General features: G+C 28.6%; 5 protein-coding genes and 1 non-coding gene across 10 annotated transcripts; 3 read left to right on the forward strand and 3 right to left on the reverse strand.

Annotated features, from left to right (window-relative positions):
- Positions 1-9,366: 9,366 nt before the first annotated feature.
- On the reverse strand, positions 9,367-16,456 carry LOC137807965 (putative inactive purple acid phosphatase 27). The gene is made up of 12 exons (XM_068608845.2): positions 15,963-16,456; positions 15,276-15,370; positions 15,020-15,089; positions 14,800-14,922; positions 14,488-14,580; positions 14,127-14,256; positions 13,172-13,253; positions 12,959-13,091; positions 11,938-12,143; positions 11,724-11,849; positions 11,075-11,384; positions 9,367-9,889 (listed from the first exon to the last, which is right to left on the reverse strand). Exons 1-12 carry the CDS (start codon positions 16,164-16,166, stop codon positions 9,584-9,586), a joined length of 1,878 nt encoding a protein of 625 aa, XP_068464946.1. The 5' UTR covers positions 16,167-16,456; the 3' UTR covers positions 9,367-9,583.
- A 5,786-nt stretch (positions 16,457-22,242) lies between these two features.
- LOC137807972 (subtilisin-like protease SBT5.4) lies at positions 22,243-31,415 on the forward strand. The gene is made up of 12 exons (XM_068608852.2): positions 22,243-22,332; positions 22,443-22,552; positions 22,640-22,737; positions 22,830-22,991; positions 23,747-23,849; positions 23,955-24,483; positions 24,590-24,687; positions 24,775-25,020; positions 25,111-25,225; positions 25,447-25,654; positions 25,748-26,141; positions 31,033-31,415. The coding sequence occupies exons 1-12, from the start codon at positions 22,252-22,254 to the stop codon at positions 31,184-31,186; spliced, it is 2,298 nt and encodes a 765-aa protein (XP_068464953.2). The 5' UTR covers positions 22,243-22,251; the 3' UTR covers positions 31,187-31,415.
- Positions 31,416-31,769: 354 nt separating this feature from the next.
- ATPD (F-type H+-transporting ATPase subunit delta) lies at positions 31,770-32,774 on the reverse strand. Its single transcript, XM_068608851.1, has one exon. The coding sequence runs from the start codon at positions 32,653-32,655 to the stop codon at positions 31,912-31,914; it is 744 nt and encodes a 247-aa protein (XP_068464952.1). The 5' UTR covers positions 32,656-32,774; the 3' UTR covers positions 31,770-31,911.
- A 4,381-nt stretch (positions 32,775-37,155) lies between these two features.
- On the forward strand, positions 37,156-42,184 carry LOC137807966 (NAD(P)-binding Rossmann-fold superfamily protein). 3 transcript variants are annotated; one of them, XM_068608846.2, is made up of 14 exons: positions 37,156-37,472; positions 37,618-37,686; positions 37,792-37,905; positions 38,338-38,466; positions 38,763-38,831; positions 38,976-39,128; positions 39,222-39,258; positions 39,665-39,747; positions 40,021-40,095; positions 40,321-40,395; positions 40,603-40,689; positions 40,815-40,930; positions 41,120-41,166; positions 41,894-42,184. In XM_068608846.2, exons 1-14 carry the CDS (start codon positions 37,383-37,385, stop codon positions 42,028-42,030), a joined length of 1,281 nt encoding a protein of 426 aa, XP_068464947.1. In that variant the 5' UTR covers positions 37,156-37,382; the 3' UTR covers positions 42,031-42,184. The 3 variants fall into 3 exon arrangements, with proteins under 3 accessions (XP_068464947.1, XP_090155727.1, XP_090155728.1); XM_090299601.1 differs by having other exon boundaries at positions 37,203-37,472; positions 37,792-37,855; XM_090299602.1 differs by lacking the exons at positions 37,156-37,472; positions 37,618-37,686 and having other exon boundaries at positions 37,792-37,909.
- A 2,645-nt stretch (positions 42,185-44,829) lies between these two features.
- On the reverse strand, positions 44,830-48,567 carry LOC137807973 (Cytidine/deoxycytidylate deaminase family protein). 3 transcript variants are annotated; one of them, XR_016519195.1, is made up of 9 exons: positions 48,240-48,527; positions 48,079-48,154; positions 47,951-47,990; positions 47,804-47,862; positions 47,691-47,728; positions 47,444-47,490; positions 46,980-47,033; positions 45,448-45,549; positions 44,830-45,245 (listed from the first exon to the last, which is right to left on the reverse strand). XR_016519195.1 is itself a non-coding variant. In XM_068608854.2 (9 exons), exons 1-9 carry the CDS (start codon positions 48,404-48,406, stop codon positions 45,189-45,191), a joined length of 657 nt encoding a protein of 218 aa, XP_068464955.1. In that variant the 5' UTR covers positions 48,407-48,567; the 3' UTR covers positions 44,830-45,188. The 3 variants fall into 3 exon arrangements, 2 of the variants coding, with proteins under 2 accessions (XP_068464955.1, XP_090155729.1); XM_068608854.2 differs by having other exon boundaries at positions 47,444-47,507; positions 48,240-48,567; XM_090299603.1 differs by having other exon boundaries at positions 48,083-48,154; positions 48,240-48,469.
- A 6,881-nt stretch (positions 48,568-55,448) lies between these two features.
- Positions 55,449-55,529, forward strand: TRNAL-AAG (transfer RNA leucine (anticodon AAG)). Its single transcript has one exon. It is a non-coding gene; the product is annotated as a tRNA-Leu (tRNA).
- Positions 55,530-72,089: the final 16,560 nt, after the last annotated feature.

The following is a 72,089-nucleotide window of genomic DNA, read 5'->3' on the forward strand; positions in this document are numbered from 1 at the left end:
ATTGACCCCAAAAAGCAAAAGGATGAATATCGTGGTGTTCTAACCGTGACAGATCAAACAAGAACTTTATGAGCGAGATCAGCTGACGAAAATCCTTCCTTTTTCTACAATTTCGAAGCGAAACCTAGTGTATCTTGATAACAAAATTATTGGTTGAACTTATATTTTCTTCTTACGAAAGGTAATCTATTACCTTTAACTGTAGGTTAACATAAAAGCATCAACTAGGACAATATAAGATATAATAATTTATTATTATTTTATTTCACATAATATAAATGATGATTAACCAAACATGATTATTTCTTTCAAATTAAATAACAAAAATACGATGCATTGCAAATGACGTCAATTGTCTAATGGCACAGGTCAGTAGGCCAAGTCACAATCAAATCATGGGGTTGTATTGTTGAGTTTATTAGAATCTAGGTTCAAGTGAGGGTGAATTGGACTTAGAAAATTTTCGCAAAGAATACAATTTAAGAAATCCTGACAGAAAAATAACATATTGATTTAATGAAAAACAAATTTATTTCTTGATTTCGAAAAGCAATTTCATAAATATAAAAGATTGGTTTTAGAATCAGCAAATTTATTTCTTTATTAGTTCAAGACTTTTTGTTCAAAGAAATATTTAAAGACAATATTAGTCCTTTAACACAAGAGTTAACATGAGAACACTTTGAAGATTAAAACCAAGAAATACAAGATGTTTCAATTTGATTCCTGAATTAGTACCTTTTAACAAAACCAATTCAAAAATATTTCACTTGAAACAGTTTTGTTGAAGAGAAGTGGAGAAATTAAGTTCAACAAGCAACTTTCAAAAATATTTTTGAAAATAGTTTCAAAATGATAGAATCTTGAACTAGATTGCTTATTTGAATATTAACACACGTATTCCTTAAACAGAGGTTAAAGATACTTTGAATATTGAAAAAGATTAAATCCTTATCAGAATATGATTTAACTCAGATTTTAGATTTAAAGCAGTGATCAAGAGAGGAGAAAGACACACACAGTTTTATACTGGTTCACTCAATAAGAGCTACATCCAGTCTCACCTTATACCAAGATGGATTCCACTAAAGCAAACACAATCTTTACAAACCTCTTAGTTCTTGAACCCTCTAAGAACCGAGATCACCAACTGAAACATACTACTTCAACAACACACTAATTTCTAGAAACTCTATCAAGAATTACAAATACAAACACTTTTACAAAAGGAAAAGTTTAGGGAGGAAAACACCTTGATTGCATATACAAGAGTTCAAACCAGGACTCTCAACTACAACACTTGACAGAACCTTGAATTTCAAGCCAAAAGTACCAACACAAGAGCACTTAAAGATTTTAAGAAAAACTTTCAAAAACTAAAACTCACTTCAAAATCTCAAATGAAAGCACTTGAAAATTGTGTGCAAATTGTGACTGTAAGAGGTGATTTGACCTGAGATCAACCTCCTTTTTTATAGGTTTCAGATCAAAACAGATTTTATAAAAAACAGTTAAGAACTGTTACACAAAGAACAAATTAAAGTTCAAAAAAACATATTGTTTTTTTGAAAATACTCTTGGTGGTAACATGACCACTTTCTGATTAGTTGAAAACTGAAAGTGTGAACTAAATTTTGAAAAAGCTAATAGTTTTGAAGTCGTACTAAATAATCAATTGTTTTGTCAAACAACAAATTAAATTTTTGTGTAGTAACACAGTTTTTGAAAAACTTGGAGCAGTTTCTTAAAACTATTTTTAAGAGACCCTTGTGCTTAAGCTCATCACTATGGCTATGAAATATAAAGTAAATTCAGAGTGCAAAAGGCTATTTAAACAATTCTAACCTAACTAAGACCATGGATTACATTTTTCATAAACATTCAAACAAGTTGTCTTCATCAAAACACTTCTTCATGCAAGTTGAGTAGAATCTTCACTTATCATTAACAATTATGCTTTTAAGTATAAAGTGTTGTGCCTCAATTATTAGCTATATTGTTTATCTTGGTAGTAAGTATTTGATTCAACAATTGGTATTGAAGTCAAAGTCACAAGTTTGATTTCCAGTTAAACAATTGTTCAGAGGGAGATTGTTGCAAGTTGCACAATTGTGTTGTGGCGTAGGCAAAGTGAGATGACTCATAATTGAAGAGTTTAATTTTTAGTGGAACAATTAGGTGACATTAATTGTGTGATAACATAAAATACATTGATTAAGTCACAGTCGAATCATAACGCTTTGGCTTGGATTTTACTCTCTGAACTAGAAACAATTTGTCCCTTGGCTATCATTTATAACTTTAAACCTAGTGGACTTGATTCAATATTATACACTATATACTCATTTCATATAATTAGTATAGTATATATATATAAAATAGTTAGTATAGTATATTTATACAAAATTAGAGTATTGTATGATTATATAAAGATTTCCTTACATCGTATACACATTTCTTCCTAGTTATATTTCTCATAACCTCTTTTAGCTGAAACCTTTAGCTATTCTCATAACCTCTACTCTATTTTCACCTTCTTCCCGATAAACTATCAAAGTCTTAAATAAATTATAGCTTGACATAAATTTAAAATTAATTACATAAATTATTATATGCACATTAGAAAAATCCTTGTAGTAATGTATTAAATGTATTTTATTATTATTATCCCTTTTATGCATGAAATAATTAATACATATGATATAAAAAAATATAAGCAATTTAAAAAAAATATTGTGATTAAAAAAGTAATAATCAATTAATAAAAATAGCACACCAATGCTTGTAATATATTAAAATTTTTAAAAATGATAAATATAAGTAGTGTGCCATTATCTTTATAAAATAAATAAATATATTACTCAATTGAGTTATTTTAAAAAAAAATACTTAATTGAGTTATCTAACATTCCTACTTTATCAATTCTAAAAATTATAATAAACATGAAATATTAATATACTATATTAACATATAGTATTTTAAAATATATTTCTCTTCATAAGAATTTTAAATATTTCCATAAAATTAAAATAAAACCTTCAAAAGAAAATGTTTCATCTTTCACTATGAAACACTCTCACTTAAAGTCTCATTTGCTCTTGTGTAAATACATGTTCATCATAGATAAAAAAAAACACAACACAAATAACATTGTAAGCTAGTTATTTTTAAAACTTATCCTATAAATGAAATTTTTAATAACAAGCATAAATTCATCAATTTTCATACCTTTATCCAAAGCAATCAAGTGTCCACAAATAATTTATCAACCATATTTCTCATGTCAGACTTGTAGTGACTCACATACTCAGACATTTGACTCTATTTTCGCAAGACTCATATATTGAAATTAGTTTCCAAAGACTTGCATTTGTCATACTATTCATTGTGAATCTAAACAGTCATGCACATAATAATTTCAACATCGAATCATCCTAAAATACCAGGTTCTTTTTCATACCCCAAACAAAAATCATATGAACTTTCTTCGACTTTCACAACTTGAATAACTTCATTTATGTGATTTTAATATATCAGTAAAGTCAAAATCGTCTCTTTCAGAGGACACTTACAAATTAATGTACTTTCTTGAAAACCTCAATACAATATTTCCTTTCTTGCAAATATCCGATCACATTTTCAAATCATTACAGACTTCACATTCACAATATTCAAAATCGTACTATTGAATCACACCAAATTTTAGTGGTGTCACTTAATCTTAAATCATACCATTGAGTTAAGTGGTGTGTCATTTAATCTTGTTTTGCTTTGTTGATTGCTTAAACTATGAGTATCTTATATATAAGGGTTGGACACCCCTAAAATGTTCCATTTTATTCTATTAATTTATTGCTGATAAAAAAAAAAATCACACCAAATTTTAGAATGGAAACAAACCAAAAAATTATCCAAATTTTAAATAAACACATAAAAAAACTAAAGAATTTTGAATTAAATATATAATTAAAATTCACTTATAAATTAATTAAAAACAATAAATAATAATAATAAAACATAAACACAAAAACAAATCTTAAAAATTTAAAGTTTTTTTTTTTAAATTTAAGTTCAACGAAAATAATCCCACTTAAAAAAATAAACTCGCTTAAACGAAAACACTTTTACTTTAGCGAAGATAAAATCCTCTCGTTTGTCTTGAATATTTTTGCCATACTTTAAAATAAAATTTGAATATAATTTAAAATAAAAGTAAACAGTACTTGGTTTTGGAATTAATTGAAATTTAGAAAGTTTCACATCCTGAAAATTGAGTGTGAAAGCACAATTGAGAAAGTGCAAGTTGATTCAGTCAAACAGATGAATCACTGAATTCATTGAAACATGCAATGCAAAATGGATCTGAAGTTTTTAATTTTAATTATATTTTAATTAATACTTTAAGAAAGAGTTGACCTTTGATTGATTGATTGATTGAATGCTATTTGATCTCATTTTATTAATCAACCAACTTGCTGGTCAAGGGTCTATTTCAATCTCATCTTCGCATTTTATTTTATTTTTTAATTTCTGCTAGAATCATTTTGTTGAACTTTTTTTTATATTACTTTTTCTAATCAATCCATAAATACTTTTACTAGGGAGTGATCTTTTTTAAGAATTATCATTTAAATTAGGACACGTGTTACTTAAATTATTATAATCTTAAGCAATCCTAACTTGAATTTGATCTTATAAATATCGAATTTTGGCACACAATTTCAAAAAATAACATTGTTTTAATGTAAATAATTATATATATATATAGTTTTTCCTTTAATTTTATAAATTATACTTCCTTTATTCTCTTTTAATATAGTAAATCTTTTCATCATTAATAATGAAACTTTTACTTTTCTCTTCAATTCATTTTTATTTAAAATTAAAAATAACCTTAAGCTAGAAAACCTCTTTAATTAATATATATTTCTTAATGTTAAATAACTCATTCATGTTGATTATAACATATTTATTATGCTTCTAAAAAATAATGGAAAATGAAGCAACCATTTGAAATCTTATCCGCATAACATATTCATTTTCAAGCTTTGATTAATTTATTATTTTGAATTTTTATTCTCATTATGGTATTCATTGACGTTTTAGTGTGCACTTCGATAAAGTTTGTAGTGATATTTTTCTAATGAAAAATAGACCTATATAAATAGAAAATAAAATATAAATATGAATATTAGTATTGTTTTAAAAATAGAAAATAAAGTAAAATATAAGCTTTTTATTCATTAAAATTAACAGTTTATATATAATCGTTATAAATACTAAAATTTTATTGTTTTTACAGCAGATTAAATTTTTTGTTCAAATTTATAATTTTGGTATTCCTCATCGGTTTCTTTTAGTTAATGAGAAACGAAGAAAAGAATAAGAAAAGAATATAGATGTATAAATATTAATATTAATTTATATATTATTATTAATATTTTTTGGAAAAAATTGACAAAAAAAGTATTAATTTATTATGGATTATGTATAATCCATTATGAAAGTTTTATAATTAATTATGTTTTTGTTGAAAACATAATTGAATAGGTTCTTAAAAAATATTTTCATCCTATAGTAACTAGTAATGCATTCAAATATAATTATTAAGATAGTAGAAACATACACTCCACTAAAATTTATACTCTGTTTTAACTCTTTTATTATCTAGTTGTGATTAGAAAACAATGGATTAACTTAATGATTAAGAACTATGCACTCCCATAAATGTTGTAAATTTTCTATTTCTATAAAAAAAAACCACGTTGTTGGAAGAAATTTGCATTTAAATGAAACCATTCCTTTAATAATTTATTTATTTATATATTATAATTTGATTATATCTTAAAAATAAAAAATACTAACAGTGATATATAATAAACTTAAGTTTATTATAAGCATTAATAAATTCTAATAATATATTATAATATTAAACTTTAAATCTAATTTAATTTTATAAATTAATTTAATAAAGTGAAATTTAAATCTTCATTATATATTATAATTTAATTATGTTCTTGTGTAAGGGTCATGGTCTGGAAAACTACTGAGAAGATGCGTCTTTTTTCTTTCTGTCGGTTGGTCGCGTTGCTCTCCAATCTCCTTTGCTCGTTATTCACCTTCGTTTTGTAGCCTCGGTCCTCGGTACTTCTCGTAAACACCGAATTAGCTACCTGCAGAAGGTGTTCCGACGCTTAAGTCGACAAAAGTGTTCGGTACTTAGCCGTCAGAGTACTGTTGATAATGACGTACCTGTTTCTTAGAATATTAACTATTTATATTACTTATGATGGACTTTTCTTATTGGGTCAGGTTAAGGGGTTAAACCGTGTTTAGGACTGAATTACCTAGTTTCCAAACATGAATTAATTTCGCTGACCTTAATTGAGTGTAATTGGATCGACGTGATAGACGCGTGCTATAACTACGCTCCGTTGACCCTCATCGATACAAATTATATTTATAGTTGATGTAAAAATATTGATAAAATATATTATATATTTAAAAAAAATATCAAATTTTTAAAAAGTATTAGAAAATTTTCTCATTAATTCTTTTAAACGTAACCTTTAACGAAGATGTTACACACCTCTCTAATTCTTAAATAGATATTGCTTTCCTTTTGTTTTTAGTAAATGACATTCATCTTATTTGTACCTTTGAAAAAAATTATAATTATCTCTTATTAGATTTAAATAATTTAATTTGGTTAAAAAAATATTTAAATATTTATGTTTTTAAACTTTAAATATTAATTTTGTATTGAAGTTTTAACTAATATAATATGTTTGAATAAAGCAAAGAAAGCAAGAACCGTTTCCTTAAAATTATAAAAACGTCATTTATATAAAATATTAATATCTATTTAAAATGGGAGAAAATATATGTATTATCTTATTAAAATATAAAAAATTAATGTTCATTTTTAAAACTAAACTGATGAAAGTTTTTTCCTCTAATTAAACTTGAAAACTCGAAACTCAGCAATATCCGTGATAACAGATTCTGGGATTATATATGAAAATATTAAAAAAAATTAGGAAGAAAATTTGTAGCATGAGCACGTGTGATAATATATTGTCCTATTTATTTACCTCTTAAATATATTTTTAATAATAAAATTAATAAAAAAATATGACATAGACTTCTAAGAATATATTTATGTAACACGTGTCCTTTAATATATTACTTTTTCATATGTCCTTCCATATTAAATAAAACATAAGATTTCATTTAATTTTATTCTAATAATAAGTTTCACTTAAAGATAAGTAAGTTTTTTTTTTAATTCCATAATATTTTTTAATAATAAAAGAAAATTTAATTTTTTTTTTATTTTACAGGTTTTGACTTTTTTTTAAAACAACTCAATATTCAACACTATTTAAAATTTATTAGATAAAAAATTTAGAATAAAAAATAATGAATCATTATGTTAACTAAATTAGGTATTATTTATAAAGTAAAAAAGTTATTAATATTTAAAGTAATTTTTATTTTATAAACTATTTTTAAAATGATATTTAATTAATTATTATTAATATTTTAGTTATTAACTTTATAATCTAAATTAATTAATAACTAATTAAATATATAAAAAAATCATTTAAATAAATTATTTTCAAAAGTTAAAATTATAACTTGAGAGTTTGCTTGAATTAAATAAAAACATTTGGTAAATATTTTCTCTAATTTATAATATTTTTTAAAATGTTGACTCTGAACCGTGTGAAATGAGTGTAATAAAGTGATGATAAAAGTAGCCGACGTCATTTATTGCAATAAAGTTTTGTTGTTAGTGATAACATTATCTAGATAGGACTTGAAATAATACCAAAATCTTGCAACTAATTATTATTTTTCTATTTACTTTGAATGTTTTAATAAAAGTTATCATTCACCATCGTTTAATATTATTTATTTTTATGAAATTATTCCTTTAATTTTGCTTTATTTATTTATTATCTTTTAAATAAAAAATTAATCTTTAGACAAAAAATGATAAAAGTTTAAAATTAAGTGAAACCTAAAAGTTAAAATAATAATTACATAAAATATATTCTTGTCCATATAATTAAATTAAATTTTATATAAAAAATCATATACATATGCGTATAATGTATTTAACCAGTGATTTTAATAGTGTATATATAGTTTTAGTTTATCAAAATAAACTTGTATAATAAAAAGCTTATTTTATATTACCAGTTTTTTAAAAGGAATTTTATATTGACCAGTTTGTTGAATAATTAATCATATCTAAGACTTGTAATTGAGTGAGTCAATTTAGCTTCCAATAAAAAAAATTAAATTTGAGGTTTCAACTGTTTTACTATTTTTTTTTTCCAAACATATCCAAGCTCCAACTTGAAAAACTTACTTCAGAGATCCAGTTCCAAAGTTTAATTTTCGATAAGATTCAAGATATTCATCTAAATATGAACAAACTCTCGTCAAGGGCTACTTCTTCTTGCACCCCATAAGTTCTTTCAGCACCTCATTGTAAATATGAATTACCGTTTTTTCTTTCAGTAAATAATTAAAACTTCAAAATCCTACACTGTTACATACCTTATTCTTTCTTGTTACATTGAAGGATTTTTGTGTGGTTTTTGACACAATTTGTATCTTTTGCGGTGCATTTGTGATTGAATGGTTGAAAATGTTAGTTTGAGTTCTTTTTCATTCTTCTCTTGCACTGGTTTATGAGTGATCATTGTGCTATTGAATTTTTTCGGTTTCTAAAAAACCTGTTGAATTAAATCGGAAGGCAATATTGAATTGCAAATTAAATCCGAATCATGTAATCCATAAGCAATTATTTTAAATAACATATTATGAATTACGTAAACGCAAACTAGAAGTTAATATTGGACCTGGAATCACCTTACCAATTACATAATTCAAAATTAAATTTAAAATTTATGTATCTTTCGGATTGGATAATTCAGAAGGATATTTATGAAATTAACAAATTTATGGGTGCTGCAAGAACATATGGAAGTAAATGGGGGTGCAGGAAGAAGCAGCCCTCGTCAAGCCCTTACGCACATTTCACAAACAGTAACACTTGTTCCAAGACTTTGGTTGTAAGTTATAACTTTCAACAGTTTTCTTCTGGGGTTAATGCAATAACATCTTCAAGCATAACTCACCATTTAGATGTAGAAACTCCTTCATTTGACACAAATGAAGAATCTCTATTTAGGGACAGCATTTAGTCCAATGTAAATTCTAAATTTTTTTAGGTCTGGCCAATTCCTCCCAAAAGAAGTATAACACTCCTTTGAAGAGTTTATCATAATTACTTTATTTTCCTTCTGCAGGAATTTTCTTCTCATAAGAATATAAACAAAATATAGATGTATAGTAATAATACCGATTTTTTTTACTGTGAAAAACATTTTTTACGTGTTTGTGCATCCATTGCACTTCACTTCATATATTTATAGAGGAGTTTCACCTTGGCACAACATGCTGCACCGTAAAATGCAGTTGGGTTTGAAAGAAAAGACATAAGAAAATGTTCACTTTTTTTTTAAGAAAGAAAAGGCATTAGAACTTGCATGTGAGTAAAGCAGTTCAAGTTGTAGAAGTGGTTGCTTCGCAGCCATCATGCACACAGGCTAAAACATCTCTGTAATCCCTTGAAACGGTGAAAGAATCATAGACCTTTCCATCACTGCTTTTCTTGTATTCAAAGAGGAGAGATGAATGATTGAATGCTGTCAACTTGACAAACCCAAAGTCATAGTCTCTGTAAAGACTCCACTTAGGGGTTACTTCACTGAAATTTGACAAGTGACTTCCTGCACCTCCAGCAACAACATGAATTGTTCCATTCACAACACCAGAATAGTGAGACCTTTCATCATTCACACATTGATTCTGCATATGGATTTTGTTCATAAAAACATTGGCATTAGTATGGAAGCTGTTAAAAGCTCACCATCATAACCGTAGTAATAGCAAATTGTTGAAAATTCTGTTTTTTTAACTGCAAATAAGTGCACGTGATATTTTTAGGTAACTGCTCATAAAATCATTTAAAAGTCAGTTACTGCAAGTACTATAAATGTAATTGTTAGCAATGATAATAAAATATTTTCCTCTGATCTATTCTAAAAAACCAACCATTGGTATCAGAGGGAATCTGTGAGAGGTTAGTATAGAGTGCATTAATGGAAGGAGGTTTCAATTTTTCAGCAATGGCACCACCTGTCTTTGATGGAGACAATTATCAAATGTGAACTGTTCGTATGGAGACCTACCTAGAAGCCATTGGATTTATGGGAAGTTGTAGAAGAGAAAATTCAGTAACTTCCAGAAAATACTGTGGTACAAATAAAATCACAGAAGGAAAAAAAAGATGTGGAATGTAAGTGCGGAATCTAATCAGGAAGTTTGAATTGCAGAGAATGGAGGAGTCAGAGAGTACTTTGACAGACTTCTAAGCATTGCCAACAAAGGCTTCAGGGTGTTTAGAAATCTGTCAGAGTACTCTTTTACGGATCCTGACTCCTTCATTCTCTGCAGTTCAAACTCCCTTATTAGATTCAGCACTTGCATTCCATGTTTTTGCCTTTGATCTTTTCATCTTCTTTTCCTTCTGTGATTTTATTTGTGCCAATTTTCTGGAAGGGACTGAATTTTCTCTTCTACAACTTCCCATGAATCCAATGCATCTAGGTACTGCATACGAACAACCCACATTTGATAATTGTCTCCATCAAAGACATTACTGAAAAATTGAAACCTCCTTTCATTGATGCACTCTACTAACCTCACAGATCCCTCAAGAAGATTGCTCTGATACCAATTGTTGGTTTTTTAGAATAAATCAGAGGAAAATATTTTATTATCATTGCTAACCATTACATTTATAGTACTTGCACTCTTAAAAAATTAAAAAATGAATGAAGCAACCAACCATAGACCATTTCAATAATTTGATAAGGATAAAAAAAAACACCCATGAAAAGCATACAATGAAAGTAACAAATCATTAACTTTTCAACTGCGCAAGTTAGTTTGAATTAAATAAAGTCATGCATATTAGGCTCTTATCTTTACCTGATATATGGGGCATGTCCTTTCGTAGTTATGGACATGGCCATAAAATGCAATATCTACTTTATATTTCTGCCAAAGTCTCTGCAAACTTTCCCTTCCCATGGGCTCTTCAAATGAGCTCTCCATGGCATACCAAAAATCAGAAGAATATCCGAGCACACGATGAGCCACAAAAATCAACCAGGGTTGTTTCTGTCTATCTACTGTTGCAAGACAATGCTCAATGAATTTGTATTGTTCTGTTCCTTCTCTCCAATCATGTTCACTGTCAGCTATGCAGAAATGAAACATGCCATAATCCGTCGCGTACCTACATATTTAGAATCTCATTTTTTATATGTCATGAAAAATAAGACTACATTCTATAACTCACAGTTGTTCAGTTTAGAATATCAGAAGTAAAACATTCTTATATCACGAGTCATTTTATGAAAACCTCTCTCACCGAGTTTAAATTAATTCAACTAAACCACTTTTGTAACATAAAACATATTCATGTAAAACTTAATTAAATTTAGCAGTGATATGTGAATCAATTAGCTTGTATTGCAATCAAAATAGCTTTACAATCATTATAGTACTGACAAAGCTCTTGATAAAAGAAGAGATTTTACATAAATTTGATTTTTTTTCATGGAACTGAATGTACCAAAAGTTTGCTCTGTTCTCGGCTGGAACAAAAAACATGTTCTGGGCCAAAACTCCACATTCGCCACCTGAATCTGTAGTGTTATAAAAGGATCCTGTGTTGGGCCAATCACGTTCGTGATTACCACTGCAGGATTATCAGACAATTCTAGTTTAATATATAACACATGAATTTAATTTAGTTGCAAATAGAAGTTGTGGACAATAGGACAAACCTGGCAATCATATAAGGAACTGTTGATGCAATTGGTTCCACTTGAGCAGTGAATTGGTCCCACTGCGAGATGTATCCGTTTGCATAAGTTATATCTCCTATGTGGAAAACAATGTCAATATTTTCTAAATCCTTGATGAGCTGGCCAGTGGTGTTAAGCGAACCAGGTTGATAGTCATTATACTCATTTGAACCATCGCGCTCAGCCTGAAACAAAATGAAAGAAAATCAAATGCTTTTATCGATAATCATTCTCAACACAGCTTACAACTTCATCATTTTTAACCTGATCATTTAGCCATTCATCAGCCAGAAATTTACACGGATTCCAAATTTTCAATTCTATGATTACATTACTTAGCATAATTGACTCTATAATTGGCTTCTGTTGAGTCCTCCAAGGAAAGAATGCCCACTCCTCTACCCCACAAAACAAAACAAAAGGTCAAAAGAAAAAGGATAAAAAAATTAGAGCTCTTTTTTGGTATTATGGGCATAGAATGCAACATGAGAAATCAAGCCACAGAAGTTACTTGGGTAAAAGTCAATAAATGATGACAACTGTGTTATGTAGCATTGTAAGAAACGCTTGAATTGATCAATCAATTGCAGAGTAAATTAAAAAATAATGCTTCATCAGCAAACAAGGGTCAATAAAAGAAACAATTGTAACCAAATGCAGACATCCCAGATAGACAAGAAAGCAGCCAATGACTTATTTTATTTAATAAAGAAGCTTATGACTATTTAACCTATGTAATTCCACTCTAACAGTTTATGATAATATCATTGTCTGACAGTTTATGATCTTCAAGATTGTAGAGAGAAGAGAAGATATTTAGAGTAGAGTGATAAAAAATAAGTAGAGATGGTAAAAAGGTTGAGTTATTTTTCTTCATAAATCCATCACAGGTAAATATTCTTACTTCGTTCATATGCATAAATATGCCTATAATTGCACTTAATTAGAGCACACTTGGTTCTTCCTCTCAAAGAAAGTTTGAGTGTTCTTCTTACATTACCTTCCCCATGTCACCAAATATGATAACACGTTGTAGTGAGTCCTGTCCAGGATAAGGTGATGACTTAAATGAATATTTCTTGCTCCAAATATAAGAACCATTAGACAGTAGATGCCCTAATCGATAGGTATACCTGAAATGATATTATATATATTTAAAAATTATAGAACAAGCATATTGTGGTATAAAATAAATGAATATCTGAATGCATACACTAAGTTTGGCCAAAGATTTTTTAGAAAACTTGTGTGTATGAAACCAGGGTCACGCCACCCAACAGTTCGTGCAGGTGAACCTGCAAGTGAGAATAACCAAAGAACCACATTATAGAGCTATACAAAAAGCCTACTTCCAATTTGTCTAGAAAGAAGATCCATTTTCAAAAGAATAAAAAAGCAGCAATCTGTATATGAGTTTCCAACATATAACTAAGACAAAATTAACATTTCAACATTTAATTGCTCCCAGTTGCTGGAGAACTACAACTCTTTTGGTGGTAAGCTTTAGGTGACGTGATGAAATGTCGCAAATTGTACAGAGATCATGAAAAGTGAGATTTTATGGTTATTTTAACAGGAAAACCATTACTGGTTATGGACTAGCTTACAGAAAATCACTTCTATTTAAACTTCGATTTTTCAGTTCTTTGTCTTACCCTCCCACCCTCCATTTCATAGGATGCTACTCTAGTATAACTTCCAGGAATAGAAGCTTGTTCTCCTTAGTATATTTTCAAGACACGTTATGAGGAACATTATAGAAGGGGCAGTAAAGAGAGGAGGGAGGATGTAAATAAACATTAGATTTCAGTTTATTCAGTTTCAAAGTAACTAGAACAGTAAACCCGTGTTTTGCATGATCAAGGTTCAAAGTGAACAAACAAGCCAATTTTAATAAAAATGCAGATCGAAAAGAGAGAAAGAAAGAACGACAGTGCAGGGTGGAAAAGTTTGACACGAGGCTGCATAAGTTCAACTCTGGACAGTTTTAATATAACAACACTAAAGACTGATGCTCATGATGATTCCTAGTAAGGGTTTAGACAATTTACAGAATGCTAAGCAAAAAATCATTTAACAGTTAGGTTTCTGAAAAATATTAACTGGATCAGACCACGTATGCAGTAAAAAAATGTTGTGCGATGGCATTATGACAAAATAAACCATACCACACATGCTGTCAGGACCAAATGTCAATGTTCCGGCAGGAGATTGCACTTGTGTTTTACCCTTAGAACCCCACTCAACAAAGGGTATAGCTTCATTTATTTGATATCCACTAGTCCAGGTAACTGTCATCTGCATAAGCAGGCCGAACAATTCTGAAATCATTTCGTAGTCGTAATAGCATCAATTCCTATTTCCATAATATTATGTCAAATTATAAAATCTAGTGATATCATTCATCACTGGAGGGTTGTACTCAAAATCTATTAAATCTATACATGTTGCCTTATGATAATTGCTAGTTGTGTGCTTCATATATAGGAATTGCATCAGATAAGAGAAATCATATCAAGGTAAACTTACTTCATCCCAAGACTTCCCCTGAGCAAGTCGTGGATACAGAGGCACCTTAGGATTGACAAACGATATGAAATTGGAAACTGCAACAAGCTTAGGCTGCATTGTTCAATCAGATCACTCCAACTCAGCCATAAAATCATATACATACTCTGAATGAAGATAGGGTGGTTTGGTATTGAGTGCTAAGTGTAATATAGTGGCAGTTTTCACAGGCAATGCTACATCTAAGGTGAGAATCAATTAGCATGTGCATGATTTAGTAAGAATGGGAGGGAGATAACAAATATAAGAACAGTTGAAAGAGTCTGGAAGTACATTTAGTAGTCCGCCTGAAAATAGAGCAAAGGAGAAATCTGCACGTTGATTGATCAACTGGAATTTCAAAGAAGCTTTTCCTGTCTTCCAATAGTGTGAATTGGAGTAATTCAAAAACTTGAACTGGTACAAAGTTTCAAACAAACAACATGAGAAATGCGTCACTTAAAAAATTAATCTAAACTGCATTTTAATTCAATCAGACATCTATGACACATACCTTAACTGGGGCTGAGCATATATACGGAATCTCTTCTTTTGGATTACTCACAGGTGGACATGTTGATGAACTGCCATTAGAAAATAACACTATCATTTAGTTCTTCTAGCAACAATTAGAAGCACAGACTTTTGAAATAACTAGATTTGAAAATTTCAGTTATTGAGGAGCACTGCTTGGTAAAGTACAGAGTTGAGTTCCAACTTCTATGCAATATTCAACATAAGTCCATCAAGAGAAGATGTGTAATTATTACTTGAGATTTGCAGGAGAGAAAACTCCAACCCAATCATCTGCAGCAGATGGGGCAGGGTAATCAATATCTACTGTCACCCATTGAGTATCCTCACCCTGAAATCATACACATCAAATTACAAATGAGTAAAGTTCAAGACACAACAGAGATTAAATGGTTGGAAATTTTACATTCAGCCAAACTATAAGGCTAATCATTTATAAAAATGAAAAAAATTCATTGGTATTAATTAACTATGACAGTGCTCTTATTTGCAAACAGTGTAACAATACATACACTAATTATAAAATTTCCAACTCACTATTCCTAACTGTAATAGTCTCTTTTTTGTTCAATAAATCTATTCTCTTCTTATGATCATCCCTTGATATAGTAAAGGTTTATATTATTCTTTATAAATAAAACTGAACAGACTTTAATCATCTCACCTTTTTGTCTATGATGACGATGAGATTTTTTAAAAACAAAATTAATTTACCACCTCTTATAATACACCTGTTGACTTTCTTCCTCTTTCTTGCATTAACTTTAAAGTTCAGATTAGCTTTTCAATAGTAGGCTATCTAATAATGTATCTTCTATTCAGTGAAACTTAATCCAAAATTATAAAATTGAAGCAATAAAAAAAGTTGTAATTTTTTACGGCCCTCTTGCTAAATTAGCGAAGTTTAAGGAAAATGTTGTTACCTTTGTACCGAGAAGCGACGGGGCGGCAGTGATGGAAGCGCCAGTGTGGAGTGACACAACAGCTTTATGGATAGCAATCTTTGACAGTGGTTGGTCCCCAAAGCCATGAATATGAGCAAAACAAAAAACGATGTTGAAGTTCAGCAACCACGCCACCAGCGGTACCAGATTAATGTTAAGGAACCCTTCTACCCTCATCTTCATGTGCTACTGTTTGTTTTGGCAAATTCAGAAGAGTTATATGCTGTTTGGATACCCAGAATTATTCCACTTTGACTTTCTTCTATTTTGTGTTTCTTTTACTCAACTCTCTCTCGAACATGCTTTGGCAGTAGAAAGATCAAGAATTTGTTACTCTTATCATTGAAGACCTGAAGAGATTATGAAATGTTAATTTTCTCCAACAAGAAGCCTTTTAAGTCAAAATTATGACTAGTAACATGTTTGTTTTTCTTAATCAACTTATTCTGGTTAGTCTCAGTCACGGACATTTTAATGCTCAGAATATAAGATAAATTGCAAATATTTACCCCCCTCGATGGCAACGAATGCTTTCTTTGGATTTAGTTGGTCGGTGCTGAACGTTCGTTGAACTTTACTTGGCAACATTCATTATCTTTGCTATTTTTTTGTTAAAAATAATATAGTTTTAACTATATTTTATAACGATATATAATAGAGTTTCCTATGATCTGAAAAAGAATGAAAACAATATAACAAAATTAAAACAATAAAATAAAAACTAACTAGAAAAATATTCAACCTGAAAATTAAAAAATATACATTTATATGTGTTTAGAATATTTGAGTCTATATAATTATTTTTTTATTAAAATATAATTTAATATAATATAAATAAATAATAAATATAGATATCTTATTTTTATATGATAAACAAACTTCCATAAAATACCAAATAATATACCTATGCATTTTTATTTATAAAATGAGTTAATAATAAAAATACAACTATACACCATGATAATGAAGTGTTTTTTTATACTACTACTACTCATAATAATAATAGCATTAGCATTATGAATATAATTTGCGACCACATTTATAAATAATATGAAAATCATACAAGAATAAATCAATCAGAAATAATGTCGGATGTAACACATATATAAATTCACAGTCTTGATGCGTATAATCAAATAAAATTAAGTATTCTAAAATTGTAATTATATATTCTAAAAGTATATTTATAAATTATAGAGTCTGGAATTAAAATTTAAAATTTTATTGTTTATTTTAGAATTAAATATTTAAAAGTCAATATACATTTCAGATATAAAATTTCAAAAGTCTATTAGTAAGAGTTCTAAAGCTTATTTTGATTAATTAATATACATAATCAAAATGGGTATTTGGATTTTGAATTAGAATTTAATAGTTACTCATTAAATACTGAGATATGGTTTGAAATTTAAACATTATTAATAACAAGAAAAAAAATTCAGATTTTCTGAAGGAATTTGGAAATTTTAGTCATATCACACTAGGTTTCTTGTAAAATGAATCACGTATATCCGTAATAAGATAGAACTCTATAGCTATGGATATTACTATAATGTGTGATTAGCAACACAATTTAAAGAAACCAAAGTCTAAAAACAAGGCTACCCAAATTGACACTTTAGTTTGATGTTTTGGATTGATGTGCAGAAACTTGATTTAAGAAGAAAAAGAAAATGATTTTGTGAGATTTGAGGATGAAATTTGGAAATCTTACAAGATAGTGAATACACGATACTTAGCCTGAAAGAGGAATGAATAATTGTACTTTGTTTCAACCTCTTCCACTAAATGAGAGCATTGCTAAGTCAGACAAAGACTAATAAGAGCAATCACTAGTCACTAAATAAGGTTGGAATATTGAGGAAGAGGAAAACCTTGCAAATATTTGAGATTTTTTGCACCCTTTTGTTTGATGTTCCACCATACGATAAGTCATACCAACAACTAATGAGCTTCAATTATAATATTTCAAATAATATTCAACTTTTTTTAAATAATATTTGTTTTGGTTTGATACCAAAATTTGAAATACAAAATGTTTCCAATAGAAATAATTAAATATTTCAACTAAAAAATTATACAAAATCATGTTTTCTAACATAAATTTTTTATCAACAATAAAATAAAACTAAACTATCTATATTGAAAAAGGAAAATAGTTTATTATTCTCTTAACTTTTGGGTGTCATCCTGTAATGATAGAGATTGATAATTAAATACATAAAATATTTTACCTTGTGATTATACCGTGATCATAAAGTTAAAATATAAATTATGTGATTATACCGTGATCATAAAGTTAAAATATAAATTATGTGATTATACCGTGATCATAAAGTTAAAATATAAATTATCTTATATTTAGATATGTTACTTTTGTCTAGGAGTCGATGATACCTAGTACGCTTTTTTCATTTATAGATTTTGAGTCTGACATAATTTTGAAAAATAACAATCTCAATAAGTCATTTCACAAAATATTTTACAATAATAAAAGTATGAACTTATTAATAAACACCTATTAAGAAGCTATATTTTCTCAAATCTCTTCATCATGATCACTCCTGATAGCATGCATGTCGTCCACTTCATTGTCCATATTGACAAAAAAATGTTCTTGATGAGAAAGACAACATCTCCTGCATATCTAGAGAGTCATCGTCGTGAGTTATATGAATGCTTCTTCCCTCAAAAGTTGTCATTAGATTGATTGTTGACATAAAATATTTGTCTTGCTTGACGTGTCAGAATAAATGGTCCATTTGTATACCTATCTTGTTTAGATCCATTAAAGTAAATATCGTAGTCATCTGTCCACATACTTGTATTGTCATCTATCCATTTACACTTGAACACTGACATTCTAAAAGTCACATAATCAATTTTTCAGATGTTATATATGACTCCAAAGTAACTCATATGTTGTAATGAGTTTTTTTGTCTTTAGAACTAGCAAAGTGCACAACCTCAGTTTGAATGATAATCTCATTATTTTGAACTCTATTTTTGTCATCTTTTATCTTAGAATAGAAATAGAATTTGTTAATGTCTTATCCACCATATGTAATCACGTCATTATTAGGTCAACGTGCAAGTCTCAATAGTGTATATAAAACATTAGGTTCATTGTAAACATTTTTCTTAAACAAAGCTAAGAATGTCATGTTTTGTTCATTCAATGTCCAATTTTCATTTATCTAGGGGTGTGCTGCCTTGATTTCTTGAAGTGTTGTGAATGTAGGGAATAACCTCATCAATGTTGTTCAATATGTACAAATGTGGTTGATCCACTTTTTTTTTTACTTACATTCTTAATCTTCACATTTGAGTACTTTTACCTTCACATCTCCCATCATGTCGAGTCTTAGGAATTTCTATTGGTTTAACCAAATCTAGTTGTGCTTTAACTCCATCTTCTATCTTTCCTTTTATGCTGAGCAATGTTCCAATTACACTATCGCAAATATTTTTCTCAACAAGCATCACATTTATACAATGCCTAACATTTAATTTGTACCAATATGGAAGAATAAAGAATATTGATCGTTTCTTCCAAATATTCTTCTCAATTGTCTTCTTTGTGTCTTTCCGAACACAATGTTAATGTTTTATACATGCTTATATACTTGTTGACCATTGTTGGGTGTCGATGCAACTTTATCGTCTTAACATTCATTAAATGTTTTCTTCAATTTATGACGGTTAAACACATATATTATAAAATTTCTTATTTTTATATTCGTTAGTAAAATCAGTCAGTAATATAAATCCGCTGACAATTAAAAAATTATCGACATACTCAAATTTGTCAATATTTTTTTATCGATAAATCAATCATTTCTTGTAGTAACTAATATAGTAATTTTATATCGGTTATTTGAAAAAGAAAATACCAGCCACTATCGCTCCTTTGTTTGTTTTCTTGTATTGGCGAAGATCACCACTACTCTGTTGCTACTGCCTCCGCCATCGCTGCCTTAGGGTTTAGAGTTTTCCTTCTTTTAAAAAAAAAATCAAATAAGAATGCGGCTATTAGCCGCATTTATAAATGACAACTATTAGTTGTCTTTTTATCTCTTGTATTTATAACTACGTGTACAACAAATGCAGTTATAAAGCCACCATTTTAAATCAAAAATAGTTGCCGTCTTTTAATATTTCTTGCACCAGTGAGGTGAAGAGAGGAATATAAATAAATATGGTATTTCTCTATCTAGAAGACAAGAAAAAAGAACTTCCTAAGTTACAAAAGGCACATAACATTTTGCTAAGCTCACCCACTAGCTACTTGTTTTAGAGTTCTATTTTTAGGTAATTTCTTCCTTCACCTTGGTACATTTCTTTTGTACATCGTAACTATAAAAGTTCCCAATCATTTTTATATTGTATAATTTATAAGTCAAAATTATATTTTAGATTGCATAATCTAGAAGTAATTTCTTTCGTAAAAAAAGACTTATAGATTGCACAATTTAAAGTCATTTTTTACTTCTAAATTACACAATTCAAAAATCATTTTTGACTTTCAGATTACACTATTACGAATTGTGCAATTCAAAAGTCGAAAACAACTTTCAAACTATGCAATTTAAAAGGTCATTTTTTAGAAGAAAAAAAATGACTTCATATTGTATTATAATTCAAAAATCATTTTCGACTTTCGTATTACACTATTCCAAATTGTGCAATTCAAAAGTCGAAAACAACTTTCAAACTATGCAATTTAAAAGGTCTTTGTTTAGAAAAAAAAAATGACTTCATATTGTTGCATAATTCCGAAGTCAAAAATAACATTCAGATAGTACAATTTTAATTTTTTTAATTATATAATCTAGAAATAACAAAATAATTTTTTTAAGTTTATAAGATTTAGAAAAATGTATGGAGGTGGAGAAAGAAATGCCTCTATTTATGTTCAACTCACATAAAAGTCCAACCACTTAAGGCTAACCAAAAAATAAATAAATCTAATAAAGTCCAACAACTCAATACTTAATTTCTATTAATCTCACCATCCACACTAAATGCACACATCACATAATTATATCACAATAAATTGAAACTTACTAAAATATAAACGAGTCGTTAATTCTAAATCTACTAAAATCTTTTTTAGATTTATCAAAATTATATCATTCATTTAATATAATAAAATATATCTTTTGTAATGTAATATATATTGTTTCACCCGAGTTAACAAAATCTGATAATTGATCATAATATGATATTAAAGTATTTTATTTTTTATAACATATTTATATATATGATTACTAAAATTTATAATTATTTAAAAAATTAGATTGTAATTTTTAAATATTTTATACTATACACTGATTAAAGATTATTAATTATCATTAATATTGGATTCTCCACGTGTTTTGTGTCAACGTGTTTTGTGTATTAAATGGATATTATTTATAAATACATGGAATGTATAAGACGTAAATAAAAAATAAAAATATTTGGAATATTTAGTTTAGGAATCTGAAAATTTAAAATAGTTTAAATGATAAACGGTTTTTGTAATAGTAATATTATATTTAATAAAATTAATTACAAGAGTTGACTATTTAAGAAACTAAACAAAATAAATATTTCATTTGACTTAATAACTACTTAGCATAAAATAATATTAATTTATTTTAATCAATGTAAAATAAAGTCAATTTATTTAAAATTAAAATTTAACAATATATATAAGTAGGATAAAAAAATATAAACACCTCTCTCGAATAAAGCTATTTATCATAAGCATGGTCTCATAAATAATAAACTATTGAGTTAAAACATTCCATGAAATAAAAATTAATTTCAATTTATGAAGATGCATTCTGGAGTAATTACCAATTCATTCTATCATTGTATTTTACTACTATTATTATTAATTATGAATTAGATATAGAAGAATGAAACATAATTATTTAACTTAATTTGAGTAATTTTCATTTCATTCTATGTATCTTTTTTATTATTATTATTATTACTATACATGCCATATTGATATGATTTGTTAACAAAACAAAATTGATTATTAATTATTATTATTTTGAAGAAATTGATTATTCATTAAATTTATTATTAAACACAATCCTTGTTTTAAGAAGCATTGAACATAGTTGGCTCAATTTGGAATACTGAAACAGGGGACCAAGTTGTTTTAATTTGCTAAGTGTTACATAATAATAGTGATATAAGCAAGGGAAAGTATAAAAACCGTGCAGAGCTCTCAGATTTATTGTGCAAAACAAAACAACTCACCATAGTAACAATGGCACGATCCATTTCTCATGTCTTATTTTTACTTCTTATTTGCATTCTTCTGCAAGATCATATCCAAGCACTCAAACAGGCAAGCTTATTATTCAATAATTCTCTAGTTTTTAGCATTGAAACTTATTTTAAGCTTCTTGTGATGCCACAAAAAGTGTTACCTAACACAGTTTTATTTTGTTTTGTCAGTCCTATATTGTATACTTAGGATCACATTCTCTTGGTCCAAATCCTTCTTCAGCTGTTCTTGAATCTGTCACAAACTCTCACTATGATTTACTTGGATCTTATGTGGGAAGGTATAGAATTATCCCAACTTTATGAAATACTTATTGAAAAAACCAAATATAGAGTGACTATATGTTGTTTCTTCTTGTTTTTCACAGCATCGAAAAGGCCAAGGAAGCAATCTTTTATTCTTATAATAGATATATTAATGGGTTTGCTGCAGTTCTTGATGAAGATGAAGCAGCTAATGTTGCAAGTATGTGCATTTATTCTATGCAAAATGTCTTCTATGGATTATTTGAGAAATTGTTATTTCAATTTTGTAACTCTTGTTTATTATGCATGTAGAGAACCCAAATGTGATATCAGTTTTCTTAAACAAAGAACGAAAATTGCACACAACACACTCATGGAACTTCCTTGGGTTAGAAAGAAAAGGTGTGTTTCCACCTCACTCACTATGGTCGAAGACTGAGGGTGAAGATGTCATTATTGCAAATATAGATACAGGTAAATTGTGTTTTTCTTTTGCATTTTGAAAAAGCCAATATAAGTAATCAAAAGCTTTTTTTTCTAATTTATTTTAATATTATCCTTCAGCTTTTGTTTAAGTACCACTATTGTTGTTACAAAATGAATCTGAATAAAAATCAGTCTTAATAAACATTTTATACGATTAATACGAAAATTCATACTATCGTACTTTTGTTGATTACATATGGTTATAATTATTTTCTATTTTTCTCTTTCTTAAATGTTATTATATATATATATATATAGTATATGGTTTATATAAAATATTTATGAATTAACAAAGTAAACTCTAATAAAAAAACATGCACATATTTTTATCATTACATTTATAAATTATTGAATATTTCACATAAATAAGTTCTATAAGTAGTTGTATTCAACAATTTAATCTTGGAGTTCTGTGTGGAGTCTTCTTATATATGATTTTTTTATTCCCGATTACAACAAAAAAGATTATATAAAATAAGTAAAACAAAGTACACTACAGTTTTTAGGAGTTTATATTGTAAAAGCTTTACACTTAGATAATTATGAATCAGAGTAATTACGAATTTTAAGTGAGTTATTTTTTAATTTAATTATTTTAATGAGTAACTCTTTAACAGTTAAATCAAGGAAAAGAAAGGATCGAGATAAGTTAGTGTTCAAATGCTTTGACATTTTTATGAAGCTTAATAGATCTTCATTGCCAAGTATGAACCCTCTTTCATTGATGCTGTGACGTGTGGTAGGTGTTTGGCCTGAATCCAAGAGTTTTAGTGATGAAGGGTTTGGACCCATCCCAAAAAGGTGGCGCGGAATCTGTCAAAAGGGAGGTCATTTTAAATGCAACAGGTTCGTTCTGTCATCTCATACACAAAATCGTTCTTTCCCTGTGAAACTTGAGTTTTAATCGTGTTTAGTATTTGAACTAATTTAAAATTTATAATATGTATGTAGGAAGCTTATTGGAGCAAGGTTTTTTTACAAAGGGTATGAGGCAAGTGTTGGTAAAAAACTGAACGTGTCGATGCTTAGTGCACGCGACAATGAAGGTCATGGTTCACATACTTTATCAACAGCTGGTGGTAGCGTTGTTCCCGGAGCTAACATTTTTGGGTTTGGCAATGGAACTGCAAGAGGTGGATCACCAAAAGCTCGAGTTGCAACCTATAAGGCGTGCTGGGCTGAAGGATGTTTTGATGCAGATATTTTTGCTGCTTTTGAGGCTGCCATAAGTGATGGTGTAGATGTGATTTCCATGTCTTTGGGTTCAGATAATCCACCGGAGTTTTCTGAAAGTGCTATATCCATAGGGTCCTTCCATGCAGTTGCCCACGGCATAACTATAATGGCCTCTGCTGGCAATTCAGGACCTGTTCCTGGATCTGTATCCAACAATGAACCATGGACTCTCACAGTTGGAGCAAGCACAATGGATAGAGACTTCTTTAGTTACGTTGTACTTGGTAACAACAAAATCTTGAAGGTATATTGTTTATATACATAGAACCTTGATTTTGTCTTTGTTTTTTTGTTTCTTTTCATGAGAAATGAGGCACTGACCCACCCTCCTTTTTGTTTGTTATTGTTAGGGAGCTAGCCTTTCAGAGTTTAGCTTACCATCTAATAAGAAGTACCCATTGATCAGCAGTGCCGAAGCACTAACTAAATCTGCATCTTCTTCCGACGGGTAAAAATACTCATACCATCTTCATCTTGTAAATTAAATTCATGTTTGGGTTGTTGTTCTCTCTTGTAATCTAGTCCATTCTTGTAGCCCTTTTTGCTTGAACAACACTCTTGATGCTGGGAAGGTGAAGGGGAAGATATTGCTCTGTCTTCGCGGTATAAATGGTAGAGTAGAGAAGGGTATGGTAGCTGCCAGTTTAGGCGCTGTTGGGATGATTGTGGCTAATGATCAGCTAACAGGAAATGAAATTATATCCGACTCACATGTGCTTCCTGCTACACATGTTAACTACGAGAGTGGCAGATACATTTATAGTTACATCAACACTACCAAGTAATTCTCTCTCTCGTATCTTACTTCAAGCTTGTTAATTTTTTTGTATTTCATGGTTAGGGCCTTATATATACCATTTTATGTCATCAGGTCTCCCATGGCTTATATTTCTAGACCGAAAACAGAACTGGGTATGAAGCCAGCTCCAGTTATGGCTGCATTTTCATCAAGGGGTCCCAATCTCCTCGACCAAGGAATCCTCAAGGTTCAGTGTTTCCTGTGATGATCACCTCACCACTCACTCACCCTTTAGGATTTAAATATGAAATAATTGTAGGAAAACTTACTTTAACAACAGCAAATTGAAAGACTTTAGTTTACAATAAAGAGTTGTTTCTCTTTGCAGCTCTAATCTGGTGTAGGTATGATTGTGAACAAATCAACACTCATAATTATATAACTGCAAATTTTTGTTTTGTGTTTCAGCCTGATATCACTGCACCAGGAGTCAACATCATTGCTGCTTATAGTGAACTCTCAGATTCCACAGCATCTAAGCAACCAATAACTCCTTACAATATGCTTTCTGGCACTTCAATGTCATGTCCTCATGTTGCTGGTGTTGTTGGGTTGCTGAAAGCCCTCCATCCTAATTGGAGCCCAGCTGCTATTAAGTCAGCAATCATTACCTCAGGTAAATATATATTATATATGTATGCCAAGAGTAATACAATTGTTCACTTAATTTTCGACACACACTAATTATAAAATTTCATGCATTTTGCAGCAACTACAAAAGATAACTCTGGAAGGCGTATCCGGACTTCAGCACAGAACGAGTCAACACCATTTGACTTGGGTGGAGGCCACATTCGACCTAATCATGCTGCAGACCCTGGACTTGTATATGACCTAAATACTACTGATTATTTAAACTATTTGTGTGGTCGTGGCTACAACAGTTCCCAGCTGAAGTTGTTCTACAGCAGGCCTTACACTTGTCCGAAGTCATTCAGTTTAGCAGATTTCAATTACCCAACAATCACGATTCCTCGGATTAAATATGGACATTCTGTGAATGTTTCTCGAACTGTTACGAATGTTGGGTCCCCTAGCTTGTATAGAGTTCACATTGAGGCGCCACCAAAGGTTGCAGTTTGGGTTGAGCCTACCAAACTGAAGTTCGAGAAAAAGGGTGAGAAAAAGGAGTTCCGAGTTTCATTCACCTTGAAGTCCAAAACTGACAACACCACTGATTCCGTATATGGGTCGTTGACGTGGACTGATCACAAACACCGTGTTAGGAGTCCAATTGTTGTTAACTTCAATCCTTTGTAAGCTTTATGTTGTTATTTTATCTTTGCAATAATGGTTTTGTTGAAACCTCTCTGAAAATTTTATAAGAGAATGTATCAACAATTGTGAATGTTCATCAGGTGTTTATGATTAAACACGTTTCAGGAAGATCTTGTGAATTCTTTCAACATCAATGTTACCAAAATTTAAAAGCAACCTTTGCAGTGTTCGTCACTCCTTCCTTCCTGCTATTAACTCGCATTAGCCATTTTGATACAAACGGTTCCCACAATTTGTTTATGTTATTTAAATATTAACTTATATGCATTTATGTTCCCTCATAAATAACAATTGTATCTCTACTATTAATTTTAGATTTATGTATTTAGAAACAATCCCATAATCATAGAAATTTTGTCCTTAGAATTAGTTATCCATATTTTTAAATAATCATATAGGTCCAACCACCTCATAACTGATACAATGAAGCATAATAGTATTCCTTCTAAATTTGATATCCAATCAGAACTCTTAATTTTTGGGAGCCTTTGACCATGTTTGTAAACCCTAAACGCAATATCCATCATTGTGCAACCTTGAGCTTTATCGCAACCTTCATTACTCCGCAATCTACCTTATTGTGATCACATTCACCTATGATGGGATTGTGAATCATGGTTTGAATTAAAAAAAGTGTCCTTCATCTCCGTAAAATGTTCAATCTAATTTTTGTAAAAACTCACAAGATCTCTCATGTAATGTTTTTTTCGCAACAACTCAGAATTGGGGGAGGACAATTAGAGAGAATGAAAGGTCTATAATACATTGTGGATCCTAATCAGGCTAACAATTATAGGTCCTAAAATATTTGGGCATGTATCCTTGTGCATGTTCATGAATCCAACCCACCATGATTACACGAGGTAACTCTTTCTAATCCTATAAATTCTAATAACTCTAATGAGTTTGTCTTTGAAAATTCAGAAGCACAAGTAGATTAAAACCTAGACTTTTCCATTGCCTTTAGAAAAGGAAACTAGAGCATGCATCCAACAACCACTTTACCCTCTGTCAAATTTCCTAATATAATTTTTTTATATTAACAAATTAAAATTAAAAATAATAATAGATATTTGGTGAGTTTCTTTGGATATTTTTAAAAGTTTTTCTATGAAAAGAAATCAATAAATAATATAATGTTTTAAATTTTAATAAATAATATATTAATAACTTATATATAAAATTTAAATTATAAGTAAAAAGTTGATTAATAATAAATTTTATGGAATTATTAGTTTAAGGAGTAATATTAATTTCAAATATTTATTATTACAAAATAAACATAAATAATTTTATACAATAAATTGAAATAATGAATAAAATATTAATTTAATTATTTTTTAATAAAAATTAAAGTATATTTTGTATAATATTTAACTATTAAAAATGTAAATTTTTAACCATTGAATTAATAATATTTTAATTGTTATTATACACAATTTTTTAAATTTAATTATATTATGTAAACAAAAATTAAAACATTTGTCATTGACTCATTTCTAATATGTGTTTCCCTCTCATTGTGACTCTTGTTATTCTCTTAGTTTCTCTATCTTAATATTTTGCTCATCTCTTGCTTGTGCCTAACTCTTCTCATTCCTTAAATTGTCGCAAACCCACTCCAACCTCACACCAACTCTTCTTCATAACCTTTCTTCTTTCTTCCTCTCTTTGGTTTATTGCTTCTGCGTATCAAATCTTGTACTAACTAACTCTTTCCGTTTCTGTAACTGTCATGCACCTTATAAGGTCCAGTGCATGCATCTGCTATATATCTGTACCATATACGTATATATCAAGAACATTCCATTACAATTCTTCTTGAAAGTAAAATTTATCTAAATTAAAAAAATAATTATTATCAAATTATCCAAAGTTTGTGATAGACTATGAGGGAGTTCAAAAAGCGAGAAATTGTCATACCAACGCACACTGTCCCGACGACGGAGTTGGGTCACTACTTATTAGTGATGTTTGGTTTCGAGAAAGAAGCTTGTTCTTGATGGAAATTATCTTAATGGGAGGATCCAAGTGTTCAATGTTGAAGTTAAGCTTCCAACGAAGGCAAAGACTCCAATAGTGAATTACTACTTAAATCAAAGATTAATAACTCGTTCATCCCATTAAAAATATTTGGGATCCTCCCATTAAATCCAAAATTAATCTCAAATTAATGGTAGGTATATCCACCTCTTTATAGGTTCCAAACGTAAACTTTGCATTGCAGCATGGGTGAAAATGAAACCTTAAATCCTTGATAAGATTTAGTACCTTCCATTTTTTTGTCACTTAGACCATCTTTGTTGCACCATTCTTGGGTCTTCTTTCTAAAAATAAGGAATAGTAAGCAAATTTATGAAAACAAACCAAATCTCTTTTTAATTTAAAAAATATTAAATTTTAAAAAAGTTACAGTTATGAGCAAGTGATGCTTAGAAACAGAATTTCAAAATGCAGAGTCTTATTTACAAAACACGATTTTAGATTTTTTTTCTGTTTCTGGTTGTTCTTCGAACTGCCAATATTTGGTTACCTCCTCCGCGCGATGATGGTTGTGGTGTATTCAAGCTCTTACATGGCTCCGAAACTTCGTATTTCTAAAGCGCGTTTGCGGAGTTAATAAATTTGACTCAAATTTCTCTTTTTTATAACACATTCAAAGATGACTAAAACTCTTATTGAGATTACACGTGGAGTTTATGAATTTGTAAATTACTAGACCAAATTTATTATTGAAGCTTAATGTAGAGATAAAAATGATAATTATATTAATTTTGTATCAATAAATAATAAAATAAATTAATTAGATTATTTAAGAGATACTCAAACAAACATGTATATTCAAGAAATAAATCTGTAGCCATTTATTAATGTCATATATTTTCAGAGGAAAGATTATTTTGAAATTCATCCAATACTATAGAGTTAATATTCTCCTTCCTCAATCCCCTCACGCTGGCACCTCGTGATACCATATTAAAATCGGCTTAGTAGTCATTTTTTTTTATCAGCCACTTATATACTATAAGATTCTAATCTTTAGTTGATGTAGGATTAAAAAAACAATTTGTTTTACTTTTAGTACTGATGCAATATGATACATTTCATGAAGCTCTTAATGTTCTTTCTTCTACTGCCAGCTTATTGTAATAAATTTTCGGATCAATGTCAAAACTTGTCATACAGGTGTTCGGCCTGAATCTAAGAGTTTTAGTGACGAAGGGATAAGGCAAACGATGGCGCCGAATATGTCAAACACACAAAAATACCAAAGATAAATTTCAATGCAACAGGTTCATTCTTTTTACTCTTCCTAATTTCTCCAAACAAATAATATATGACATCGATCCCTAGTGGTGATGAGTCTTTCCGTGTTCATATATGTTCGTTAAGTATTAGTCAAACAGATGTTTGGTGGCAAGGCATCACTTGCATTGCATCGTGAGGAGTTTCATTTGTTTAACTGTGTTTGGTATTTTTATCAAGGAAAATTTCCCTTTGACACCACTCTTTGTTCCTTGAGCTAATGTTTTTGGCATTGGAAATGGAAAAGCAAGTGGTGGATCACCAAAGCTCGAGTTGCAGCATATAAGGTGTGTTGGCCAAATCTTATCTTTTTCAGTGGTGGATGTTCTGATGCAGACATTAAGTGACGGGGTTGAAGTGCTTTCATTGTCTTTGGGTGCCCCGAAGGCCCAAGATTAATTCGAAGACGTTATCGCCATAGGGTCCTTCCATGCAGTTGCCAGTGGCATAGTCATAATGGCTTCTGCAGGAAATTCAGGACCTTTGCAATTACATCAGCACCACCAAGTAACTTCCTCATGCCTCAGTTTTCATGAGTTTTTATTTCCGGGTTGGACCTTTTCTTAATTAACATTTTGTATTATCAGGTCTCCTGTGGCTTATATTTCCAGAGTGAAAACAGAATTTGGTGTGAAGCCAGCTCCGAGTGTGGCTTCATTTTCAGCAAGGTGCCCCAATCCTATTGAGCCGGCAATCCTCAAGGTTCAACTGTTTGATTTGATGATGACTTTACCACTCACCACTCACTCACTCGCCCTTTAGGACTTAAATATAAAGTGATCTATTATTAGAAAAATATGTATTTAAGTCTAATTCAAAAGATGAACCAGTTGTATAACACACTGTAATTTTTTGCTTTCTGTTTCAGCCTGATGTCCCTGCACCCAGATTCAACATCATAGCTGCTTATAGTGAAGCCATGTCTCCTACAGGTCATGTCCTCATGTTTCTGGCCTTGCTGGGCTGCTCAAAGCCCTTTTCATCCTGATTGGAGCCCAGCTGCTATAAAGTCAGCAATCATGATCTCAGGTAAACTAAATATATACATGCACACATATATATATATATAGGCAAGTCCATTTCACTATGGTGCAGGGCACATTAAACCTAACAGTGCTGTGGACCCTGGACTTGTATATGACCTAAATATTACTGATTATTTGAACTATTTGTGCGGTCGTGGCTACAACAGTTCCCAGCTTAAGATCTTCAACCACAAGCCTTACACTTGTCCAGAGTCGTTCAGTTTAGCAGATTTCAATTATCCAACAATCACAATTCCTGAATTTGGCCCTGGACATTCTGTGAATGTCTCTCGAATTGTCACTAATGTTGGTCCGAAAGCACGTATAAACTGCGCATCAAAGGGCCACCACAAATTGAAGTTTCGGTTGAGCCTAGGAAACTGAGGTTCAAGAAAAAGGGTGAAAAAAAGGAGTTCAGAGTGGCATTGACCTTGAAGAAGAAAACTGAAAGCACCACTGATTTCGTATTCGGATGGTTGACGTGGACTGATAAGAAGCACCATGTTAGGAGTCCCATTGCAGTTAACATAACACAATAAGTGAGATGAGATTTATGTTGCTGCTGCATTTACCCTCTGAGTATTTAGATGGGTGTTTTCATCCATTGTTTTCTTACCTCTGCAGTAAAGGTTCTGTTCAACTGTAAAAGTTATTCAAGCACCAAAATACTTTTGTTTTAGGTGCTTGTCCCTCTTAATTTCAAAGCCATTTTTAATATGCGGATACATAAAAAAAGGGAAAAAGTAAGAAAGATTTGGAGATAAGTAAGAGATAACTCCGATACAATCCATAGAGAATTGAGGTAATTGGTTTTTTTCCTCGCCAAACATGCTGAACCTTGAAATATATTGTAACTAAAATAAGATAATAACTCAGTATGAAAAATACTTTTAATAAATCCTTAAAGATTGTAAAAACCATTTTCATAAAATAAACTAATCCCAGCTTATTTGCACTTATTTGCGATGAAACAAATCCTCAAATACAGGTCGAAAGAATGTTTGAATTATGGTTCCTTCCGCAATACGTTCATGGGGTTTGTTGGATAAGGTCTAATGATGCATGCGATTGGATTTGTGATCAGAAAGTGGAGTTGGGAGATAAAATTAACGTGAAAAAAGCTTAAGAAATAAAGGCGAGGAAAGTATTATAAGGTTGTAGAGAGTTTGAGAAATCGTTCATCATATCTCATAGATACATACACATTATACTTAGCCCAAAAATAATAGGAAACGAAATGGAATAGAAAGATAAGATGATAGGGTTATACGGCGAGTGTGAGATCACTCAACTCAAGCTGAGCAGCAATGTCCTCAAGCTGCTTCCTGACGCTCATGTCAATCAACTTGGAGCCAGAATTGCCGTACCTCACAGTGAAACCCGCCACCAAACTAGGGTCAAGGAGGGTCTTAATCCTCACGTTTTTGGCCCCAGTCAGCTTCTGAACCTGCTTCGCAATTTGCGTCAGGTGCTGGGACTCCAACTTCACCACCGAGGTCACCACCGCCAACTCCGTTTCGGTCAACTTGTTATACACCAGGTCGAACTCCTTCGCTATCTCATTAATGAGATCGATCCTCTGCGCGTCCACCAGGATGTACAGGAAGTTTCTGGTGTGGGGTTGGAACCCCGAGGACTCCGCGATCTCGTCCACCACCTGCCGCTTCTTCTCCACTTCCAGCGTGGGGTCCGCGAAGAAGTCCGACACCCGTGGGTCCGAGAACAGCTCGTCGATTTTCTCGATGTCGGAGGTGGTCGCGTCCAAAGTGTTGTTGGCGCTCGCCACGTCAGCCAGAGCCGACGCGTAGCTGGAGGCCGCCGTGGCGGACATTCTTGCGCCCGCGGCGCCGTTGGAGCGGCGGGTGGCGGCGGCGAGCTTGAGCTTGAGGGCGGAGAAGGTGGAGCGGGGCAGGGAGACGGTGTGAGTGGGTTTCTGGGCGAGGGGCTTTCCGGGGATTAGGACGTGTTTGGATTGGAGGGAAGCTGTGGGATGCTGCAAGGACGCCATTTTTTGCGGTGAGTGAGGAATGAATGTGATTGTGTTGTGATATTGTTTTTGTTTCGTTTTTTTTTTGTGTTCTTTTGTGATGTTAAGGAGCAAGAGAAGGGGCTCTTGGAGGATTGAGAGGATCACCGTGGCCTCTTATCTCGCGGATAAGATAATCAACTTTGGACACGTGGATGCCTATGGGTGGAAGAATGGTTTTTTTGGTTTCTGATTTGGATTTTTTAATTTTTTTACAAAATAATATTCCGACCAGAAAAATAAAGAGAAAGGTCACCACTGAAATTAGTGTTGGAAAGGAGATATTGAAGTGAATGTATGAGTAGTTAGTTAGGAGTTTAGTATCTTGTTTTGATTATGTGTCATTTTATCTTATCTCCATTTCAGATTTCCACCATCTCATTCTTTTTCCACTATTAAATGAGTTTTATTAAAGGAATACTAACATCATATCTTAACGCACTCTCTTTAAACTACGATTTATCATTCCTCACCTATTCTGTTGAATTCAGACCAGGAGATGAAGAGAAAAAATGTACCATGCGTTTCGTGAAAAAAAAAAAGGAGACAAAATAATTTAAAACAATTCATCAAATTCATTATATTTTTTTTACATATATTTTAGATTTATATAAGTTTTGAGTCTTAAAAAATGATTTTTTTTAAATTGATTATTCATTAAAAGAATTAGTATACTAAGTTTTCAATAAATAAAATCTTTTTTTTTTAGTTGAAGATATTACAATTTTTCATTAACTCGTTATTAGTTGGTATGTTAGTTATTATCAGTAAAAACAAGTGTTTATATATAGCTAACGTCATAATCTTATATGTGAAATTTCAATTAGATAATTTTTTAGAAATTCAACACAATCTTATTATATTTAAAAAATAATCGATTATTATAATTAATTATTATATTTAAAAAGTTAAAAAAAAATCAATTTCACAATGTAAATTTGCTTAAAATAATCTTAAAAAATATTTATACTTTACATCTCGATTAATATTAAGATAAGAGAATCATAACGTGACATCATCAAAATTATCATAAGTCAACACATCATATTTGATATACTTTACTAATAAGTATAGGTTGGAGTAAGAAACTTCTCCTAAAAAAATTTGTAACAAAAAATAAAACCTATAAGGGTTTAAGAAAAAATTCAACCAAAAAATGGAGCACAAATAATTTTTTTTCCCAAAATATTCAAGAATTATTTATCAGATGAATAAAAAAAACAACTTCACAAGAATTCATGAATATTCATACATTCTTGTGAATCTGATCAGATTCACAACTTCAATTAGTTCATCTTAGTTAATATAAATATTTTTTTCAAAACTTACTCCTAAACAAATATGCTATTAGTAATAAGATATTCTACCTTTGTGTTTCATCGTGATTTAGATTTCCTTACCATTATGACTGATTAACAAAAGTTGAGTAGGTCAAATCTACTTTCACAATATAATCAATTTGTTCAACATTTTCTCATTCCAACATTTCATGACAACATTAGGAGAGTTATCAGTTTCTTTATTAATATTTATAAAATCAAAATGTATCACATTCTCATTGTATATTTGTACGTCCAATTTTGCAATTAAAATTTATTATATTAAATCAAAATACATCTTTCTTTAAAAAAAAAAATTGTGTAAAATATAAGTCATGATTGGATAAAATTATCTACTTCAAAAAATAGCATCACAATTTTAACACTTCAAATTAAGAATCTCATATCAAATAAATCTTTAATTTTATAATGAGACCATGTTAATGATGGTATTGACAATATGTATAACATCCACAAGACCATGTAATGAAAATATAGGAGTTAATTAAATATTAGGTTTGATTACTTTTGTTGTCCTGTTAGTTATTTATTTTGTTCAATTTTATCTTTAATTTTAAAAATTCAACAAGGTTACACTTTCTAGTGGGGTAAATGGCCTTGAGTTTTATAAATTGTGAGTATGCATTGGTTATAAATTGTATTATGTGTAAATTAAAATAGTTAACATGTTTTTTAAGGATTTTAGTGCTAATTAAATGGAAAGTAGTCTTTCACGTTATTATGTTTCACAAATTGAATATTTTATTAACATTGAGACCAAATTAAATAAAATAAATAAGAAGACTAGACTAGGTAAGCCAAAATACTATTTATTAATCTAAACTCTCTAATATATTTTTGCTTCATACAATTATGGTTCATTATTTGAGCAAAAGCCCACAACTTTAGGTTCAATATCTTTTCAATTTAGCTTAATGGGGATTAAAAAATTTAATATAAGGGGATCCACAACCAGTCTCTTCCTATTTTTTTCTTAATTTCTTAAGTTTTTTTAGTTTATTCTTCTTTGTATGTTTCTGGGAACCCATCTATGAGCAGAAAAGAGGAGAAAATTTATTCAATTTACTAAATTTTTTTCACTAATTTTCCCTTATTTATACTCTTTTTACTTTAATTAAAATAACTTCACCTTTTTTTTTTACCTTAACTAAAACAATTTTACTTTTTATTATGTTTAAATAAATCAATCAATGAAATTTATATGGTTACAATTAAATTTAACTGGGTCAAAGTAAAAATATTTATAAATCTTATTTAAATAATATAAATGTTTTTTCTTCATAAAAAAATTTAAACAGTTTCTTTTTAGGAGATACGTTGTAATTTAAATCGGTCAAAGAGAAACTATTTATAAATCTTATTAAACAATATAAATATTTTTTTCTGTGTAAAAAATAATTAATTAAATTCATTTGACCCATATAATTAGTTTTTCAATAATTCTAATACAAGTTAATTGTTCCCAGGTGAACAACTATTATACGTTAATTCGTTAATTTTATTTATTTTTGTTTTTAACTGTTAATTCAACTAAAAAATAATGATGGAAGAGATAGATTTAGAAATTCATATAAATTAATCTATTTAAGTATATAAGTATAGTATAGTTAAATGCACTATAAATAATTATATATATATATATATATTTATGAATAATTTAAATATTGATATAAATGTATTCTTATTTATTAAAAAATAAATTTTCTTTCGTAAATAGAAATAAAAAGTATAAATAAAAAAGATAACTAATTTTAAAAGTGTAATATAAATAGATAAATTATATAATTTAATATTATCTACGATCTCAACAAATCTAACGTTACAAAACACGGGTCAGATTTTATTCTATTGACTACTCCAGCATACTTTCTATACGTTTTTTAAGTTATTTTCTTTTAAAAAATAAAAAATACAATTTTTTGCCTATATTATTATATAATTATATAAAGGAAGTGTACGTTTTTTTTACAATATCTAATGTTATTTTTTATTTAATAATTTCAATATAATTATATAAAGGAAGTGTACGTTTTTTTTACAATATCTAATGTTATTTTTTATTTAATAATTTCATCCTTTAATAAAAGAGATATGTGTTTTATTTATATTCTTACATAAAAAAAATCTTTTTAACAATGTGTTATTTCATTTATTTTATAGTTTTATCTTCATGGAAGATGATGAGATATATGAAGATGATAAGATATATACAATTTGTTATAATTAGTTATAAAGAAGAAGTTGAATCGAGTTTGAATTTAAATCATAAACCTAAAAAGTAAAGTAAACACAAGTTCTAATGTTTATATTGTTCACCTAATAATAAGAATTAATGTTTAGTCATTTCAAGTAATCCACTCAAAAGTCTTTTATTAAGTATTTTTTACATCTATAGATACATAAATATTTTTACATTTCTTTCAGGTTCACACAATTTTTTATACATCTTCACGTTTATAAGTATTTGTATACATCTTAAAGTGCACAAGTATTATTACACTTTTTCATGTTATCAAGTATTTTCTACCACACAAGTAATATTCTTACACATATTTAAGTCATCAATTATTTTCTACCTCTCTTTTCCCATAAATCCATACCTTTAACCACATGATAAATTTTCTAAAAAATAACAATGAAACTTGAAAGAGTATATTTCCAAATGTGAAAGACTTAGAGAAGTTAAACAAAAGATATTTGATCTCACAATTCCATCTACAGTAACATATGTAAAATTTATATCATTATTCTAATCACACAGTGTTTTAGATGTATAGCATCTTTAATGTTTTAGATGCTCGAAAAGAAAATTTTAACTCCTATATATTTTGCGTGTTTCTAAATATTTTCTTGTTCTTCAATTAGTTCTTTATATATATATATATATATATATATATATATATAAATTTCAACATTGAAACTTAGATTATATTTATATTTGAATTTTTTCTTTTTTACACGATTCATAATCTACTTCGTATAACACACTTAACATGGAAATTTCAAATGAACCCTTAATATCTCATTCTGTACAAAATATTAATATTAAATTTGGTAATTAATTTTAATACAAATTAATCGTCAATTAAAATAAATATGTAGCTAAAATTATAAAAACTAAAATTGGGCACATTTGCAAAAAAACCAAAAAATTGCATTTAAATTATAATTAACACACTAAACCGAAGCACGTAACGGCAGCAGCCGCAGGGAGAGTTCAACATAGAACCTATGCTGCTGACCCTAGTGGAGTGATAGACTACACAGTGCCAACCATCATCAACACATTGCTCCAAAACTTCAAATTCAGTGTTTCTTCCAACTATCCGCAGAAAAGCGCGATCCGCACAAAACAGAATCGGGAGCGAGATGGAGATCGAACTCAAAGAGTTGAACGCCGATCTTCAATTTCTGAGCCAATCGCTTCCCGATCCATCTCACCATGCTTTGCTCCGCAAGGTTTTTCTTCTTTTTCAATTCCGAATATATATTCGAACTCCTTCAATTAATCTAAAAGACTCTTCACGAGTGCTAAGTACATTATTAGATCCGATTATGAACTTAACTAAACATGTGAGGTATTTTCGCATTTATGTTTTTGAAGATTCAATTGCGTGTTGATGACCTTGCCAAGCTTGCAGCGGCGGCACCTGTTCGACGCTCCAAAGTTGAGGTAATTGAATTGCCCCTTGGTCTGACACATCTCTGTACTTTATTTGATGAATTCACAGTGTTAAGTTTAATTGAATGGTTTTTCTTCTTATTACATTGTTGTCAGGATATGAGTGCTGAGGTTGTAGATAGCAATCCTTATAGTCGGCTTATGGCACTTCAGAGAATGGGTATTGTGGAGAACTATGAAAGAATACGCGATTTCTCCGTTGCCATAGTTGTCTGTATTAATCTCCTTTATCACTCTTGTTGCTGTAGCATAAAATTTGTGATACGCATGTTTTTATTTTTTATTTTTTTGAAATATTTAATGGTGTGTATTAGTAAATTTCAAAGACCAAAGTACGGGTTGAATTACAAGAGCATGAAACATTATTCTTCCCCCTTGACTTGGGATTCATATTAATTGAGAAGTTCCTGTCCTTGATTCCTTTTGGAATCACCTTTATTTTGGGAAACTACTTAGAGTGACATTCTTATTGTTTATTTATGGTCGTATGTTTTTTGATAAAATCAAATTAGAAATGTGTACCATCTAAGTTCAGAACATAGATGATAAACTTGTTGGAGTATTTTTTTTATCCATTGCTACACTTTCTTTACAATATGACATAATTGATGGTGATTTTTGGTTATTCTTGCACAAACACAGGGGATAGGTGGTGTAGGAAGTGTCGCAGCTGAGATGCTGACTAGATGTGGCATAGGTCGACTTTTGTTGTATGATTATGACAAAGTGGAGCTTGCAAACATGAATAGGTTGTTCTTTCGTCCAGATCAGGTGGGTATCCAATTCTTCATTTTCTTGTTCTGAATTTATTTTTATTTTTTTATGTTTGTTATTTCTACACATCATGTCGTGAAACTGAAATGGCTAATCACATGAGCGATTTTTAACTTAGTTTCTCTTGGTTGACTTAGTACAAATGTGAAATTTGATGCTAATAGCTAACTGTAGGAGTTAGAATTTTGTACAGACAAAGCTATACATTAAATTATATTTTCAATCCTGAATTTTCAAGAAGTTCCCTGTATCCATACCATAATTGTGTGATAATAATATTTTTAGCTTTGCAGGTTGGTTTGACTAAGACTGATGCAGCTGTGCAGACTCTTTCAGACATAAACCCCGACGTTGTACTAGAGGTAAATTATGCAGTGTTTATAGTCACATGATCTTTTCATATATCTGTGTTATTGTTAAACTGAATCTTTATAAACATTTTGTTAATTGGTAATTTGTTAATGCTCTTTCTCTGCTGACATAGCTCCCTTTTCCTTTTGATTTAGAGCTATACACTGAATATCACAACCGTCACAGGTTTTGAAACCTTTATGTCAAGTTTGAAAAAAAAATCATTTCGCCCCAATAAAGAAGGGAGTGGTGTGGATCTGGTTTTAAGTTGTGTGGATAATTATGAAGCAAGAATGGCTGTTAACCAGGTATATACAAAATAATTTCAATTAAAAACAATTACTTTCCTTTGGTTTTCCCTGGGAATTCTTATGTCTGACTGGTTTCTGTAAGCACTGCAGGCCTGTAATGAATTGAATCAAACATGGATGGAGTCAGGTAAGCAAAAGGATCAGCAAATATATTTTCTTGTTAGGGATAAAATTCTTGTACTTGTTTATGGAAGGAAACTAAATTGCTTGATTGACTCCACCACCTATAAATATTGTGGAGTAGTAATGTGAAAAGAATCAATGATACTCAAAGATATAGAAATAAACATGTTTCTGATAAATATTGCAAAGCGTCATTTTCTTTTGCCAATGCTTTTTGGTGCTAAAAAAGTATACATACCTTCATATGTATATGTGGCTACTGACTATGTACTGGCATATATTACAGCACATGGCAGCACCTAATGCATTCTATATGCAATATTTTTATGATGATTTTGCATATCTGTATGTATGAAGTATGGATCTTTTTTTGGTGTGTAGAAAGTAATGAAATATACAAATTTGACCAGGTGTTTCTGAGGATGCTGTTTCTGGCCATATTCAATTACTTATTCCTGGTGAAAGTGCCTGTTTTGCATGTGCACCTCCTCTGGTATGGCTCTATAATGAGTTTGTGTATGATTCACAATAATGATAAGTGGCACAAGGGATTAAACTTAATTGTATCTGGTGAACTATGCAATTTATGAAGCTCATCCATATGACAAAAACCACTGAGCTATTAATCTCAAGATATAAAAAACTTTGATGAATGACTTTGTAGCTAATCTATTGATGTGTGTTATTTCATCCACCTTACAGTAAATATGGATTTTTTATGCAATATGTACAACATGTGAAGCATACATTTATGTTTTTCTTTTAGGTTGTTGCATCTGGAATAGATGAACGCACACTCAAGCGCGAAGGGGTCTGTGCTGCATCTTTACCCACCACTATGGTAAACTACGATTCTCTATATCTTACATTGGCTGCTTTTCTTCTTCAGAGTTTAAAATTCAAATACACTGTGAGGTTATACTTCTTTATTCTTTTCAAATTTTCAATAAACATGACTGTCTACTAATTTTAGGGGCTTAATTATTTTATGTTCATTGTTTAGAATGCTCAGCACACTTTTAGTTTATTGTTAGCTAACGTTACAAAATCTTATTTGATTTCCTAGGGGGTTGTTGCTGGCCTTCTAGTCCAAAACACACTAAAATTATTGTTAGGCTTTGGACAAGTCTCTCCATATTTGGTAAGGACTGGATTGGTGTTTTCTTTGTTCTCTTTCCTGAGTTGTTGCAAATTGTTCCTTATATTCTAAAAACAAATTAACAAAGTTGTAAACTGAGTTTATTCTTCAGAGGAATCTGGTTAGGCTACTTCAATGAAAGACAGACTCTGTTTTTGTTAAATGCATTAACTTTATGCTGATATCCTCACACTGGTTGTTTATCTCTAGGGATATAATTCTCTTAAGGATTTTTTCCCAACTATGCAAATGAAGCCAAACCCTCAATGTTCAAATGTTGCTTGCTTGAAAAGACAGGTAAGTTGTTTATGATTTGAAATTTTGAAATAAAGGCAGGAGAGGGTTTCCAATCATGTCCCTTTGATCTCGTCAATAAATTCATTGCTCCTTCCTACTATTAAACTGCTATGCATGTCATGCAGGAAGAATACATGCTTGCAAAACCAGCAAGAGATGCTGCAGCAAAAGCAAAAATGGAAGCTGAAGTACTATCAACCGAGGAAGTGCCACTTCACGATGATAATGAGTGGAATATAAGGTGTTTAATGACTTTGTTCATGTTCATTTTATGTGTGTAAGAGAAGATACAAAACAAACTTATCAGTTGGCATAGATTTAATCCCTGATTTACTAATCGCTATCATTTATACAAGTACCCTATAGTATCAAACGTCTCTGGAAATTTTAGCCTTCACATTTAGTGATGTTCTTTTGCATTAATTTTCAGTGTTGTTGATGATGTTGAGCTGGATGGTCCGGATACCAGAAGTTCAGGTATTATATTAATTTATATTTTCTGAAAGTTTAAATTCATAATCATAAGCTCAGAATTTATCCTTCATTACAAGTGAATTAAAGTGCTACATGCTTTTCTGTGGTTGTTATCACTACTAGATAATTCAGCAAGTAAAAAATGTTGGCACTAAAATTTGCATGGCCCCCATTTCTTGTGGACTTGGTCAGCTGAGATAATTTTTAAAGTGCTTTTATAGTAGAAATAAAATAAAGTAAAAAGATAGAATGAATAAAATTTCTCTCAAATTAATATTATGCCTCTAAACTCAACATTTTCAGTAGTTAAATGAAGAAAATTTTAAAATAATGTTGAAGTACATAGGTTGATTTATCTTGGGAAAAGATTATTAACTTAATTTGCATAATTCATTTTTTTTTTAAGAACTGGCTGTAACTGGACCAAAGATGCATTTGTTGATTTCCTAGTTTGTTGGAACACGGGGGAAATTACTTGACCATGGGAGGTTTTCTTTCTCATTCAGCTCCTTCCTACAAATGTTTTCACATAAAATGTTGCTTTCTCTTTTGCACCTTGACTGCAAAAGCAAAGTTTTCTATCCCTTTATAACATTTTGGTTCGTCGAAAGGATAAATTGCTTAGGGAATGCGTTTAGATTTCGATCTGAAAGGGTTCAAGATCTGTTTTGTTTTTGTTGCTCATTTTCAATAAATATTTATATTAACCTTTTCCCAAAATCTATTTCAGATGTTCTGCCCGAAGGTCTCACACGTGAACTTCCTAGTGCAGACGAGTTTCATAAGGCAACTCTTGACTCTCCAGAAGCTAACAATGACGACCTTGAAGATCTTCGTAGGCAACTTGAAGCCATTAATTCTGCATAGTGTCAAAATATTTTTTCTTTTTTAAAAGAAAAAACTTCTGAATTTAATTTTTCTATTAAGCCAGTTTAACTTAGGATCAGTTTGTTTTAAAATTGAGAAAAACTAATTTTAAATTATTGAATATCATACTATCTATCCTGCCCTTTTAATTAAACGTATATTGTTTATTAAAACTGTAAAAATCTTTTTAATATAAACCAACGGCTTAAAAAACTGCTTTAGTTTCAGAAAGTGACTCTTAAATATATCGAAGCGTATGGATTGCTCACTTCATTAACTTTCCACATAAAACTTAATCAGCTCACTGAGTAGAATATCATTTGATTTTATATTCAATGTTAAAATTGAAGACTTGCTGAAGCTTTAATAACATACAAGGATATTCTCAAAATAAATACAAATATCCTACTTTTTTACGAACTTTACCAGTAGAGCATTGTGGTGAATTTGCTATTCTGAATTTTTTTTATGCCAAGCGTGAATAGCTCTTTGCACTTTTCACCTTCTAATGTTCTGGATCGCAGCCACGATATCTGCAATTGGAATGATATTAAGAGACCCAAATTTGCATGCCATCATCGGGAAATATGAATATTTGCTGAGGCAATTGTAGTCAGAATAGGCCCAATATACTGTTTACTTGACCTGATTCCCTGTAATTCCAAGACTCTTTAGCATACTGGTTGGTTAATTTGTACTCTACTTGCGTAAGTCCAATGTTGACACTATAGACCACCTGCATATGGTTTAATCCTACAAGGTTTTCTAATGGTCCTCTTTGTTGCTTATTTTGGATGATAACGACTCAAAAGCACATAAGAAATACTCTCGCAGAAAATAAACAACATCTAAGATGTCAACAACAGATAATCTCATTGCACTAATGGTGAGAGAAAAAGAAAATAACAAAATTGCAATGCAACCATGTCCAGCTTTGCAACGCAATCATGAAGGGCCATGCTACATGCAAAACGAAAAAAACAGTTAAAAGCCCCTCATGGTGAGAATAGATATCCATTATTCCTAGCTTTGAACGATGATTTTGAAAAACGCTAGTATAAAGCGTCTTGATGAAGAATTTCGCCACCTCAAGAGAAGAAGAAACCGGAAGCAATGTAATCAAACCAATGTTAACTCGTTCTCGAACAAGAAGACAATTAATATCAATTTGTTTTGTTTGTTTGTGAAACATTTGATTGAATGCAATATCAACTGCAGATTGGTTATCCCAAGAGAGAAGCGCAAGACAATTGAAAGGTGTGAGCAAATCCTTCAAAAGTTATATCAGTCATTGAAGTTCACATGTCGTGGATGCAAGAGCGCAGCATATAGTTGTCCAATCTGAATCACTAAAGACTTTTAATTGATGGGAATTACTAGCATCAAGGAAGATGTCATACCTAGGAGCCTACTTTAGGTATCGAAGAATAGGGCTTGGTGGTTTGCTAAAGTGGCTAAGGTGATGAACAAGATGTGTAATATCTGGGCAAGTGTTGATGAGATAAATTAAACAACCAACCAGTCTTCTACTAACAGAAAGATCTTCGAGAGTTGTACTACTAGAAGCAGATGAACAACTGGAGTAATCCGTAGGAGTAGAAATAGAGCGGCTACCAACATTCTAGTCTCAGAAATAAATCAAGGGTATACTTACATTGGGATAAATGGATCCCAGTTGTATTTCGACCAACCTCCAAACCAAGAAAATATGTAAGTCATCAAGGTCTTAAATTTTGAAAGCCTGATCAAAGAGAGAAGTGATGTTACAGATCTCAAGAAGATCATTCCCAATAAAAATTATGTCATCTACGTAAGCATGAAGGGAAGTATGAAGTGTTGGTGAACTTCAAAAACGAAGAATGATTATAGCCATTCGATAAAAGGAAAGTCGAAAGACAAGCATACCATTCACGATTGGCTTGCTTAAGCCTATATAAAGACCTTTATGATCAACAAACTTAGTTTGGCATGGGAGAAGAGAGACCAAGTGGAGGTTACGTATAAATTTCTTCATTTAGTTCTCCATAAAAAAAAAAGATATTGTTGATCCAACTATTTTAGAAACCAGTTGTTTGGTTGCAGCCAAGAAGGAAGAAGACGAAAAGTAATTAATTTTGTAATAGGTGAGAACGTATCAATGAAGTCAACGACCTCAAGCTGAGTGTACCCTTTGGCCATGAGACATGCTTTATAGCTCTTAATAGAACTATCCTCATAATGTTTGAACTTGTAAACCCATTTTCACCCAATAGCTAACTTGCTAGGAGGGAAAGAAATAAGGGTCGGGATATTGTTCGCTTCAAAGGAAACAATCTCCTCTCATAATTTTAATCCACTCTTGAAAGCCTTGGCATACAAAGTGGGCTCAATGGTGGTACAAAGAGACATGATAAAATGACAAGAGATAAGTGATTATATGAAATGTAAGAATCCAAAGGAGAACACCTAAAAAAGAATGTGGCCCAGCTGATGCAAATGTGTCATGAAAATCTTGGAAATATGTAGGTGCCTGATGCGAGCAAATTGAACAACAAGGAATGAGAGGGGAGTGATCATCATTAGTAGGAGAGGGAGAAGTTGTGGATGTATGGAGGAAACAAATCAAATTCGGTGAGACTATGATCACTGTGGAAAGGCAGAGAAAGAGAAGATGTATAAGGAGAAACTGGGTTAATGTATGGAAAATAATTTTCATAAAAATTTACATTACAGGACACTTCAAGATAATGAGTGTGAAGTTAAAGGTAAGATAACCTTCTGTGTGAGACTTGAAGCAAGATAATGAGTTGCTGGAAATAATAAAGGCAATGATATCAACGTTTATTATTTCCAACGAGTACGTACGTATGTAGTGAACTCCCTCGCTCAAGGCTCATAAACATACTCAAAAAACTACCTTCACATTCTTAAAGTATATTTTATAATATCCTACACACAAGGCCTAAATAACAACTGCTTCTACAACTAAGAAACTGACTTTTATGCATGTTAAACATGCTTATGTTCCACTCCTTTACAGCATACACTAAAGTAGTGGACTGGTTAATGTTGATTTGGTCAGAACCATCCAACTAAGTCTTCTTTTTTACGTTCCGTCCTCCTGACAGGTGAGAGCTCTATCATATTACATAGTAAAAATTTTAGTCAAACTTCAAAATCTATCTCTCCTCAAACTTCAGATGAATTCCATTCATCAGTGGTTGATGTTTCCTGACCTGCATGATAAGGAATTTTGCACATCAAAATTATACTCCATATCTTCTTCAGAATGGCTAGAGATATTATTACACACAAATATAAGGAACTAACAGCTAAGAAGTTAATTATATTGAATTGAATCAGTGTCAGTGGGCACCCCTAAGCCTATTGAACTGCAACGGTAATTTATTTACATCCAAAAGTTTACGGAAATGTTACCTTTACACCAGCTAATGAAAGTAGCTTGTGAGAGGCTATATATGTCATATCTGAATTTTCTAATCTCTTCTCCACAAAATAAATTACTTCAGAAACTCCTGACTGCAAGAAAGAATTTAATAGATAATGCCCCTCTTTTAAAGATTGGATAGTAAGATAAAGATATGACTGACAAATGTACTGTTACTGATATAAATCAGACCACCATTGAATATGATTATCAGCTTATCGTCTTATAGCCAAAAAGTTGTTATTCACATTATACAACCTAAGTTTCCCCCCTCGGAGGGAAGCCAACTGTAATATTGAGCATAATGAAATGTAGCAGTGGTAAATGACCCCTGATTCAACACACATAAAAACATCTCAGGAGAAAGAACATAAGTGAGGCGATTTATCTTAGAATTTGGATTTTGTGATTAACTTATCTCACATAAACTGACTTGTAACATCAGAGTTGTCTCAGTTATTATATTAGATCAATATAAGATCATCAATACACATTCTCACACAGAAGGCTAATAATGAAATGATAGTAAGTGACCTAACGAGACTAACAATTATTAGGATGAACATGTTTGGCGAAACTAATTAAAAGCTTTGAAGCTAAAAGAAAAAAAAAAAAAAAAAAACTAAGTAGTTGTTGAAAGTTGATATTTGTTAAACTGAATTATTAAACTGTAAGTGTTTGATAAAATGATGAAGATGAACATGCTAGTATGATGTTTTATTTAACTTTCAATTTCATTAATAAAAATATATTTTGGAGTTTTTATAATTTTAGTCTTTAATTAATTTTAAACTTTTTATAATTTTATTTCTACGCAAATTCAAAATAAAAATATCGTATTTTTGAGGAGATGTCATAGTTTCATTATTTCAATTAATGTAATGGTTAAAAAATAGGGGAATATAAAAATCTATCATTTATCAATAATATTAATATAATAAATACTGTATATAGTATGACGGTCAAAATAAATAGTATACTGTAAAAATATTACAAAACTAATTATTATCAATATCTTACCGAATAAAAAGAAGAAAAAAAATCTCAAATAAAAATAATAAATAAACCCTACTTTATTAGTGGAAGAGAATTATATATAAAGGGAAGATTGAATGACAGTTTAAAATAAAAAATAAATAATTAAAAAAAAACATAACTAGTGTTTTAAAAAAAAACACTACAAACTAGTAAAAAATTGTGTTTATCTAACACTGTTAATTAAGTGGAAAAAAAATTCAGCTACCAAGCAAATTTAGAAGCGAGCTGAAACATGTTATAGCCTATCTTAGAATTTGAGTTTGCATAAAACCCAACTCCACAAAACCATGAAAATTGTCTCTCACTTCTATATTTTAATTTAAATATACTTTAATCAATATAGATCTACAACATATTTCATTATCAGAGTAAGAAATGCATTACTCTCGTAAAAAGCTTAATGCTTTGATAAAAAAATGAAGACCTCGTCTGAAAAATGGTTCATCAAAACATATTATACGTCAAGCAGGACAAGGTTACCAACCTGGATTATGATCTTAGCACATTCATTGCAGGGAAACATGGTCACATATAGCCTCTGCAATTATTAGACCAGATAAGAGAAGAGATAAGTGGAACCTCTTCGTATCAAGTGGTTAAATAAACAGTGTATTTATAACATAAGGGTTTTGTAAGCAATCCTGAGTATATTGGTTAAGAAATTTAAAATAGAAAGTTTTCACTGAAATTTACATTCTGAATGAATTGGAAACCGCAATAAAAGTACATTAATGAAAACTTTCTCTTTTAAATTCCTTGATAACTTACAACGAATCTTTAAGAAATTTATTTTCTATGCTAACTGGTAAGGGTAGTGAAATACTCAGTGTGTGAGTCAGATATATAGTCAAGTTTCAAAAGGAAAAATGATAAATAAAGCATAAGCCAATACTTCCGATCAAGACATTTTTAAATGATATCTTAACTAGAGAGTGCAGAGAAACTCACTTGTCCGGCAGCAGAGGCATGATTTGTGTTAAGAATAGCATTTACTTCTGCATGACAAACATAACTAAAGTAGACATAAAAAGGCATAGTCAACCACGATCACGTTTAATAAAGAAAATCAAATGACTTGAGCAAGAGCATTATCAATCCACACAGAAGATTCAGTGCAAAACAAAACCCATCTCATCAAAACAAAACTACCATTAAAATTTCAGCGACATTGAATAAACAAAAGCAAAATACTTACGGGTATTTTGTGTCCAAAGGATTTCCAGTCCTGGATTTCTGAAACACAGCTTTATGAATGAGAATGTTTAAACAATACTAAAAAAAACATAAATCGTTCTCTTAAATACCAACCTTTGCCCAGGGTAGCTTGTCATCAGAGCAACCCCTTGGAAACCCATTATAACCAATTCCTGACAGTAGAAGAATCAAAGTAAAAAAAAAAAATCCACGTTTCACATAAGAAAGCGAATGCGCATAAGAACCCAGTAATGAACTTACCAAGAATTATACCATTTTGACTCACCAAACAAGCCCCAACCTGCTAAACTAACACCGACGCACAAGGTTATAATTTAAACCAATCCAAATTCAAGTGTATTATTTACAAAAATTGAAATAAACATGACCTGCCTGTTAGGGTCTTTGGACCTCTCAGCTGACAAAAACGCAATTGCCATAAAATAGTCATCCCACGATAAATATCTGTAAAATTATAAAATTTAAATAAATAAAGACAAAAACAAGGTTCAAACCATCCATTTTTCGCAACATGAGAACTCAAAATTACCTTTTTCGCTTGGAAGGGTCGAAAGGGTCCTGAGCAGAGGAAACGGTGCCGTTTTGGGATGATTTCGCGCGCGCTTGGGAGCGGCAGAAGAAGCGGAAAGCAACTGCAGAGGCCATGGCGCCAATCACAGTTGCCGTGGCAACCAAAGTAGCCTCGCGAGAGTTCATGGAGCTCAAAAATATGAAAACCAACACGAACTGGATTTGGGGGAAGATGCAGTTTCAGGGTTCAAAATGTCAAATGAACTATAAAATAAATAAATAAACACAAAAGTTGGAACTTGGAAGCGGGAAAGAGCGCGGCAAATTTTCCAAAACGAATTCAGTTTAGTTGGTGTATGTGATTTAGCTATACTTTATAGCATAGAAAGAGTGAATTTAAATTGACATAGTATTATTATAACTTTATTTTTTTTTTTAAGTTCAAAATGAGAGAGTAGAAAAAGAAAAATTATATAGTGATAAACATTATTGTTTTGATTAAAAGAAATAAAATATTTACATATTATTTAATTGATATGATGAAATAAAAATAATTATAAATAAATATATTTGAAAATAATAAAAGCGTTTTTATGTTAAACCAAAATATAACTAAATTTTAAAAATATTATTTTTAAATTTAATTAAAAGTTCATCTTTTAATAAATGGATATTCGTTTATAATTTATTTTTTATTTCATATATTAACATTTTTTAATTTTGTTTAAGAAGTTTGTGCAAAAAGAGATATATATTACATTCAAAATAAATTCTAAATTAAAATGAATTATATTTTATTATTATAACTTCAAGTAAACTTAATGCAAGTTAATATTACTAACAGGGAATAAATTTAGAAGTTACTTGTGTAACATGAGGACAAATTTTGATTCCATCATGTACCACTACAAAATAAAATCATAAAATAGAAACCACTACAAAAGAAAATCATAAAATAAAAACAAAAACTAATTTTAAATATAAAAAATAATTAATTGTTATAGTTACTAAATTAGAGACTAAATAATTTATAAATTGATATCTAATTAGCTATCAAGGTTTTAACTATCAAATTTAGTTAAAACCTTTATAGCTAATTAGATACTAATTTAGAAACTATTTAACAATAATATAAACTAATTTAGAAACTAAATGTGGAAATCCCACATTGACTAGAGATTAGAGTTTTTCATTGTATATAAGTGGGTGCAAACCTCAACTCTATGAGACGGTTTTATGGGGTTGAGTTAGACTTAAAGTCCACTTTGTAATACTAAATTTTTTTTAAAAAAAATTATTTTCAATTTAATCATTATAACAACTAATTATTTTTTATATTTAAAATTGATTTTTATTTTATGATTACGATTTTTACTTTCCTCAAAAGTAAGTGTTTCCCTTAGATAAGAAGATACTTTTACTCCTATAACTTTCCATGCAAATCATGAATCTCTAATCAAAGTAAACAAATATGAGTGTCCTTTCCCTTCTCTAAAAAACAAAAGGTATTGGTTTAAAAAGTAAACTTTAGTTTTTATAAATTTTAATTGTATGATATTTTTATCACGAATATTTAGTATAAGATTGTTTTGGATGACAAATACATATACCAGAAATTCATGTTTTTATTTTTATGTGTGACTCTCGTGTTCATACATTACTTTGATTGACTGTAGTTATTTATATAAGTTTATCAGTGTTTCTTTTAAAAAAATGTTCAATTTTTTTAAAAACTGTTTCTTTTAATTAATAATGATATGTAGATTATGTTACATCTCCGTCTTTGTATTCTCTTTCTTCAACTTTTTTTCTAAATTTTCTCTTTTAAGAATTTGACTACAACTCAAATATACGAGGAGTAAATGATATTTTTGTCCAATCAAATTATCAAATGGAGTTTTTTTTTTTTTTAGATTATCTGTTCTCTCTTTTTTTTATATTGTTGTCATCAATCTTTGTATGATAAATTGAGAAAAGTGATTCTCTCAACTTGGATAAGCATGTACTAAAAATTTGTTATGTTTGTATACCATACTCTAGGTCTCTATATTGTAATTGGTTTTTTTGAATTTGGATTTTTGCTTTGAAGAAAGGCATTATGGATAAGAAAAGTTATTTATGTTTTGCATAAAATATTGTGATATGTGATTTAGATACGAAGGTGACTTGCTCACAATATTATGTTTTTATCCAGAGAAATAATGTTTTTTTTTATTTTATTTTAATGTTTGAGACTAAATGTTATTTGTGTTTTGGTTAATAGACAATTTTTTTATAATGTTTTGATTTTAACACTCTATACGATATGTTAACATAGTAACTGAATTATACATGTTAAAGTATAAAGTTTATTAAATTGAGTTTTGATTGTAGTTTTAATGAGTTTATGAGTTTGGTATGAATGAAGCATAAATTTATTATTGAATTATTTAGATTGAAATGGGTGAAGAATTGTGTTGGAACAAATCATGGTTTAGATTTGTCATTTTGAAATCTTTAAAAGTGGCATTATTAGAATTTTTTTGAAAAGATCTTTGAAAAATGATTTAATTATACTAGTAAGACTGGTTTTGCTGATATTTACGCTCAAACCAAAATAGACATGCAACTTACCCTTGCTTTCAACCCTATTTTCCTTCCAGCAAATAAAATTTTGCTTAAGCTAAATATTCTCACTAAGGTTAAAAAGTAATTAAAAAATATTTATTTCTTTTATTACCGTCAATGAAAATGAATATTTTTTGTTTGATGTGATGCATCAAATGGAGCGCACATAATCACACGTAATTGCAATGGAGAAAGGGAGTTCTGATGAACCCTAATTGCAAATGAAAAAGAGACAATGACTTAAGCATAAAAGAGAGAAAAGCAGAGAAAAGAAAACACAAAAGAAATTCTTATTTACTTGTGTATTAAAGAGTAAAATACATGGTGTATATATAAGAAAAAAACTAACACCTAGCTGAAAAAGAAAAGGAAAGTTGGGTCAAACAAACAAAGTCCAATAAATATGTTAACATCTTTTTTTTTTCTTTTATGTTAAAGTATAAAGTTTATTAAACTGAATTTTGATTAAGATTTTAATGAGTTTATGGGTTTGATACAAATGAAATATATATCGAGTTTGAATGATTTATAAATATTCTCACTCAAGCTAAAAGATAATTTATTTATTTTTCTCTCTTTCTCTTCTTTTCTTTTTGTCTTTTCAATGTATTAAATTGTGTATGAATGTTTATTTTAAATGTGAAATGAATATTAAGTTGTATATTTAATTAATTTTGTCTTTTTGTTTAAATAATGTATGTTATATGAAAGATGTTGTTGTGATTTATAAGAATTATGTGAATTTGTGGTAGTTCTTGCACACAATGACACATGTAGATGCACACCTTGAGTTATAATGAACTTACCATGATTCATATTCTCTCATGTTCTCTTGTAAATTTAAGTATTGTGTATTGAATCAGATGTTAGTATGCTTAAGGATGTTGGTACATTAACACTCTCAACAGTAAAAACATACACTTCACACCTCAATAAATTAATATTTTATTTTTAAATTTGAAAATATTACATTATTATAAATAGTGTCAAATGTATGTTATTTACTGTTCATATAATCAACAAAACTTTTCTCTATGCTTAAAACTTTTCATGTGTGGTCTCTATAGTTATTATGTATTTTTTTGTATAGTTTATGGATTCTTAATAAAATTGTTTTCTTTTATATGCATTATCTTATGTTAGAAATTTATTCAAATTAACTTATTGTTTTGTATTTATTGTTTAACTTTATTTCATATTTTCTTTTATAAATATTTGTACGTATATATGTGTTTTTGTGTATCTACAAGTTTTGTTTTAAAATACATTATGCTACATATAAATCGTCTCTTAGTTTATAGTATAGTGGATAATTCTTCTTGAGATGGGATGTTACATTTAATTATAGTGGATTACCTTAATAATATGTTTAATTATGAGAAATAACTTACAAATAATTAACTGTTTTAAATTATAACCAATTATTACCATATATAATCAATTCAATTAAAATGTAATTAATTATTTAATATATGATTGGAAATGACAGAATAACTCATCATTTACTGTTTTTATTGATTTATATGGACAGTAAATGATTTGACAGAAATTCAGCGTGTTAGAGATCGTATATTACAACAATTTCGCATTATGCGCTTATTTTGCAGGATACGGGACTCAAATGCTCGTCCTGACAAATCTCTAATAAAACAATACCTAAAACACTCACATCAGACGGATCCAATCAAATAAAGACAACTCAAAGATCAGTATCTAGTATTGCCTTTTTGTTGGTTCTTCTCTCATCTCATGGAAGTAAACAAAAAAAGAAAATAGACAAACAAATGTATCAAGATCATCCGCGAAAGCATAATACGGCGCGATGACCAATACTTCTTATTTGGAGATAGTTTGGTTGCGATATCGACTTGAAGGTGTCAGGTAACTTGTCAACTCAACTTTTTTTTGACAATCAAGCGACATTGCATATAGCAACAAACCCAGTATTTTATGAACACCCAAAACTCATTGAGATAAACGCATTGTGTGAGAAAAATTATAAATCAGGACAATCAGCCTCTCGTATGTACCGCACAGTACTAATTCTCGCAAATATTTTTACGAAGACACTGGGCAACCAACATTTTTTGACGTTGTGACACAAGTTGGGATTCATGATCTTCAGGTTGTAATTTGGAGAGAGAAAATCTCTATACACTTTTATATTTCATATACACATAATCTTCATTTTTTTTAAGATCGTTATTCGTCTGGAGCACTCTTTTTGTCGTTCATGGGAACTATTTATCTTTTTTTTATTATATTTAAAAAACAACTTTTTAAAAAAAAATATTCAGTAAAAATAAATTATATTTTTTTATAATTATGACTTGTTCCACCAAAATTGGTGATTCTTTTATTATTGCTCTTCTCTTGAACACACTTTTGAAGTAACCCATCCATTTTTCATGAACTTTCCATGTCAAGGTAGATACAATTAGGAATAAGTTATTTCAATAAAAAATGGATATTTTTTATAATCAGTATCATAACTTTTCTTATAAACCATTATCATATACTATAAATCAATAAAAGTACATTAAGATTTATATACACGATCAATCTAAACCCCTTTATTTATGATTTTATTTTTACGAATAATTTAATACCTCATTTTATTAGAGCATTTCCAACATATAAGTTTGTTAGAAATTTTGAAAAAACTATGATTGAATTAATTTCACCGACCAAGACGCTAGAATAGAAACATGCCAACTTTTTATTGTGGCTCACTCTACTCTATGGTTATGAAAGATTCATGTATAGTTGCAAGAATTAGAATTCATTCACCTATTCACAAAAACAATGATGAGAGGTATCCCACAATGTGTGCCTGTGTCCTTTTCTTATAATTTTTTTTAAAAAAGTCGTAAATTAAAAAAGAAAGCACATAACATTTAAAAAACTATAAGCAGATAAATGGATGATTTATTGTACCTAGTTATGTCCTCTTTAGTCTTTACAAACCTTTAGTGAGTGCCTTTTAACACTACTTTTCCAAGCATCTAAAAGATTTTTTCTGTAGGATTTAACATGAACCTATTATATTTTGAAATTGAAAAGGACACTGAAAAGTAAAATAGGAAAAAAAAAGTTTGTCCATTTTTACAAGTTTTTAGAAAGTAAGTGATCTAATCACAATGCATTGAAGAGATGCAAATCATGCATGCTCCCAAAAGCAAATGAACATGTGAGCATGGACTATAGAGTATGGACAATGATGGCAAAAAATAATTGATTGAACTTTTAAAGTGTGAAAACTACAAAGTGTTTAATGATGAATTATAGGGTGGCAGAAAGGCAAAGAGGGGAACCAAGAAGTAAAGATATGATAGAGGCAATAGGAGAAGGAAATATTAATTTGGGAAAGTTTTAGATGAATGATGAAGCATGTGAAAGTTTGAGAGGTTTGAAGGGTTGAATGTGCCTGCATGCCCTTCATCTAACTCCATTATCACCTTTGTAAGCAGCATTTGAGGGAGTGATGGAGGCCACTTTAGCACAATGATTCATTTATCATGGTCTCCAACTAAGCCTTCTCTAACATATTGTTCCTTGGGACCCAATTTCGTGAACCCCAAAGCCCTTTTTTTTATTTCAACCACCCCTTTGCCAGTTGTAGCATAAGACTCTTCTCTTGTTTATGGTTTCACCTTTTCACAAGAAAAACATCCCATTATCATCACTCTTCTTTTTGTTTCTTTCTATCTATCTAATAACTTTCCTATTCCTTTGTTTGCTTCCTAACAAATAACAATTCATCATCAACATAAATAAACATTTACAGTCCTTGTAAAAATACTCTTTATTATTTCTTAAGAACTTGTAATATCACATATGCATACTTTCATCCACTTTATCTAATTTTGGTTTCGCAATGAAAACTCCATTTCTCGTATCTATCTTTATTTAGAGATCAACTTGTGCCCGCCCATCTATAAATTTCACACATTCTTATATCCCTCAAAAATTTAGTTAAATAATTTCATTTCAAAATTATATTTTATAGAGTTAAATATGTTTTTTTTTTCTATATTATAACATAAAATTTGTTTTTTTCTTAATCTAAACTTTAGACTTTTTTATATTTATAATAAGAAAAATATTGAAATATGTTTCTTACAAGTTTTTTTTTAACGTAACAAAAACAAACTTTTTAATGTAGATTGTATTATAATAATATAATATGTATGTTAGTGATAAGTTAACATCAAAGACTTATTTCAATAATTTTCTTAGTATATCTCAGAAGGTCTAAAATTTGAATTAAAGATGAAATCAATTTCTATTTAATCTTATTTTATATTTTTTTTATTTTTTTTTCATATAGATCATGTTTATAAAATTTAAGATTAAAATAAAATAATTTAATATCTCATTTATAAAATATTTTAATATATATATATAGAAATATAATTTATTTAATTAGTTTTTCTGTGTATAATATAGCTATACACATATATAACAACACTTTCATCGTATACTTATAGATTAATTTGATAAAATTCGACAAAAAATGTAAAGTTGTATAGAATTAAAGATTTATGATTTAATGAATAAAAATCAAATGCTCACACATATATATGATTATATAAATAATAATAGAGAATGTGTACAACAAGTTGAGATGGCCGAGTTGGTCTAAGGCGCCAGATTAAGGTTCTGGTCCGAAAGGGCGTGGGTTCAAATCCCACTCTCAACAAATTTAAATTTTTATTTTTTCCTTTTTCTTTTTTATATAATTTTTTCTAAAGAGTTTCTATTATTCCTAGGTTATGCATCCACTTTTTCTTTATAATAACCACAATTAAAAAATTTGTATTATTTATAAAAATTATTAAAATAAAAATTTATTGAAGGTAATTTTTTTATGTTTAAGCAGTTTGTCTTGTTATAAATAATTATTCAAGTTAAAAAATAGTTATTTAAAAGATAAAATAAGAAAATTTTATGTAAATCAAATGAGTAGTTAAAATAGAGAATCCAATATTAATGTTATAGATTGATAACATTTTGAAGAGCGGAGTCCTACTACCTATTTAAGCATTAATTTCAACATATAATATATAAATTGAACAAATAAATTATTAAACAACTATTTTAAGGGAAACTAATTTTAAAAAAAATTAAAGTTAAGAAAATAGTTTAAGTATATTATTAATTATCATATAAAGAGTATATATTCTGAAAATTATCTTTGCTTTTCTTAAAATTAATTAAATTTGGCTTAGTCATTATCAAAAAGGCAATCGGTTTTGATTCCTAAAGAATATGATACTGTTATTTTCTTTAGTGTTGATTTTAACAAAAATAAATAGGAATCATGTTAAGGATTTAAAATATTGAAGGTGATTAATAAAAAAATTGTTAAGTGAGTATTATTTTAAATTATTTCATTAACCCTCTATTAAACACATTCGTACTTAACATATTTGTCCTATAATAATAGAGAGAAAAACATATTTTGATCTTTTATTTTTTTTAATTCTTTAGATTTATTTATTTATCTTTGAGACATAAAAATACTTTTTTTCATTAATAAAAAAACATTAGACTAAACATATATTTATCCTTAAAAGTTTCAAATGAGCAATTAAGTTTTTTAATAATATAAAAAATATTAATTGGTTATTTTATAAAAGATTGTGATAATAGGTAATCTAATACTCAAGATTGCATCTTTTTATTTTATTTTTCCATAATTATATAATTAGTTATTGGTGTAAAGTATTTATTAAATTTGTTGATGACTAAGTTGAAGAAGTGCCAATTCTTTTTACTTTAATAAAAAAATAATAATTTAAGTGCCAATATAAAAACGTTTACGCTTTTAAATAACTAATATTTATTTACATGTGATTTTTACGGACCATCTGAAAAAAAATTAAAATAAATTCTTATTATATAATATTTACGTTTTAAGTATTTAACATGTAATAAATTAAATATATAAGTGTTTTCACAATTTTTAAGTTTTTTTTTCAAGGTAGGGAAGAAATTTTATTTATGAGACATAAGATATACCATATTAACCATAATATATGTACTTATACATGACATTTACAATTTTAAAGTGTTCATTACTTAACAAAAATATTTTTTTTAAAAGCGTCTTTTTATATAAATACTTATAATGTATTGTCTCGTGTTAGAATTTTTAAAATAATTAAGAAGCAAATCATGATTAAAAATAAAATAAAAATTTAAAGAATAACTAAATAATTAGAAAAATTATGATCATCATTTAGATGTTTGTAGTTTTCGTTTTTTTTTAAATAGTGTAATTTTGTTTTATATTTTTTAAAATAGACAAAAAGAATATTTTGAAATTGAACAAGTAATATTTCTTATGTAAAATTTTAATTTTTATATTGAAATCTTACTAATTAGTACGATTTGTTTTATTTTTTTATTTTTTTTTCTATAAATACTAAATAAAATTATACTATTTAAAAAAAATTATAAAAAATAGTAACCCGCTCACCCAAGTACGACCATTATTAAAAATTAAAATTAGTTATAAAAAATAAAAACTCACAATATATCTCTACACAACATAAAACTGTAGTTAAATTTGATGCATTTAATATATTTAAAATATTACCTTACACTTTCCAATAATTTAAAAAATGAAATTTTTTCAACCATCATGATAAATTATTATGGGAAGATGTTAAATTGAAAATTTTGTACACAGTAAAAAATTCGACTGTCACCTACAAAGGTAGATATAAAACAATAACTCGGAATGCAGGTGATAGATTAGTAATAATTTTTTTCCCAAACTTCACAATTACTTATAACACGATATTAATACTAAAAATATTTTTTTTTTCTGATACACTTGTTTTTATCACATTCCTTTTCCGATTAAAATTTATTATGAATCACAATTATAAGTTTTACGTCTAATTTAATAATTATATGTCTAACATATCTTTAAAGTAAATATTTAAAAACTTATAAACACAAATTATTTTATATAACATTCCGTAATCTTGAAATATATTACATTACAATTTTTTTTTTTAAATATTTGAAAATATAAATGCAGCATCATAATGTAACTATATTAAATGTGAAAACATGCGTCTGTATCTAATACAAATATTACGAGAAACATCAAATCCATATAATTTTACATAATGCTTTCATAAAGAAAGCAAAACATAAAACTTCTATGTCTATGTTAAACTAGTATCCTTATTCTCAACATCATATATTTATCAAATATAATCATAAAAATCATCATAATAAACATAAGATATAGATAAATTAATTTAAAATATAACTATACATCGTATTTATAATTATAATTCACATGAAATCTCAATTAATAAAACAAATTACTCCTTATACAAAATAGCAAGAATTTCAAGCATTCATTCATTATCAATTTCAATTTAACATATCAATATATTCACACAATTTTTTTTAATAGGCCATAATTACAACCTAGATAGCTCATCAATCACATTAATTAAACTCTTCTCATTTCAATAAGCATAACTTTTTTTCAAAAAATAGTATTAATAAAATTTACATAATTATTGTAATAATCATTAAAATATATTTCACTGTAAAATTCATCTAACTCATTCGATCAATGTAACATTATTCACACATGTATACTATTTTTTATATATATAACATTGAATACTAGCATTAAAGACAAATGGACAAATACATGTGTTAAATATGCTAGTTTGTCAATATATCAAATGATTTATAACTCTAATACTTATTAACAGCTTGAATTATTAATATGATAGCTTTCGAAATATCCTATCAAACTTCAAACTTCTTTCAATTTTCAATCTAACATGGTTAACAACAATTTTTACTTACTCTTTACCATTTGATACATTAATATAAGTGATTAAGGTTATTATTGAAACCTACAATCTTAAACCCTAAATCATTCATATATAATTTCTCATTAATCATATTGTGATAATTTATTAACCAATCAACCACGTGTGACTCATTCTTATTTTTCATGATTCATATACACCACAATTCATTAAAATGTTACAAAAACTTAAAAGGTTACAAAAAGTTCATAAAATGTTAAAAAATCCAATTCACATATCAAACAAATTATTACTGATGTAAAATAGTAGAGATTATTTTTCCATCTCATATCTCAATGCAACTCTAAATACTTACCTATGCATTCAAACAAGAGAAATAGGAAACTAAATATATAAAAGTAAAAGAAACTTACTTAAAATAAAGATCTGTTTGAGTTTGAATCACCTATTCTACTAATATGCACGCTTTAAAAGGAATGGTAAAAACTAATTTTAGAAAATTAAAAAGAAATAGAAAATTTTATATTTATAAGAGGTGAAATATTTTAGATAAGTGAATTATATATATATATATATATATATATTATACTGTTTTTATAGCTTCTAAATAATAAAATATTCATTTTTATTTAATTTAAAATTTCCCTTTAAACTTATAAAACAAATCCTTATCATATTACTTGCTTTTCAGTTTTTTAATAATCTCTAACGATTAACATTGTTTTGCAAGCATGTTAAAGGTACGTCCGTAATCTTCTTAATAATAAAAAAAGATAAATTTAAATTAATTGTTTATACACTATCTTCCTAGTGGGGTTTTAAATAATTATTTAAAAAATTAATAATCTAACTATGCATACAAGTTAATGATTAAACTATGATCTAACTAAATTCTAATTAAAATCGAATTGGAACCTTTACTTAGATCATATTTTAAACTATGATTATTCATATTTACGTGTTATTTTCAACCTTTTCTCCTTTCAGCTCATTTTTAAATTAATTGTGTATATTTTTATATAATTTGTACCTTACTTAAATGATTTTTTGCATTGTGCTTTTTTTAAAGTAGTTTAATATTCAAAATAAATATAAAACGAAAACATTAATTTATTTAAATTTGGATAAATATTATATATGTCAAGTTCTCCAACCATATCAATATTTACTTTTGACATCAAACTCTGTACAAATGCCATTTAAAGAGAATAGTTGTTAACAGAATTGATTGCATCCTCTTTTTCAAGAAAAATATTATTGCACTTAAATAATCATATTAAACCTTAATAATATAATAACAATTCAATACTTTGATTCTTTGGATAAAACATTCCACTAAAATTGAAGATTATTTTTTATTTAAATAAATCTTGCTAATATTATAAGAGACAGAAATGTAAAACTGTAATTCACTTTTTTACATGTCTCATCATAAACTGACAAATTACCCATGAAATATATACACAAATACAAATTAGGTTTATTTTTTCACCACTTAATATTTTGATTTTTTGATGTGATCATCAATAAAATATAATATCTTTTTTTCGTACTAAGTTTTATATTTAATATTTTTTTTTATCAGGTATCCCTCACTATATTAATAAAAAAGTTAAAACACACGGGTCCATGTCCATAAAGAGTCGCACTCCCATAAAAGAGTCATCATATATGACCTACATCCAATATACAACACTATTTAAAATGATTATAGTGTATACTTGTCTAATGCTAAAGAGATGACAATATATAAGTGGTTAGATGACCTCAAGTCGTCTCTCAACGAATCCAATAATAAAATCAGTAAATGAATGTTCAAAATCTATCTACAAGCAAGAAAGGTTAACAACAACAATAAAGATAAAAATGGATTGAGATAGTTGTGCGAAAAATATAAAAGAGATTAAAACAGAAAATAAAAATAAAAAACGTTCATCCCAAGTTCTTCCACCATTGAATTTTTCACAGGTTCTCTAAATATTAATCCTTTTTTAATCCCCCAACAAAGCTAAACCAGATTGAACCTGCATCAATCTTATTCAACTTAAACTCACCAATAAATGCGTCTACTGGTTTAATCAGTAACCACTTTGTTCCATGTGTATACTCCATGAGAATGTTTATTTCCTCTCTCTTGAATCATGCGTCCAATAAATTAATTAGAACAATGTAACTAACTAAGAAACCAAAGTTTAAAATAAGAAAGATTCTCAATCATGTGTTCAAGTACAACCTCTCACAAAAACCAATTTTTCAGGAAATTAGAATATCAAAACAACTGTTATAAAGAATAAAAAATCGAAACTTTTATTGATCAAAACTTCTAAACTCAATGGGGAATTACAAAGGACACAACAAAAAATGTTTAGCTTTCCATGCAGAAACAAAACAAAAGAATTACAAAAAAAAAAAGAAACTAAGAAAACCTTATGAAGTTCTCATTTTCTCCTTGATGCTTGTGTCCTTTTATAATCTTTTATGCTTTAAGGATTTGGGAAAATATTGTAGTTTAGATTTTGTTAATAGTTTCCAACTTTCTATAATTCTTGTATTTTGCAGAAGATTTACTTCCAATTCTGTTTGTGAGATATTGTAAAGCTATTATTTATTATTATAGTCTAATAATCTATTATTAAAGCTATTGATTGTGAATAAATATATGTTCATTAGTATGCATTCCAACATCATCATTAATAGTGTATGTATATATATATATATATATATATATATATATATATATATATATATTTTTTTTTTTTTAATTTATCACACACACATATCACCATCAACCACATTCTACTTGAACAATCTTGTTTCCTTACACAAAGGAAGAAAATTCTCATTTGAGCAATCTCACATTGCTTGAGCAACATGAGCTCCAATGGAACAATGATTTGGTCTCTCCTTTACTTAAATGCTCACTCAACGCATGAGTAACATTTGTTGCTTAAATATCACTTGCTCGAGAATAGAGATAATTGTCTCAGTTTTTCTCTTGCTCAGTCTCAAGTCATAACTTGAGTATCCATGTTTGACTCGAGGGACATTAAATGATGCATGCAATGATTACTCACTCATTGGACCATAAACAAATTCTTCACCAACATAAAAGTGCAACATATCTATTTTAACAAATATACCTAAACCATCAATTCAAAGACCTAATGCAACTATCTTGTCTTCCTTTGTCTTCCTTCAAAATCATATTTTGAACTTCCAAAGTATTTGTATAATCATATTCTCACATATAACAATATATTTTTACATTTCTATCTCAATATCCAAGTTGAAGTAAATATAAAATCAACTCTTCTTAACTAGAGGTAATAATTTTATTAGAAACTTTCTTTGCATACATTTAAAGTATCACAACATTTCAATTGAGCTTATGGAATTCCAACATATAAATCCATACCTTATCAACATCTACCCTTAATCATAACTTTAAAAAGAAAGAAAGAGAAGTTAAATTCATATTACTTTATTAAAAAAATTCAATCAACTATCTTAATCTACCACCTACTATCTCATTAAGGTTATAATCTATTAGCAAAAACAAATAACTTCATAATTCAAATTCCATGGATAGTTTAAAAAGAGTAGAGTTTTAAAGAAATGAAATAAACATAAAGTTTACATTTATTTATAAATAAATAATAAAAAATCAGAGCTCACAATAATAAGAATTAAACATTTGTTTTCAAGATAATCCAACATTAACTAAATTATAAATGGTTAGATTTAATTTATTGAAATGAGCATGAAAAAGAGGTGGAAATAATGATGAAGGAAAAAAGAAGAGGAACATAAAAGCAGTAGATATTGTGCAGGGGCTGTAGAGAAAATTGTTGTACCTTACACATTTTGTTGTTGTGCATTAGATTGTTGAAGATGTTTGATGGGCTAGTGTTGTGAATTAAGTTATATAACCTTTTTCTCTCCCTAATCTTCCCATGGTACCTAGACCACAGAGAATTGACCACTCTTCATGTACCTTGCTTACATGTTGCATTAAAAAAAGAAGATCTGGTGGATTTCCCACCCACATGATGCTTAGAAGATGAAAAATTAATAAACAAAAAAAAAAGGGCCCCTACCTCTAAGATGAAGGGTGGTATGTGAGAGTGAGGAAAACACAATGATGAATGAAGTGTTAGCCCCTCCCTACAATAGGTCATTTCCCACTCTCCCACGTGCCAATCTGCCCAAAGCGTGGGCGTGACTTCCTCTATGCTTATATGTGTATATATATATTTCCCTTTTTGCTCCCTGCCCCAGACACCCCAACCCTACCATAAAGCTATACTTTTACAGCACCCCAATACAACAAAATTCCATAGCCTAAATATTTCTTAATTTAAACACCACATCTAAATACTATCAAAATATGCTAAATTAATTCACATTTCGACAACTTCTAAAATGTTAATGTAATAAGTTAATTTTGGAAAGTAAATTGTAAATATTAGTAACCAGTTAGCAAGGTATGAAGTCTACACAGATTTTAACTACCAAAAGTGATTGGTTGTAGTATAGAAGTAAGCTATAACTTAAACAAATAACTATAACCCAAAATGTCACCAAGTGTTTCTTTTTGTCCGGATTAAAAAGTTAGGACAACTTTGATTAACATAGTAATTTTAAAGAAAAATCAGGTTTAGGGCTACTCATATTTTTCGTGAAGAAAATATATATGTTGATAAGTTGGCTAATTTATTATTTATTCATAGAGAACAATTTCATTGGTATAATATGTTTCTATTTAATTTGTTTTTAGAATTCTTTATAAATAGGTATAGTCTACCTATGTATTGTTTTTGTTAGCATGCAAGTTTTGATTTAATCCTCATATTTTTGTATTTTCTTTTTTTTAATAATATTTTTTTTCATGTAATGACAGATAATTGTTGATGTTTGAAGTGTCAGCCTAGTTGAAATGTCAAGTCACATAATGATGTCTAACATGAAAACTGTTTTATAAAAAAAATGTTTTTTTTTTGTTTTTTTTATGTATTTTTATATAAATTTGTTTTTTTTTCTATAATCTAAAATCTAGACTTATTATATACTTGTCATAAGAGATTAAAATGAGAATGAGTATTTATATTTTTTATGTAATAAATAAATTTTCAGTCAACCATATTTAAAGAAGATCCTCTTCAATCATTCTTTCTTGATTTTTATTTTCGTTAAATTCATACTACTTTGTCTTTTGTAAAATGCATATCTTACATATTGTTAGTTTATGTAATTAATAATTCATGTAGTTTTTACTTATAACTTATGATATAACTTATATTACGTTTTAGAAATGTCAAATTCAATATAATATATAAATTAATTTTTCTTTAATATTATAATATTATAATTTAAAATGATATTTTAGGAAAAATAGAATGCATTGCACGGATTAAATACTAGTATTATAACTTTTAATAAAAAATGATAATTATTCATTTCAATAATTTTCTTATTGTATATAAGAAGATATAAAGTTTTGGAAAAAAAAAAATAATTTTGCGTAAAAGTACACGAATAAAAAAAACATATTTAACTTCAATCTTAATAAATTAAAACAAATTTTTCTTTTTATGAAAAATATGTAATCAACATAATTTTTATCTGAGTAATTAGAATTTTGGAATCATGACTTTTTTTTTTTTTTATCAGCAAAGAATTAATCAACCTGATTTTTTGGAATCATGACTTTGGAAGGAACTTTTGTAACCAACCAAGAGCTAAATTCACAGGCATGTTTATGGAGATATCTAGCCTAGTCAAGGGATCTAAATGCACTAATTGGATGCAGGACCGAACGCTTCAAAAAATAATAAGGATATGGGGAAATTTTATTTTACTTCTGTTAATAAATATTAAAAAAATATTTTTTTCATCAAATTCGTCAAAATTAAATACCAAAATTCCATATATCTCTTTGGAAAATCTCATATAAAAATATACATATAGTCAGATATACAAGAACTTATAACACTAAAATAATCAAATAAAAAAAATATGTACATAAATATTTATCGTAATTTATTATATACTAATATTTTAATGCATTTGAATTAGTTTTCATTAACATGGTATTTATTTAACATAAAGATAACTTGTTATTGCAGATATTATGAGTTTACACTCATTACAAGAAAATCATGAAATAAAAACTATTTTTTAAAATCAATAAATAATTAGTTGTCAAGACTTTGATAGCTAATGATATATCAATTTAAAACCATTTAACAATAATATAAACTAATTTAAAAATCAATTTTTTAAATTTTTTTTAAAATAGTCTCTAATTTAATTATTATAGCAATTAATTAATTTTTATTTAATATTTTTTTAGTGATTATAATTGATATAGATATGATTTGTTCATGTACCAAACGTTATCCGAATAATTTCCTAAATCAACATGAGAAAAAGATAAATTACTAAACAAAAAATAATCATTCATAGTTCAATTTCATCAAATAAGTCATATGCATGTGACTATAACTAAAAGATATTCTACTTTTTAATCTATTAATTTAACTGTAGATCAATATGTTTTGAATCTAAGTATTAAATGAATATGTAAGAGAAAATTCAATTGATATATTTCAAAATATTTATATTAAATATGTTTTATAAAAACTAACACTTGACTGAGTTTAAATAATTATCCTTACTTAGATGTTACTTGCACTCTGAGTAATAGTTATAAAAAGTTTGAAATTTTCTAAAATTCTATAGACCTAGTTCAATACAATCAAACAAGACTAAACTTGGGTGACTACTTTTTCTCAATTGACCAAATCAATAACAAAATCAAATACTAGTAAAAAAATTGAGAAGTTTTTTAGTAGGAAAACAATCAATTTGAACTAAAATGCAATTAAATATACATGATTAATGATAAGCTAGCAACAACGAAGGAAGAAAGAAAAAAAATGAAAAGGACAAAGAGGAAATGGCCTTAAATTCAATGCTTTACAATAATGAAAACTAAACTATTAACTATTATTTATAATGATTTTAAATTGTTATTTATTACTAATTTTTAAATTTTTACATATTTATAATTTTTTTTTCATCTTTACAACTTATTTATATTTTAGTATTTTCATCATTTAAAAATAATTAAGTAGATAAACATTTCACAAATTTGTTTGCCTTTTGTCTTTTATTATGTTTTATTATATACTTAAAATCAAACTTCGAATGCAGTTGATGTAGTCAAATAACAACTAATTTATCCAAATTTAATAAAAAATTATGATTAAATTTATAATTTATGTCACATTTTTCCTATTATTAAAAAACAAACACATTTAAATTAGTTTTTCAAATCAAATTATTTTACGCTTAAAATCAAGTTCAAAGTATAAAGTTATACAAATAAAATAATAAATACATTGTATAAATTTAAAACTAATTATTCATCACTTTTATTAGAATATAAATCTACAACATGAATCATATCTCTTTTTAATATGAAATTAGCAAATTTATATATGAAACACATGTTTTATTTTATTAATTTTCTCCTTAATTTAAATAATCATCACATCAAATTTTGATAATTATCAAGTTGTATTGTTATTACTACTATTAATAAACATGTAATTCATAAAATATTTATTGACATAATAATTAATCTGAGTTTTAATTAAATTGGAAATCATACAAAATCCCTCATTTATAAACATACACTAAATTAGTAAATATTACACAACCTATTTTATTCATCAATAAGAAAGGCCCAAATTTTTCTCTTTAAAAGATTTAAGACAACACATAAAACCATTTGAATACAAATTAAACTTAGAGACTAAAATGTCTATAACAAAACATTAGAGGTTAAAGTTTTACTTTTAAGTGAGTGATTTGGTCAACTTTACTTGCAAATATATTTAAAGGTAATTTGAACATTATTTAAGTAATTGATAGATAATTTTTTTTATATATATAGAAATGCATAACACTGCGCTACTCCATATATTTTAATATCTAATGTGATCTTCCAGAATTTATAGTGAAAATGTTTTCTTTTAATTTCTTATTATTAAGTATATTTAGGACGGTAGTTTGTAATACTCATATTAAAAATATATTTATTTAGGTACGAGTACCAGCATAAATTAACACGTATTTAAAATTTTATCTTTATTTTTTTCATTTTGTTTTAAAAAATTTAACTATGCGTTTTCTATGTTTTATACAATATATATGAAATTTGTAAATCAACTTTTCTCTCTCACAATTTTTTTAAAATAAATTAATGTTACTCTTTTATTTTTTTTATGGCAGGATTTTTTTTAAGAAAAACTAATAATTATAAAGTGTATACACAGTTTTTTTTAATATATTTATACCAATAATACATTAAAAATAATTATTTTAATTTTTTTAAAAATGACAAATAATATTAGATCAATATCACTAAATTAATTAAGAAATATTACATAAAAAAAAGACTGTGTCTCTTGGAATGTTCCCACTAAACATTTTATCTTAAATAAAATAGAAAACTTAAATATGAAACATAGTGTATATATATTACAAATATACATACATATATGAAAATAAATATAAAATACCTATGCAGATTGTAAGAGCACTTTTTAAAAAGAGAAACAGAAGCCCTGCATGCATTTTTTTTTTCTTCCTTATCTCCATTTCTCTCTCTCTCCATATTCTCTTCTCTCCCTCTCTCTCAATCTTCATCTATTTTAGAATATGATCATACCACGCTGTAACAGAGGAGTTAAGGAACATTTCTACCCGATCAGATTTTTAAACAAAGTAAGTTCATTTTTACTCTAAATATCCTTTGTTCTTTTTTTTTCCTTAGGATTTAGTCATCAATCTTGGTGGGGTCAGTTGAGAAGTTTAATCCTCTCAACTTATTCTATTATATACTGAATTTTTGTTCTGTTTTGATAATTTGCATTAGGCCCGTAAATCTTGAAGCTTATCCAAACTGTGGGAAATAAAATTATAAAAGTTGCTTGGAAAGCAAACAATTGAGGTAAGGGAAGCTAAATTTAAATTTTAATAGCACCCTAGGATAGAAAATCTGAATGCGGAAGGGACGTGATCCCAATATTCAATTTCTCGTGGAGGGATGTTGTGTGTTTATATATATATATATATATATATTGGGTTGTTTGTTTATATATTATTTAAATTTGTGGAAATATTCGGTTTTGATGATTTAGTATTAAAGTGTTATTTTTTTATGTCAAATAGACTTTTGAATATTGTGGATCATTTTTTAATGATATTGTATGACGGAATGGTATGGAATTGAATTCATACATTTGGGATAATGTATGGACTGATGTTTGTTGTGTATTAAGTATTGATGCCTATGTGATAACAGAGATCTCCGAGCTTCACTGATGATCTAAGTCACATAGACTAAGATATCAGGTGGTGAGAAGCTAATGGGGGAGTTCATGCACACTGTGACATATGAGATGCACGGCTTGGGTTGTATTGAACTTACCCTGATCCTTTCTGTTGGATTCGCTGGTAATATTTGGATCAGGTGTTAGTATCTGGTAGGACTTACTTAATACGGGTCTTCTGAAAGACGTTGTTTGTTAAATATCTTGGATGTGTAGATCCATGTGAGATCTATGTGATTGTTTTAATGTTGGGATTTGAAGAAGATTGTTTAATTTGAGAAATTGATCATGTAACTTGGTTTTCTCTTTTGATTTAATTGCGTATATTATAAAATTCTATTTTCACTAGCTTACCCTTGCTTTTCTTGCTGTGTTTGAACTGCGATGACTGTACTACGTACACGAGTAGATGATCTTACAGGTGTCTGAGGATCAGAAAAGTTTTAAGGCGTTGATTTTGAAACTTATATTGTAAATATTTGTATTTCCATATGTCATAATCACGTATTATGAATGTTTTAAAAAACTGTAAGCTTGTATAAAAATATGTAGAACCGGTATTGTAATAGTTATATATAAATTATGGGGTGTTACACAAATGAGTTTAAAAAAATAACTACAAAGTATTTTAAAAGAACTTGTATTAAAACTTTCAATATCCAAAATAGTTACAATGCAACACTTAAGTTTTTTATTGTGGATGTCTTGAACGATTTTTATATTTAGTATATTGATGGTTTTAGAAAGCATAAAAGACTAAAATTTTAAGTTATGTTTAGTGTATAAATTAGATTATAAAACTATTTAGTACTTTATTTTACAAACTTTATTATCTTTCTTAAAAAAATCTCACAATTTTATTCAGCATCTCTTTAAAAATATAAAATTATTTCTCATTTTTTCTTCAATTAGAAGTCAATATATAGAATGGGAATAAAGTGTTACGAAATGGATTTTAAGCCGAACTCAACCCCATAAAACCAGCTCATAGGGTTGAGGTTTGCACCAACTTATATACAATGAAAGACTCTAATCTCTAGTCGATGTGAGATCTCCAACACAGAGTTTATGGTAATCTCAACCATTTAAATATTGTTTTATACTAAGTTTTCTTTCTCATTATGTTTCTAGTTATCTCTTTTTCGTTCGTGTGTGTTTGCATGTATGAGTAGTAGTCTCATGTGAAATTTGATCATATTAAATCAATATTGTTTAATTTAGGTTTGTAACGATGTGTTTTATTTCCGAATCAGGTTTTGGGGGAGCGAGTGAGCACTTTTCTTGATTCTTAGGTTTTTTTCCTTAAAAAACTTTAAAATGAAGTAATGGAAGTTAAAATAATTAATTATTTTTTTGTGTTGGAATTTTGGTGTTAATTGAGAATATAAGAACATAGAATGTGTTGATAGTTGGTTGAATTGAAAACATGTATTATTGTTTTAGTGTATATATATATACAATAAAATGCAATATTTTTAATTTGTGTTGTGAAATATTTTGGAAGAGAGACACCGGTCTTATTTCTGAGTCCGCTGATGTCATAGAATCTAACATACTAATTATTTAATATCAATTACTGATTTTTCAAGTTACAGAATTTCAACGTGTGAAGTTGTGTATTTACAAAATCTTAGGAGTCTAATCTATGTTTTTTTAAATTCAATGTTTGTATATAAATACATTCTCTTAGATATTTAAAAATCAAATAATAAGAGAAAAGAATGATTCCTCTTTATTATATCTTTTCCTTATTATTTTATTTTATATTTTCTATAGGTGGTGAGTTGTTAATATAATATTAGAACTTTATTTAGAGAGTTATGAAATAAAGCTTTGGCTCATATATGTTTCTTGAATGATTTAATCAACATATATTGCATTCACCTACCTCTAAGGGTCTCAGTTTTATTTTCAAAATAAATTTCAATAAGGTGCATTTTTTTTGATAAAGAAGATACAACCTAAATTATGTAAGGACTAACTCACGAAGAATTTCAACAACTTGTGGCTTTTCATCAACAATCACAAATTTCTCTCATCATACTTCAATAATATCAATACCTCATATATGATAATTTTAGTAATGTAAATTTAGAAAGAAAAAAAACATAATGACTGAGATATTACATGTAGTAATACAAAGTCTATTTTTTTTTAATATTACATGTTGATATTTGAGGACCGCTCATAATCCCATTTGTAGAAAATTATAAATATGTGCACCTTAGTGGATGAATGTACTAGGTTCACTTTTCTATATGTAAAGGAGAAAAGTGAAGCAAGAAGAAGTTCAAAAAACTTTATAATTAAACTTGAAAATTAATTTAAGAACAAATTAAAAATCTTGAGAAGTGATAATGGACTTAAATTTTCTATGCATGATTTTTTTATCAATAAAGAAATTATTTAGCAAATTTGTTGTGTTGAAACTCTTCTAACAAAATGACATTGTAGAATAAAAGCACTAACACACCAATATTTCATTCGAGAAAAATATTTGACACAATTATGTACTAACAAATTCGAACAATGAATATAATAATTTTATTACTCCTATGGAAATACAAATAGGTTCATCATCAAATTTTATGTTGGTTATAGTATAATTGACATAAAAAATCTTTCTTTTTTTAAAACCTAGCTTTCACACTCACATTTCTTCTTCCACATGGCTGCTTAATTCTTATTTGTTTTTATTCACTATGTCCAATCTTGAGCCCGTTGTTGCTTCCATCATATTTTGTTGTTCTTGCCTAACGTTGTGTCGTTCGCATTGTCCATCCTCAAATAGTCGCACCCACTCTTAAACCTAATCACACTCACCTCTGCGTCCTGCCACCCGATCCCATTGAGAAGTTCTTCCAGTGTTATGTAGTATTTATTTTTTATTTAAACAATTTTTTTTATGTTGATCGTTATTATGGTATGCATCAATGTAAAAATGTTCTTTTACGGGTTTTTGACCATGATGGGGTTATTTTTTTTTGCTTTTTACCAAAATGGGGTTCGTATAAAAAAATTACAAATTTAGGCAAGTCGTGTCAATTCTGCACGACTTCATATGCACAAATCGTTCCAATTTGACATGACTTCTGCCCTGTCATACTGAAGTCGTGCCAACTTGGCACGACTTTTGACACGTCATACTGAAGCCATGCCAACTTGACACGACTTCTGCCACGTCATATATATATATATATATATATATATATTTTAAAAATTATTGTTTATATATTGGGTAGTAAGTTATGTAATGTTAAAAATTAATTTGATACATAACTTTCTAAGAATGTTAGTTTTAAGGAACAAAAAATTGGATAATCGTGTATGGATCATGTCCGGCGCCATTAAATATCAAAATATCAAAAAATTTGCATACATGAGACATTAAATATCAAAATATACTTTTTGGCTAGTGGGAAACCATGTTCTCAGGAGTTAATGGCTCAAAGTTTGAATAAGCTGATTATTCAAACATGATGTATACACGATTATCCAATTTTGTGTTTCTTAAAATTAAGACTCTTAGAAAATTATGTATCAAATTAATTTTTAATAAGACATAACTTACTACCCAATATATAAACAATAAAATTAAAAAAAAATATGATGCGGCAGAAGTCGTGTTGATACGACTTCAGTATGACATGGCAGAAGTCGTACCAAGTTGGCACGACTTCAGTATGACATGACAGAGTCATAATATTTGTCTTCTCTCACATATATAATTTAATTGACGATTATAACTTTAATAGTTGTATTAAACTATTTATTGTATTAAATTATAAATTCTTAGTAATAAACCCTAAATTATAAGAACGATTAATCTATTATTGTGATTTAAATTTTATGACGTTTTGTATAAATAAAATTCATACCTAAGAAATTAAAAAAAGGTTAAAAAAAGAAGAAGAAGTAAACAAACAAAACATAAATTGTGATCAAGTACTAAACCTTAGTCCTAGAACAAAGAAATCAACAACTTTGTAGTCAAGTTAAATAAATAAATAAATAAGAACATCAAACTAAAAGTTACTAAGAAGGGAA

Source organism: Phaseolus vulgaris, chromosome 3 (assembly GCF_051622355.1).
Source record: "Phaseolus vulgaris cultivar YP4 chromosome 3, ASM5162235v1, whole genome shotgun sequence".
NCBI lineage: Eukaryota > Viridiplantae > Streptophyta > Magnoliopsida > Fabales > Fabaceae > Phaseolus > Phaseolus vulgaris.

Excerpts from the sequence above, each read along its gene's own strand:
- LOC137807965 (XM_068608845.2), bottom strand. The coding sequence starts at position 16,166 with ATGAAGATGAGGGTAGAAGGGTTCCTTAACATTAATCTGGTACCGCTG. Across the intron at positions 13,254-14,126 it reads TGGTCCTGACAGCATGTGTG|GTTCACCTGCACGAACTGTT; the intron begins GTATGGTTTATT and ends TCTCACTTGCAG. Across the intron at positions 9,890-11,074 it reads GGACATGCCCCATATATCAG|AATCAATGTGTGAATGATGA; the intron begins GTAAAGATAAGA and ends ATCCATATGCAG.
- ATPD (XM_068608851.1), bottom strand. The coding sequence starts at position 32,655 with ATGGCGTCCTTGCAGCATCCCACAGCTTCCCTCCAATCCAAACACGTC.
- LOC137807973 (XM_068608854.2), bottom strand. The coding sequence starts at position 48,406 with ATGAACTCTCGCGAGGCTACTTTGGTTGCCACGGCAACTGTGATTGGC. Across the intron at positions 47,991-48,078 it reads CCAAAGACCCTAACAGGCAG|GTTGGGGCTTGTTTGGTGAG; the intron begins GTCATGTTTATT and ends TTAGTTTAGCAG. Across the intron at positions 47,034-47,443 it reads ATGCCTCTGCTGCCGGACAA|AGGCTATATGTGACCATGTT; the intron begins GTGAGTTTCTCT and ends TAATAATTGCAG.
- LOC137807966 (XM_068608846.2), top strand. The coding sequence starts at position 37,383 with ATGGAGATCGAACTCAAAGAGTTGAACGCCGATCTTCAATTTCTGAGC. Across the intron at positions 37,687-37,791 it reads TTCGACGCTCCAAAGTTGAG|GATATGAGTGCTGAGGTTGT; the intron begins GTAATTGAATTG and ends CATTGTTGTCAG. Across the intron at positions 39,748-40,020 it reads TTGCATGTGCACCTCCTCTG|GTTGTTGCATCTGGAATAGA; the intron begins GTATGGCTCTAT and ends TTTTTCTTTTAG.
- LOC137807972 (XM_068608852.2), top strand. The coding sequence starts at position 22,252 with ATGGCACGATCCATTTCTCATGTCTTATTTTTACTTCTTATTTGCATT. Across the intron at positions 22,738-22,829 it reads TGAAGCAGCTAATGTTGCAA|AGAACCCAAATGTGATATCA; the intron begins GTATGTGCATTT and ends TTATGCATGTAG. Across the intron at positions 24,688-24,774 it reads TCTGCATCTTCTTCCGACGG|CCCTTTTTGCTTGAACAACA; the intron begins GTAAAAATACTC and ends CCATTCTTGTAG.